The sequence below is a fragment of the Fundulus heteroclitus genome, chromosome 4, assembly GCF_011125445.2.
Source record: "Fundulus heteroclitus isolate FHET01 chromosome 4, MU-UCD_Fhet_4.1, whole genome shotgun sequence".
Classification (NCBI taxonomy): Eukaryota; Metazoa; Chordata; class Actinopteri; order Cyprinodontiformes; family Fundulidae; genus Fundulus; species Fundulus heteroclitus.
This window is the reverse complement of record NC_046364.1, coordinates 9,040,812-9,112,900: the sequence shown is the minus strand read 5'-3', so window position 1 is coordinate 9,112,900 and position 72,089 is coordinate 9,040,812. Positions and strand designations below refer to the sequence as shown.

The window sequence follows — 72,089 nt, the reverse complement described above, 5'->3', positions numbered from 1 at the left end:
TGTGGAGCACTGTCCAGCACGGCTAAGTTATAAAACATCATCTTGCTGAGAAGTGTTCAATTCATCATCCAAGAATGGGTGGTGTATGGCATAACATCTACACTGACAGGCTGCAGGCAAAGAGAATCGTTTAGCAGAAAAGCAGTCGAGAGGCCCATATAGACTTTGGAGGAGCTGCAGAGATCCACAGCACAGGTGGAAAAAAATGTTGACACAAGTATTAGTCAAGAAAAAAAGACAGCATTCAAAGAAAACCATAAGAAGTTGTGTTTGCAGTTTAGGATAAGATAAGATAGGCTTTATTTTACCTCACATTGGAGAAATTTACTTGTCACATCGGCTCAAGTCAATAGTCAGAAGAAGGTGCCAAAAGTAGGAAAAGCATCACCCTGGTTGATTACACAATCCCCACAGTGATGCATGAAGGTGGCAGCAACATGCTGTGGAGTGTTTTTCCTTAGCAGGGACAAGTAAGCTGGTCAGTTTGATGCATCCATTTGGCTGATAATGGTTATCATTGACTACATAGTGTAAATAAGTGTGTGTGTGTGTTTCTTTGCATATCCCTTTGTGCTGCTACTTGTGTCCATTGAATTTCCTCTATGGGCGATTAATGAAGCTATAACTCATCTTACCTTTTCTTATACTGGATAAACCTGGAGGCAAACCTACCAGAGACTTGACAATGGGCCGGAGGTTCGTCTACCAGCTCGATAATAACCCAGAACATTCAATCCAAGCTACAGTGGGATGCTTTAGATCAAGGAATATGTATGTGTTACATGCAATGGTGTTATTGAAACTCTAGACCTGAATCAAGTTGGGAATTTAGAGCATGAATTTGACATTTTTATGTTAACCGATACTTTCCATTCAAACCAATTGAACTTGAGTCGATTTGCAAGAAAGAAATTGCAAAAAATTTTGCCCCTAGATGTGCAAAGCTGACATATCCTTGCAGCTGGAACGTACTACTGACTCAGGCGCTAGATATAAATGTACACCACACTTTTCAGATTTTTCTTTGTGAAAACATTTGAAAGCCATGTTTTTTTTATATATATTATCACAAAGTATGAGTAGATACAGTACATTTAATACTGAATGTGTGTGTATGTGTGTGTGTGTGTGGGGGGGTGATTATTTTTAACAGGTTCTGATGGTTGCATTTGTTTTTCTAATTAAACATGCCAAACATAATAAAGATTGGAGGGGCGAGTAAAGTGATGCATTAGAAGGTTAGTGGAAGAGCTTATCTCAGCAGCAAATGTCTGTTCCATCAGACAGTAATGAATAGTCTCCTGTGAGGACAGATTAGCCATTCATTAACATATTCTGCTCTGTTGTGGCAGGCAGGAAGGTGAGACCACTCGCGACTTCTGAGTGCCCCAGTGTCATTCAGCCAGACTGGGGAAGATAGATGTTTATGTGTGACACCTGCAGATGGAACAAGACTTAATGTGACCCCCACTGAATGCACTCTGTGGAGCCATTTTTTACAGCGCATCCCGGGGTTTTAAACCCCACCTGTCTCATGGTGCATACCCTCAAAGCCAGAATGAATCGATTGGTCTGGGCCATCTCCCCAGAGCTTTGATTTAGAGGTGGCTTTCTCCTGATGTCCACATTCAAGGACCTTGTCAGCTTCTTTTCTTTTTTTTCTTTTCCTCATTCGCTATCAGAGGACTGAAAGTTTAAAGCCCTGCATACCAAATTGCATGTCAAAGATTATTAACTGAGAAGGGTGACAGACGGGGAACTGTAATAAAGATCTGTCATAGTTTGCTGGTTGTTGAAATGAAATAAATTACATCCTTTTAAATGGTGTTCCTGAGACAGAGTGACATAAAAATGGGGAGGGATGCGTTTAAATCTAGCTGAGTACTATGCAATCTGTACATACCGGAGACATGAAAAAGTATGTGTCTAAATATTGCAACAATTGCACATCTGTCTAAGTAAAATTCTAAAAAAAAAAAGCATTGCTCTGGAAAGAAAATTGTAAAATTGATCTCATTTGTTGCTGGGAGGTCATTTTAATGGGTCTCCCAAGATTTGCAGCTGCCTGGAATCAATTCTTTCTGCTCTAGATTAGATCCTAACATGGTCAGAAAGGGGTGTCTAAGAGTTACAAGAGTCCAGTGGAGGCAAAGCCAGGCAAATCCTTTCAATCTAGATGTCCTTTCTTCCTACTCTGGAAGTGACTAAAAATCATGGCCAGAATCAAAACCCTCCAAAAGAAGCAAATACAAAAGAATAAAATAAAATAAACCAACATTCAAATGATGGAATAAGGAGAAAACACATTGTCACCAGATATTACTGTAATAGGTGTGATGGCTCACCATTATAAATCATACAAGAGGCCTCTTTTTGCTGTTCACCATCACACTGCTCACAACTGGGACGTGACCCACTCACTCATTCTGGTAATAAAATTTCCTGCCTGCTGCTCATATTACAGCATGAAAAATGCTAATGAAAAATTAAATCCTGCGAACTCATTTGGGTTGAGCAGGAAGAACTGCAGACATTGGTCCTGGTTGGAGATAATGATGATGGAGTAGGACTGACAACGCAGTTCTGATGTCTGATGGATCTTGGAAGCTGAAGCACCCTTTTTTTTTTTCTGGAGCTCATGGTAATGTGAAAAAGGTGCAGAATCAGTAAATGCCCAATGATGCGGCACATAAAAATGATCCGCCTGGGTCGGACCAGGACCATGAGACACATTCTACACCACCGGTGGTCAGAAAACTGCTGTGGGAAGAAATTGTTACGGTGCCTTACAAATGTAAGCTGTAAGGTTGTGAACTTTTTTCAGTTTTTGTAACATGATCACAAACTTCAATGTATCGTTATGATTTTATGTAATGAGGATGTATTGGTGGGTCCTAAAAGCCAAGGTTGAAGACCTAAACTGACAGTTTGGGCATTTATTTCTTTTGGAATTTATAAGAGAAGCTTTTGAGGAACTGCAGAGATCCACATCTCAGGTAGTATCTTTTGATCCCACTATTAGTCAGGCACACCATAAATATGACATTTATTGAAGAGTTGCAAGACGAATGTTTTAGCAGAAATAAAGTCATATGAAGTCCAATGCTGGACAAGCAACTTGAGAATGTGAGTAGAATAGTGATACCAAACATACATCCAGAGCGACAGTGGACTGAGTTATGAGTGGTCTAGTCAAAGTTCAGACCTAAATCCGATTCAAAAGTTGAAAATCGGTGTTCACAGATGTGAACATCAGTCAGATCTGTTCAATCTGACTGAGTTGGAGCATTTTGCTAAACAGAATTGGCAAAACACAAAATCTGTAGATGTGCAAATATGCTAGAATCATTCATTTCATTCAACTTCATCAGTATAACACTTTATGACGGCTTATCACATAAGATATATCTAAGTCTATGATTGTAACATAAGACAATGTTAAGTGTTTATGGGATGTGAATACTTTTGAAAATCCCAATATCGCTTTTTATATGCCAGCAAATATATAAATACTCCTTGAATAATAGTAGAAATATGACATTTTGAATAAAATTGTTCTGGTTACAGAAAAAAAAAACAACGTTTTTTGTTTTTTTCGTTTTCTTACTTTAACTGACTAACCACGTTGTCAGAGGTTTGATCTCCTCATTTTAGGCATAATTAGCAAAATAACACAGCTCAATAAAAAAGACAACAAAGTAATGGTAAGTTTCCTGGAAATGTGATTATGGGATGAACAGCTCAATGACAGATGTTACTGACCTGTATGTTACTGGAGCCATTTGGGTCTTACCGTATCTTTATAGCCGTTACTCAGTGAATACAGTGGGCCAATGACGTCTGTACATTTCACAGAGATTGTCTCTCTGTGATTCAATTGTCTGTCTGTTACCATCAGACCAACTCTCCAGGGAGAGGCACTGGGAGTCTCGCTGTCATCCGTGGGACCTTACAGACCCTTGTGATCCCAGATATCCCACTGTGGGGAGGGATGGTGAAGTGACTGATTGCAGAGCATCTGTGTGGACGTGCTGCTAATGATACAGGGCAGAGATAATCAACTAACGGCAGGCAGCATGGCCGGTACTTATTCCGAAATAAGTGAAACAGATTGGATGTAAAAGTGCATTTCCCAAATGGAAATCCAACCATCAATCATTTAGGCGAAAGCAAATCCTCCTAGGTGGAAGGATATAGTTGAAGTACATTGGCTTTCTGCCTTTTCTCTGAAGCTGTGATTTGGAATTATGGAACTATGTTGTTTTCCTCTTACGTGACAAGGTTTAGGGGGAAACCTGGAAAATGGTTTCATTATCAATGATTGATTTTAGAACATTATTATGAGGACTGAGTTTTAAGAAAATGTTTAAAGAACCTAACATTGGAATCCTCATCTAGGTAGTCAGATAAACAATAAAAGGCAGTGTTTGGATCACATTCTTGAATTTAATTGACTAATTGACATTCTTTATGCAAAGACTACAATTATTTTATGTTTTAAATTGAAGAAGCACATTTTAGGGAAACAGTTGAACTTATTACCAGTAGTAATTGAGATTCATACTTTATAAGAACATTCCATGTATTGAATTGTAATTCTTAGATTTCAATTTAGAAGCTGGATTAATTGTTCTGAACACTGTCCAAAGTTTAGACTCTAGACCAGGGGTGCCCAAACCTTTTGTTTCATTTTAATACGCATCATTAGACGTGTTCCAATGAAATTAAATAGAGTGTAAAAATAAGTGATTAAAAGATGAATAATTTGTTTTGTACCTCAAATGTTCAATTCCAACAAGATTTTAACCTGTCAGTAATAATTTAGCCCTAATTAAAAATGATAATAAAAAAATCTTTATCTGCATCAACCACCTGTGTTGATGAACTAAATCATTCTTCAATTGCTGGTGGAGGCTGCAAAAAATCATTCCAGGGACCACAAATGGCCCCCATGCCGCACTTTGGGCATCCCTGGGCTTGACAGAATGTAGCTCTCTGTTGATTTGTGCCTTGACCAAAACAGCTAAACTAGATTTAGGACCGTAGGGAATGTTAAAGTGCATTGATTGTTATTTTTCAAGCTTTTTCTTTTCAACAGTGGACAGATTTGAGGCATGACAGAAGCTTGAAAGACAAAAGCAAGCACAAAGCTCGCATGAATGCTGGTGAAAGTGGACTAAACTGTAAGAGTGCTGAAGTTGGTCATCCATGACAAAAAGTAATGATAGCAAAGGCTACATATTCCAAAGTCATAAATTTCAGTTTGATAATTTTATTTATTCAATGTGAAGGAAGAAGTCAGGAGAAATGTTTTGGAGACCCAACAAACTGGCAAACCACCTAATGATTTAAAAGCGCTCTGTAGTGATCCCAGTCTGCTTGTAATTCACTACCATGGGGAATGATGCTAATTCTGGCAACCTTCTGAGCAGGAGTTGCAGTTTTTGCTCTCATTCCAAACAGCAAAGTTACTTTGACGACAAAAGTTTTTAAGGTATCCTATTTAACATATAAATCTGTCATCACACTTTATATATTAAGGAGTCATGTAGTATTTTATGTTAGCACTCTCATCTGCTAAACTTTATGCTCACAAACAACATCCATGCTTACCTTATCGGTCGTAGTTGTGGCATCAACTGTGTTGTTTCCTCTTCCTTTAAATCCAAGCTACCATTTTATAATCATGCTACAAAATGTGCTACCAACAAAGACATTACGTTGGCGATTGAGGAGAAATCTGTCCTTTTCACCAGTCTACTTGCACAGAGTTCACCCGCGTTAGATGATGTTTGTAGATAAAAAAAAACTCATCACATCCTTTCCTTTTATGTTTTACGGGCATACTTCTTTTTAACAGTTTACAGTTTTTAATTTTTGCCAAGAAAATAATAAGCTTTGTGATTGCTAGAAACATTTTCAGACAGTGCCATTACAGATTCTACATCTTCCTGTTCGATGTGTGACTCATAAAGCCTCTTTGTTTTTTAGAAGACTTTGTTTTAAAAGTATTTGGTTATGATTGTAAAAATTCCAACGTGAGAAAAAAACAGTCAGACTTCCCTTGTTAAACCTGTTTCTGAAATTATTGGCATTTATCAACCAAATATCTTAAGGAAAAGTTGCAAACACAAGAATATCCAGTCATGCATTGCGGTTAGTTTGGCTGCACTGGACACGAATACATACATACAGATGTAACAGCATCATTAATCATGCTCCAGGAGATACAAACCGATACCATGATCAGTTACATGGAAAATCCAGTTTTAACGTAGCTTGTCATGGCTGCAAGAAAGCATGCACACACACATTGAGGGAAATGAAGAACACAGTAATATCATTGTGGTGAGGTTACGCTACTGAGAATTATATTACTTTCCACTGGTCAATCTGTCTCATTGTTCTTAAAATTGATCTGGAGAATAAATACTTCCATTCCAGTGTAACTCTCTCCATCACACATAAAAAGATTATATTATTTCATAGTTGTCATGATTCAAGATTTATTGAAAATCAACACAATGATTAGAAATTCAATTCTAAAAATGTATTTAGAAGCGTTGAAAATTTCAGGAATCAAATTTAGAATCAAGCCCCTGATTATCTACTCACTACTGATGAACTAAAACAAGAAGATACGGCCCAAAAACAGACATAAAGAAAATGCTTATTCTAGTGTATCACATACTCTTACTATAATAGAAAGAATAAATGCTGAATTAAAAGCCAATAAAAACAAGATGAGTTTTCAGAGGGGATTTAAACATGCCCACAGAAAAGGCCTGTCTAAAGTGCATTAGTAGGGAATTGCAAAGCCTTGGAGGTGCCACAGAAAAAGCTCTGTCCCCTCCGAGTTTCTGTCGTGTCCTCTACACATCCAGGAGAAGATGTGCTGCTGACCTGAGACAACAAGGGAGTGATGTAATTGTAAAATCTCAGAGATGTAGGGCACGTTAAAGGCCATTTCAAGATTCAAAAACAAATAAAAGAATCTTAATTTGAACCCGAAAGTGAAAAGGCAGCTAGTGCAGTGAGGCTAAAACAGGTTTTATGTCCTCTCTCCTCTGTGTATTCAATTGTTAATTCGTTCACCACTTACACGCAGTTACAATGTATGGCCTTCAAAGTTCATTTTGCAAACAAGGAATTGTGCACAAGTGTTGTTTTAATAATTTGTTGTCCACGATGAAGGAAGAAAGTAATATGTTGAAATAAAAAATTGCAAATTACACCAGAATGTTTTCTTGCGGACATGCTCTGCAGAAAGTTGGTTGTTTGTAGACAATTCTGACCTTTATTTCCAACCTGGCTCGTGTGGCAAATCGTTGGTGCAGGAAGCAGCGAGCATAAATGTCACATTCTTTAGGGTCATTCACATAGAAATCAATCTGTAATATGTTAAAGGTAAGGATATGTTTTACAGGCAGAAAATAAATGTGTTTTTCTTGGTTCATGTTACAGACTAATCTCACCATACCAGTATAAGAAATAACCTCCTATTCTTAGTAATGTTACTAATTAACGAGTAATTTGGTTGTTTTTGTCAGGTTTTACAGGCTCTTGTAGGTTTTTATTCCATATAGCTGTTATTGCTTAAACTCAGAAAAATAAATCATAGAGAAAACAAAGGTATATGATAGACATGTTCAGCAGATCCTGTCAGGTTTCTGTTTGTTCTGTAGTTTTTCTAGTGGTTTACACACCCACTGTATTTTAAAATTGATTTATATCATTATTACGCTGCTTTGATATATTTGTGCCATTTTGATTGTCCAAGACTCTGCCGTTTATTTAATATTTGACAGGAAAGAGAAACGACAGAAGAATCTTTCTGCTATGAAATGTGACTTATGACTTTTTCATTCCCAGCGTAATGGTCATCTTATGTGCAAGTGCTCCCATCACATATCAGCCCACAGAAGAAGATGAGAGCAGTGTCCTTGACTTGATTAGATGAATGCTCTAATCGGAACATTGAAATAAATTATGCCACTATCCATTTCCAAAATGACCTTCTCCATGTCGCCGTCCATTTCCAAAACCGAAACGGGATAAGGGACATGGAGGTGGCCATGCAGAGAAAAGGTTTGGCATTTGAAACGGACATTGGCTAAAAACTAATTTGACAATATATCAAGTACATCAGGGGTCATTTGGTAATTTGTCACCAAAAATGGCATTTTCACTCTACAAATCCTAACTTTAGACTATTTGTGTTTTTAAACAAATCTGAGAAGCTGACCACATCTAACCCCTCTGGCTGGTGTCTTTGTCCTGGGGAGCACTACATAGATTGCTGACTGGTTCACAGGTAGAGGAAAATTGGATGTGTCACAGCCTGCAGGGTTCCAGATGGTCTCTTCTTCCCCTTGAGACCCTCACTTTCTTGAAATTTCCACTGTGTCGAGAATCAGCGGGGAACTAGTTATCTGCCACACACAGCTTCTCAGCAGAGTCTCCATATGTCTTCACCTTTTCTCATTTCACATCCCTCCTCACTCCCCAACACGCCATATTCCCAGGACAAGAAAGTAGCGCAGCTTGACAAGTTGTCTCTCCAAGTTACATCAAAGCATTTTGACACAGTAGCAGCAACAGACATTTAAGTCACAGACGTTAAAAAACTTTAAAGCAGGCTTTGAGTTGTATGTGGTTCCCCTTTGTGTATGAATGCTTTTGGCACCTACTGCTCAAAGGTATGTTACCAAGCAAATAACGCACTAAATTCTGGAGATTGTATACATATATATATATATATATATATATATATATATATATATATATATATATATATATATATATATATATATATATATATATATATATATATTATTTTTTTTTTTTTTAATGCCAACACAAATATTAATCAACACTCCAAAAAAAGGTTATAAGAAGAATCAACTCATTAAATATTTTTTTTTGTCAAAAGAAACAAATAAACATACCGAAAAGACAAAACACTCAGATTTTGATCTACACACTGATCATTACAGGAGAAATTTTTTGATAAGGAAATGCATTTTCAAAATATTGACAAACTCGAATGAAATCTAAAATGTACCAAGAGCCTGTCAGTTTCTCTGAAACCTAAGGAATTGAGTTTTGTAGGCTATAGCTAAACCCTAATATCTAACTTTAACACAAAAGACAAAATAAAAAAAGGAAACAGGAGAGCAAATAAAAAAGGAGAAAGGACCAAACATTTGGAACCGGCCTTGATCTGTCAGTTTTTAGCAGCACCAGAATCACCACAAAAGAACAGGAAAAAGCACATTATCTTTCATGGAACTAACAAGCATCTGTGCTCATTCTGTTCCCCACTCTCCATTTCTTGGCTTACAGTTCAGAGTAAGTAACTGGACCAGCAGATGGTTTACATGCCTCGGAGTGACCTCCGAGGCAGGCAGGGTGTCATTTCTAACTGTTTGTCCACCCAGACACAACCAGCAGAGACAGAAAAGGAAGAACCGTAACAGCGGACTCAACATAAGGTCACATTCACCCCGCAGAGTCAACACCAGGATGGCTGCTTGTTCAGATGGCATCAGTAAAAGGATCCTCAGAAACTACACATCCCAGCTAAAAGTTGTATTTTCAACCTGTCCCTACGCCCCTCTGATGTTCTTCATGCCTGAATTATGCTACAACAATTCCAGTCCTGTTTCTCTCCACCATCATCACCAGATGTTTTGGAAAAACTCCTTCTCACACACATTAAAGCTGCTCTTCCTTCTGACCACGGCCATCAATTTGCATATTTTGGATTTGCTCAAGAACAGACCACAGACCATCTGGATGGGTACAAATCATCACTCCTCATCCTGAACACAGGCATAACCCAGGGGTGTGTCCTCAACCTCATTCTCTATTTAATATTCACTTGTGACTGCTCCCTAATTCACTCTACCAATGCCAGAGTCAAGATTACTGAGGACACCAGCATTGTACATCTGATCTCTGATCCTCTACAGAGAGGAGGTCCAGCACTGCAATACGGTGTCAGAAACATAACCTCTTAAAGACTACAGAAGTAATTATGGACATCAGGAAATCAAAGTACACCACACTCTTCTCAATACACTTTCTCAATGTGCCCTCCGTTTTTTCCCATTATGTGTTTTTGTATTTCTTACCCTGGTGTGAAACTGCATGCTTCCATATTGCCACCTTCCTAAAATAATGGCCTGTGTATTTATTTATTTTAATTTTTTTGCCAAAAGCGATCTATTTACCTGAATCAACTTAATAATTGGCGTATTATTGGTGTATTATTTTGAAATTACTTTTGAAAATAAATTACTTAGGCCATTATTTAAGGAAGGTGGCGACATAAAAAAATCATTGTGGTTCAGATTCACCAGAATATCCCCACTGTTGGACAGTGAAGAATATTTCTATTCTATTTTAATCTATTCCACATGTGATAAACTTGATATTGAAAAATCCAAGGTTTGAAAGCAGTATCTCAGATTTTCTGTGAAAATTTAAGATTTCCACCTCCAAAGGGAACCATAGCTCTAACTGGCCGTTTACATCTGTGTAAAAAGGCAATTTTTTGCTACACGGATTAATTCTAATGTTACCAAATGCATTTTTACAGCTGACTTCACACTGAATTAGCCACAGTCTAAATATACTATTTTAACAAAAAGCCTTTAAAAGATCAAAAAGATGAGGTTTAAATCTCTTTTCGCTCTTAAAAGGCATTAAAGGTAGGGTCTGCAATTTTACTGGAAGTTTCCCCAAGTCCCTTTTTGAATAACTGTGCATGCATAAGACCGTCTTACTTTGCTCTTCCGTTCTTCAGGGGGAGCGCGTCAATAAAAAAATCTCCCAAATCCACTCTGGTCTTATTTCTTTTTACTCAGGTCTTCCTCTTCTTCTCATAAATCTGTACACGGTTTGCTTCTTGCAACTCTCAGCCATGTTCAAAGTATACGGTGAGAGCAGCAAAGTTACAATAAACGGCTAACACAGAAGCTAACCGGATACATAAAAACTATGTGCAGCCAGCTGAAGGACAGAGGGGGTGAGACCAGGACCAAAATGCTGACAAAACCATACCCTTCGGACCGAATAACAGGGATTGGTTACAGGCCTGCAGCTCCTGCGGAGATTGTTTTTTTACTTCCTTTTTCTGAATATATAATGTATTGACTACTTTCAGGATGGAAGGATGATTTTACCCAATATAACAAAAAGTGTTTCTGAACAGGATTACCCACTATAGCTTTAATGTTGGATTATCTCAGAGTTCTGACTTCTGTTTTAGACACACTCTTATATCAAGAGCTTAAAAATAATGTAGATGAAAACTCTTGATTTTAGAAACACAACAAAATTAAAGTGTTTTGTTTTGAGCTTTATCTGATTCATCCTCATATAATTTAACAAGTCAAACCTGGTCGAAATATCGTTCATTTTGATCACTTTTACTCATTAGCTATAGTATCTATTACCAGAATGTTTATCCCATTTCAGATGTCTTTGCTCAATGCCCAAGGGCAGGCACTGGTATGATTTATATGATATTTGTCCTCTTAGCTAATTGTTTTAAGCCTGGCCCCATTCTCCCTCATGTCAGTCTGTCAGGCTGCCTCCCCGGCCCCATATCAGTATTTGCATTAGGATGGATAGATTAGCTGTGGTGAATGCGTTTACAAGACCCCCTCCACCTACCCTCTTCTCCCATTGCCAGAACAGCAGTGCCCCGGAAAGTAAATAGATTTTGGCTTAAATATGATTAGGCAGCAGTTTACTTGGTTAGCGTGAGAGAGGAACAACAGATCCCACAGAGCAGAGATGCTCCACTGATAATCCTTGTGTCCTGCGTGGCTCTGCCACACATTACACTTAACCATTACGCTGTACACCGCGTGAAACCCATATGACTTAAAGAAGGATTAGGAAAGAAAGATTTCTTTCAGTGAAAATATGTATAATTATGTAGAAATAGATTATTTGTCCACACCCTACTGTATGACTTCATGCATCCAGACTTTAACATGAATTTATTATGTAGGGCAATTCCACCAATGTGGTGCAAAAATATCACTTTGGACCAAAATTTGAGAAACTTTACTTTGTCTGTGTTGTGTAACTGTAATGACAAGATTAGCATTTGAAAACAGTGTGTTGCTAAATTTTCTAATACCCAAGGATCAATGTTTTACCTTTCTTATACTGTAGCACACATTATGGTTAAATGGCTTGTACTTTCTTAGTGCTTCATTCAGTCTGACGACCCCAATTAGTTAGGTTTCCACTTTAGGTAGTCTGCCATAGATTTTCGGGACAATAGAAATTTCTACCATCTTAGAAATCCTAGCTGTACATATTCTAGGTGCCACAGCTAGAAAAATTACATAAGTGCTGCGAAATGACATAGCAACCATTCCACAATGTTACTCTGGTCTGATGAAGATTCACATTCAACAGCATGCTGTATGCTTCAAGAGGCAAATATGATGGAGGACTTGACCTGTCTTTTGAGAAAGGCAGTTTATAAGGTGTTTGACCATTTGGAGGCACTAAAGTCTGTGTTTTGTCACTGTTGGGCAAAAAAAAAAAGTATGTTTTGTTATGAAAATCACCACTAGTGGTCACGTTTTTTCTGGGGTTTCATTAAAAAATGTCCAGTGAGAAGAATGAAAAAGAGCATGTAACTTTGATAAAACCGAATCAATTTACATTGAAAAGCAAGATATGTTTCCCCTCTGGAAAAGTTCCATATTTCCCTTTTTATAAAAAAATAACCATTAAAATCAATCTATGGTATTATATCACATATATATATAGATATATATATATCTATATATATATATATATAAAATAAGAATATCCAGAGAAGATCCATTCTGAATACTCCACAAACACCATGTCTTCTCCTGATACGGGCAACAAGGACATCCTGGAATCTATCCACTAGAAGCTGTACAGCTTTGACACCAACATAAGTTCTCTACAAGGAGTTTATGACACTATGGGAGTCTCTGGAGTTAAGTCAACAACAGGTAGCCTCTGGGCCCTCAGAAGCTCTGTTGAATCCCTCACAGAAGGTATGAGTGAACTTTGTGAAGAAAAGGGACCATCCTGGACTCAAATGTAAAAACTCCCAGATGCCACCATTAAAGATCAATCCAAAAAAAAGGTTAAAAATCAAAACAACTGGATTTCTATTCTGAAGATTCCTGGATGGGAAGCGAAACATCTTCAGCTTCAGAATAGAAATCTATTTTTTTAACCATTTTTTTTTATTAATCATGGCCTGGATGACTGAGAATCTTCACCAATATACACCATTAAAGGTGTTCTTCAATTTCAGCTTATTTTTAGACCAGAACTATGAACAACATATGTTCCATCAGCTAGAAGGTATGGACATTCCTGCTGCTGGAGCACCTTCGTTGCCAAATTCAAGCGCCATAAGCAGAAAGAACTGGTGAGTTGATGGGTACCTACTGTAGTTTAAATGAACATTTAAACTACAGTAGGTACCATGTCTTGGATGGACAAACAAATCTTGGATAGATGCTGCTCTCTGTTCCCTATCAGCAAGAAAAATCGCTGAAAGAACCAGGACGTTGATAACCGTATAGACTCCATGTAAATGGCCAACTGTTCTGAGGTAGGGAGGTTAGGAGTAGCCAGTGAAATCCCCTCACTGGGTCAACAAACATTGCACGCTACATGCTCCCTAGGTGTTCTCCATGATGGAAGGGACTGGATTGGTGAGCACATGGTATGAGTCCAGAGTTATTAACAATTTTTCAGAATCATTCCAGCTTCCACTAAAATAAAGCTCATTGTTGCTGTTGCTCAACAGGAGGCAGAATTTCATCCAGACACTTCACTGCAGAGAACTTGCAGTCAGACTTACACTCACCATGACGCAAGGCCCTTTTCTTTTTGTTTTCAGTATCCACTTAGATAATAATTATTGTCAATTCTTTCCCATGTTAAAAGAATATGGGGACCAGGATTTGAACTAAAGACCTCCGAAAATTCAAAGTCTTCTCTAGTCTCACCAGGAAGTTACTCCAACACGCTCTCACACTATTTACACGCTTTATTTTCCAGCATGTTTAGGGGTTGATGCCAAACATTCAGAACATTGGCGCAGCACTTTAACAGCTTGAGCTACTACCTTTATTTCAAATGTATACTCTAAAAATTCTCACATCCAAAAATGTTTGCATTGCAAAACTTTAACATTGCAGTCACACAAATTTAACCCAGAGAACTGAACTCACTATCTGCCGAATACTCACCAATCCTCCTAACAGTAAGTCGATAAAAATTGAAAATAAGTTATGATTATAATAACAATAACGGGGGTGAAGAGGAGGGATCAACCTTTGGGGATATTCTGGTGAATCTGCACCAGTATGATTTTTATGTTGCCACCTTGCTGAAATAATGAGCTACGCACAAATCGATCCATCCTTTGAACAGCCGAGAGGACAGATTGGGCAGGGTAGAAATAATCATTGATAAAAATATATTTACACAAATGTGCAAACATTTGTGTGTTAATGTTTGGTGATGTTTCAACATAAATAAGGATTATGCAGTGTGTTTTGGGACTTTGGAGACGTTTCTGACTTATAAGACACTAAGTGAAAATATTCTTTCACAGTTTAAAAGAAGAGTCTTTGTCAGGCAAGATGGAATTATTTAGCTGATTGTTTTATTATTAAAATTTGTTCTAATGTTTTCCTTCAGCTGCTAATAAAAGATAATAAAGTTTAAAGATTATTTCCATTTTATTGTTATCTTGCTGGAAAAAATATCAATGGCAGTTAACTGGCATGACTTGTCGTGTGAATTTAAACTTAAATTACCTAAAAATGAGACTGCTGATAAAGTATATTAAACTATTTCTGAGGCGTGTTAAACTCCTAATGTTTTAGCATCCTGACAACAATCAGCTTTAGATGCAGTGGATGTGACAAACGTTCTCTGCTACTGAATTTAAATCTTTCTCAGCTGTGCTGTGCATATGACATACAGTCTTCCACAGCTACTATAAAGCTTCTGTACTGGATATGGACATTTGTCTCTGTCTCTACCCCTATGCTTGCTGTCTCTCAGAGGAATAAATTGTACATATTGCTCCTCCCTGAGGATGGCATCGCCTTCTCTGACAAACAGCTCAGCTGTACTTGGTGACTCAGCAGTAGAACCGGTTAAGAAATGGTTTCGGATTCCAAAGTTGAAAATCTAAGGGCCTGAACATTGACAACTAGAGGTGTGTTGTTGGTTTTCAGCAATGATAAGATTCTGAAGCTCAGTTGGATTACTAATGCAGAGAAAGGTGGTTTGAAGGGAGCTAACCGACCAGTCACAACAAATACTAGACAACAAAATATAAGGCAGGGTAAGCATTACTTCCTACAAGCCAATTAGTTTGATTAGAGAATTGCTGCCTCCTAGTGACAAATTACAATTTGCTGAGACACGTTTGCTGCGACACCCTAAAATGAGGTGTTAGATCATCCTGAGAAATTAGAAAATTGGAGCCATCAGGCTGCCCTTTCTTAATGCCAACGCTGGTGTTGTCATGCAGAAATAATAAAAGCTGGAGAAAAAAAATCACAGGAGATGATTTGTTTTTGCTGTCTGGGATGAGATGAGGTGACAATCCAGGGTTTTAATTAACTTTTCATCTTGGGCCCGTGGAAGAAAGAAGAGCGGGATAAATCACGGAGGACACCAGCTATTTGCCTTTTTGTCAGCCCAGACACAAGCCTCGCTTTGACAAACTACCATTCAGCTGGTCAATCATAAAACTAGGCTGAAAGGCCATCAGAATTTAACTGCAGAGATATATTTGAGTTCTGACCTTTAATAAGACCTGTATTTGCTTTTTGTAAAAAGCTGAACAATGTGGCCTGGCAAAAATGAGGAGTGGCACGTGATCGCATGATGAGTGAAGTGAACTGGATCTGGAAGCAGGAAATAACCACCCTTTCTTCCAAATGATTCTCTAACACCTTGAACATCACGTTCGTATTTCATTACTTTAATATTTCAATACTTCATTGCACGAGATATTTAAGTCTTGCATTTACAAAACAAGAAAGCCAGCTGTCCAAATCGCCACACAGAATTAACCTCTAAGCATCTGTAGTAAAATGTAGCAGGAAAGGTCAATTGAATTAGGAAGGGTCTTTTACCACTGCTACCCTTTTATAACATGACATCCTAACAGTAGAAGACAGTCCCTCACAGACTCAGTCAATAAGCAATCAATACAGATGCACTGCTCTCTCGCCAGAATGGATAGTAGGGATCTAACCAGCAACTGAAAAGCTAAACTTACTTTAATAAACATACTTTAGACCAGCAGCTAAAACAAATCTACTCCTCAGGTTCAGTTTATGCGTATTAAGCTACACATTGTCTTGTAAAAGTATTCCTTCCCACTTATTTTTCCCATTTTGTCTTATTGCAACCACTAATTTTAATGTATTTTGGTGTTTTTACGTGGCAGAGACTAAGAATAGTTTAGTACGTTAGCTGTAAAGTTAAAAAGAAGTTCTACAGTTGCTTTAAATTATTAAGTATTTCCAAAATTAGTGGCAAACAACAATAATAATAGTGAATAAACCCAATAATATTATCTTATATTATTACTTTTTAAGGACGAGATAGATTTCAGTAAGAAAAAAACTACAGTCGTTCACCAATAATATTTCTAACTTTGTTCTGCTTAACATTTTCCAGAGCAAGTTTCTTGTTCTCCACAATAACCTGTGTTGATCATTCAGCACCGGCTTCATTTTTGCTGACCGCAAACCTCTGAAATGAATGATTATGTTTGCTAGACTGGAACCTTGACCTTTCCGAAGGAGCCATTACATCAACAAATCCCTTGACAGCATTCAACACTGCCAAATATTAAAGTATATTCTGAGAGTTTATCGCATCCAAACGCAATTTTCTACTCTGTGACTTTATCGGTCAGCATTCCCGGTAATAAATGCTGAAATACACAAGTATCACCTGGCTTTGCAGAGGAAAAGAAAGTTTTAAGTCAACGGAGCATCCTGCTCTTGGTTTACTCCTGGTTAGTCCTGCTCAACATCAGGCCTGGTTCATAAGTTAGGACCACATACTTTATTAACTTTGAAGTGTCAAACGCTCTGAAATATTTTTTTATCTAAACCCTCAAAATCCCCAAGCCATTTGTCGTCTCAAATCTGTGAAAAATAGATTCAACGATTCAAAGGAAAATATGAAATATACATATAAATATTAAAATGTATACACAAATGCATACATCTCAAAAATCTTTACGCTGAGTGACAGTAAGTTTCAGGAAGTCATATAAGAGAAAAGCTACACTTATTTGAAAGGCCACTTAAGCATTGAGTAATTAGAGGTAAAAGAGCAGCCAGTGTGCTTCACCTAAATCTGTCCTGAAAAGAGGCTTACTCACGAAGAGAGCAGCTTAAAAGTTTGCTTGCTTCTAAGGTGCTGTGTGCTGCCTGCAATCCATTCAATTTGGTCTAATTGCATCCAGACTGCTTCCTGTAGGCCTAATGCCATCTTCCTTGGATTCAAGCCAGCTGGCTTTCATAGTCAAAGAGGAAACCCTTTCCAGGTTTGATTCCTTTGTCATATAAATAAAAAAGCCTGCCTCAGCAGATTGCTCAGACACAGTTACCCAATCTGTTTAACTCCCCCCCAACATGCAAGCAACTGAATACATATGCTCTTAACCTGAGTGTTGAGCCACCCCCAGTTATATCACAACTGAGGAAATGCTCAACAGCTTAGGGTTTAGCAAACCTTTTTTTCAGTAAGTGAAGTAACACTGCACCCTACTGGGCTTCAAGTAGTACTGCCTAAACATTTCGGCTAATCTATACGAAAAAGATGCAAAAAATGACTGAAGTCATTTTAGAGCAGGGCTCACCAACATGGTGCCAGCAGGCACCAAGTAGCCCCCGAGGACCACATGTGGAGCCTACAAGCCTGTTCTAAAAAAAAAAAAAAAAACACAATCCACCAGTGAGCTGCATCTAAAACTTTATTTTATTCTGTTATTCTTCTTGTTTATTCACCCTTGCATTTATATAGATTTAAAAACAACAATATCTATGACAACGCTTAAAAAATCTATTTATTTTACATAAAGTTAAGGTGAACTCAGACTCTTCTAGTTCAGAGGTCAGTACTGGTAGCCCTATGACACACCAATGAAGTAGTTCTCAGTTTCAAAAAGGTTGGTGACCCCTGGTTTAGAGAGTCTCATGACCTGTTTGGAATAGAGATCCCTAAACTCTAGTTCATTTTGCCTGAGACATTTACACTCAGAGCAATTCACATCTTCGGGAAGACATAAATGAACACAATTTAATGTCATTTTTTTTTAAAAATGCTCCAAAATATCTGACTGAATATAAAATTTATATATACAGGCTAAGGACCAGTCTGGTAAGTCTTGTCTGTGGTCAGTTAGTCCAGACAGGAAACGCAGATCTGATGAATTCACTTGTCTCTAGTGAATTCTCCAGGTCCTTCTTGGAGATAACGAAGGATTTGCAGGCCAGACAGGATATGATGTCCCTTTAAGATAGTTCTGACTCTGGCTTGTCAGACATGCATGAAATCAGATACTGAAACACTCTATATATTTAAATATCTGCTAAATAACACTAGTTGCAGGAGAATTTACTGTTAATACCATTCCCAAGCTTTTTTTTTTTTTTGGAAATTTTTTCAAAGATACATCTCTTATTCTAATCACATTGTGAGTACAGAAGTATGATTGATGTGCTCCAATCATATGTACTTGCACAATGATGACATTTTATGATATCTAATTATAACTAACATTTGTTATTTAATGAAAATGCCCATCCCTAGTGGTCATTGGGCGAGAGATCATCACAAAAGACAACCCATTCACATACACAGTTATACCCAAGAGCAGTTTTAAGAAGACTATTAACCTAACATTTTGGACTGCTGGAAGAAGAGGAAGTACCTGGGGAAAACCCGTGCGTGCACAGGAAAACATGCAAATTCTATGCAGCGAGGCCCTGACTAACAGCTAAACCCAGAACCTGAGTCTCAGGGGAGAGGACACCACCCTGTGGGGGACCCTATAGAGGTGATAAGTAGATTGGATGAGATATTGTTGAGCGTGACTCCCTGGGTATGTTGGTCAGAAAGTCCAAGATCCTGAGAATGAGCTGGTGGTCTAGCCCAAAGCTGTTTAAAAGACTTCCTGCTGGTTATTGGGCTGCAGAGTATTAAAGGCCAAAGAAAAGTTGATCAACTGGGAACCTAGCAGGAGTGTTGGGCAGCTCCAGTTGCTTGTGAATGGGGAAGAACATTGGTCACTGGTGTTAATACACATCAGCCCCTTCAGGCCCTGCAAGAATAAATTGAGATTCCCTTGCGTACGTTTCTGCTGCTCTGTTATGTATTTGAGTTTAGCTATCTTGATGATGGCCCTCTTCATTTTTGACCTCCTTCCTTTTAATCACCACCCCTGTAAAGAAAACCTTTTTTTATTTTCATTATTAATAGCCTTCAATTCCTTAGTGATCCATGGGTTATTGTTGCCAAATATTGTCCGAGGTACCATTATTGTAATATCCATAAATATACATAAATGACATGTTTTACTTGTAACTTGTAGCCATTCTTCCAATCAACTTTCCATTAATATGCTAGGATGTAACCATTTGCAATGCTGGAACACTGTCAAGCTATCCGTGATTTTGTAGGCCATGACCTGGTCATATTGTAAAATTTCTGTATTAAAATATATATTTTGTAAAACTATTGTTAGATGATGCTGACATCAGCTATAAGTCAACATCATCATAAATACAAATAAACATTTGAAATACACTCATACTCGATGAATGTGTTTCAATGATGATGGTTTGTCAGATTAAAATCTGATTTTTTTTTTTTTAAAGCTACTTTTAAGCAGGAGTTAAATATACATTTCATTAAGTCTGCATTTCTGTTTTAAATATATTATTCTTTATTGGTCTGATGAAAAATTACAATATTAAATGTGTTTTCCTTAGCATTAAATGGAAAATCATCATAAAGGCTTGAAAACAGTCTGTGTATAATTGATCTATGTAAATAGCTTCCCTTAGTGATGGACTGAAATGAATTAACTTTTAAACAATGTTCTTATTTATTGAATGAGCCTGTATAACTCTTTATGTATTACTTCCACTTTTCTAATTAAATGACAGCAATAAAAACACTTTTGATTATATGCTAAGTTGTCCAGATGCTTGTGCATATGTATATTTAAAATTAATAAGTAAAATTAATTTAGATAATTAAAATGAATGTTTTGAAAAATATTAATGGGTGGCAAATAAAAAATAATTGAATAATGAAACAATTTCTTGTAGATGGTAAAACCGACATCAATTAACATTTATATAAACGTCAAACCGCGTGATCCTCTGTCATAAACTTTGCTTTTCTTTTACTTTAGAAAATTGTGAACGTGCTGAATTGTGGGATTCTGCAGGAGCGGGGAGATTGCCAAACGCCATCTTTAAACCCCACTAGAGGCCAGCTCCAGTTGCACGGGGGATGAAAAAGCACTGTTCTTGTAGCAGGGTATTGACTCAGATTGTGAGGATAGTCTCGTAGTTTCCCGGTCCAGTAAACTTTAAAGAACTGTCCGACGGGATTCTCAGAAGACGGTGACGGGGACATCGTTAGAGGCTTAACATGCCGCTAACGTAGACAGAGAACAACAATAGACGGAAAGACAACAACAACGCTAGCAGTTTGCTAAGCACTGCGCTGTTTTCAAGCGCTAACCAGAGGCTAGCTAGTGCTAGCTAATTCATTAGCACATTTTTTTTCTTCCTCCCGACAGCGTTACAGTTCATCCCAACGGAGGCTGTAGCTGTAGTGGACGTCCCGCTACGTCTACCGATAGATTCCGGTGTTATCTGGCGCATTTGCGACCCGTTTCTCACTAAAAGGTGGATGTTGTAGCGCTAGCTAGCTGAAAAAAAAAAAGCTAAGTCCTGACTTCTCGCCCTCCCCAGCGGCCCGGCCGGAGATGTGTGGAAGATGTCGGTGACGGGGCTGAAGGCCGAGCTGAAGTTTTTGGAGTCCATTTTTGACACGAACCACGAGCGATTCAGGATAATTGACTGGAAGCCCGACGAGCTGAGCTGCCAGTTTAACGTGACCGGAGAAAAGTTGCTGATTATCCACTGCAACATTACGGTAAGCAAACCCGAGAACTCGCGGGTTTTGGGGGGGGGGGTTAAGCTAGCGATGCACTTCCCCTGTTGGTAGCTGGCGAACAAAACGCCAGATTGTTGACCTAAAGCGGGCAGCGAGCGGCATCTAAACCCACCGAGCTTCACGGTATGCGGGGGGCCTCTTTGAGGAAACAGCGTGGACGTGGGTTAAACGGGATCAACTGCGCCGTGGAAAACGGGGAATCCCGTGTTCGGCGTTGTGGTAGCGATCCTAGCATTCGGCTAACGACGCGTTCGTATGTCGTCTCCGATATCCACCTTATTTTTATTTTTTTAAACAAGTCTCACGGTTTAATCCTGCCATAAAATTCAGTTTATTTAACGCATTAATTCAAGTGTCCTAAATATGCCTTTCTTTGATTTGTTTTTTTTTTTTTTTTTCAGGAATCATATCCATCTACGCCACCAATATGGTTTGTGGACTCTGACGACCCGAGCCTGGCACAAGTTTTGGAGAGGCTGGAGGATGTGAGAAAAGGAAGCACCCTGGTAAGGGAAGGCTTTGCCTATTTCGACACGTTTTCACCTCCCCTGCGTCCTTTGAGAAAAGTCGAGGTTGCATCACAAACATTCACTGTCTGGTGTTGATGAGAAGTGGCCGAATGCATCATAGTGGCTGGCTTTAGGTGCTTAGGATTGAACATGTTTATTTATTTATTTTTTTTAAGATCAACGTGACTTGCTGTAAAATAGTCTAAGTCGCAGCTGATCTAACTCCCATCCAAAGGTTTTCGTGATATTCCCAAAGTGTGCGGCATAATGACTGGAATAGGGACTATACTTTGCACTTTGACTTGCCTAAACTGCAACGCTGAACAAGTATTGACAATACCGCCTTTTTTTTTTTTTTCTTTAGCTGGAAAATCACCAGACCCACTGTCTGCTGGGCTTCTTTAAAATTCAGACCGATACTTGAGGCCCACGGCAGCGGTACTGAGACTAAATCTGAGCATCCAGGTGCTGATTACGTCTCCCTTTTGGTCCTTTTGCCCCAGATATTTGTGGGTGAAACGGGGCAGCCTCTCACCATTGGGTCTCTTCTACCACACGTTGCTCGTTAATGATTTCTAGTTGTATTATACGGTCTACTTTAAGGAGATGGTATAATACTAGGAAATGCAATATTCAGCATCTCTCGTCGGCATATTGCTCGGGCACCAATAGACGTTCCGTAGTTCAGTTAGAAATTAGAGCTGCAATGTTAAACGGGGTGTGACATGAAGTTGTCAGATTTGACATCTTTCTCTTATTCAGCACAATTCTCAACAAAAAAAAATACCCCAGGGGCTTTGCGATATATTGGCATTAACATTAGGGCTGGACAATTAATCAAATTTGCAATATGATTGTAATAATATAAAAAAAAAACACAATTTCCAAATTGGAGAGGTCTGCAATTTTTGGCAACGTAACAATTAATGGATAAGACGAGTCCTTTAGGTGTCAGGAATATGTTTAAAGTGGGTTTGCTTCAATGTTGAAGGAAAGAGAGTTGCAGCAGTGAGATAATGTCATTTTATTTGTTTTAGAGTTTACATAATTTTTATTTTTTAATTTTTTACTAGAAACATTCAGGGATCCCACCATAGCATTAAATACCAGTCAAACAGTTTAACACATAGACTTGTTTGATTGCACTTTGCGCTATATGTTAAACAAAGATTGATGTTCAAGTCAATTAAAAGCAATTCTCTTGAGTAATAATATTCAGATGAATAAAAACGGTTAAAGTTCTTGTTTTAAATAGTTCTTATTTACAAACATCTTTATCTACAGGCTATTTTTGTTGCGTTTAATGCAGAGAAAAGTCCAAATTAAATCGTAATTATGGTTGAAATAAATTGCAGTTTAGAATTTTGGCTAAATGTTACAGCCCTAATTAACACCGGTCAATGTTAATCGTTTTATTATTAATCAGTATCGGCCTATTGAGCAAAACGGTATTGACAAACAGTCTTTATTTCCATCTCGTTGCCATTTTGGACAACGGGTCGGACATGTGGCATTTGTTCATTTAGTTCTCCTTCGCAAATCTCAGTCATTGTGAAATCGCCTCTAAATGCACAAGCCTGATTTCTCCCATCTTTAACCATAACCTATTTAATCTTTTACAAACATTGTGTACGCGCAAAGTGAACGGATGTGAGTGCAACTTCACCCATTGTGACCCGTAGACATCCACCTTTCAGCAGGAGAAAGCAAAGTCTTTTATTCAAATGTCTTAGTTTTGCAAAACAAAAGCATTAAAATTAGAGAAAAAAAAAACAACAACAAAAGCAATCAGCTCCGTAAGTTCAAAGCAGAAGATCTCTGCAGAGGAAAAGTAAAAATAGTCGGATTGCAGATAAGGGGTATAAAAATACATCAGATTCTCCGCACTCTCTTTTAGGAGAGCGATCCAATGAAAAGTAGGACTCTGGAAAACATTTTGTTTTGATCGGCCTTTTCACAACACGCAGCCACTCATCCCCATGCGTCTGCCTTAGGTGTGGGTGACGTTATTAATCCTGCAGAAAGGGAGAGAGAGAGAGAAGTGGATATCATTTCATAATGCATTGTATACCTAATTGCCTTAAATATCGTTTGTATTGTTCCGTTGCCAGTTTTGAGCTGGCATAGATGTATGTCAGATAAAGAGGAAGTTTGCTTTGTGTGAGTAGATAAGATCTTTTTGTTTTTCTCCTTCTGTGTACACAGATGTCTTTTTGGTGCCATTTTCGGGTGCACACCGTTTTGCAAAGATGGTCCAGCTGCTTAACCTTTTTTAGAGTGAAGACGGCATTTAAAATGCTGTCTAAAGACATGGTGTCAGTATCACTTTGTTGACCTCGAGGGGATTTTTCTGAACAACTTAATGAAATTGTTATTTTTCAATTAAGGATTTTAATCCGACCCGTATAGTAAAAGTAAATTCAGTGTAAAACGTTTGAGCTGGGACTGTTGGTCTTTTTTTGCAAAATAAAAGCAAGGACGCAGCAGCCCCCTCCAGGGATCGGTAAAAGCAATTATTTTTGAGTTTTTAGGTCATCCCAGAAATAATTTTTCATAATTTACAGCGCCAAGCCATTTGCTACCATCGCATCCACATGTGATGCAGGGGGGAAAAAACTCAGATCCAGCGGGAGTTTTGATCTTCCTACCAGATTTGATCAATTCTGCCCTTTTTGCTGCAGAATATTGCCGCCTGAGGCTGGATGTACGTACCAACCACGCATTAGTTGGTATCCGTCTAAGGTTTGACAAGCGCCATACAATTTGACGAGCGAGAGTTCAAAATAATTTTCTATATTCTCAAAGTGTGTGCGGATAGCAGTAAAATCTGATGACGTCATATGATCGAGGAAAATCCCTGGGACTGTGCATTTTCTAAAGACGCTGAATCAGTCGTCACGCTCCGCCAGCAACCTGAAAACGCTCCACAGAGCTTCTGCCGGAGAACTTTTTAGAATCCGAATCAGCTTAATTCCCCAATTAGTGGGTACAAACAAAAAATTTGACTTTGGATTCTAACACTCGCATTATGTATATAAAAAACAAAAAACAAAAAAAAAACAGGCAGAAAAGCTGAGCAGCAGCTACAATCTGTAACAGAAAACTTTTAACAGAAAAGATGAAACAGAGCAATATATACAAAGGAGTTTTTTTTTTAACAAATGGTATAAAAACATTATTTTATGTCTTTATGTCCTTTTTAATGATTTTTCACACTGTGAAAGATCCCAGAGAAGCGTTGCCTCATTTTGTTTGTGTAGTTATTGGAATATGATAAAATGACAAATTGATTCACTGTTTGTTAAATATGATCATTTGCAAACGGTCTTAATTGGATAATGACTGAAATCCATCTGTCTGTGTGTTTACATCTTTAGGCTCACGTCATGTTTGTAATTATACTAAAATTATTTTGTTTATAGCCTAGTAATTCACCAGTTGTACCAACAAAGCCTTACTCTGCATTCATCAGAAAACCGCAGGATTTACCAGCTTTCCGTTGTTCTTCGGTTCTAAAATGAATCTTTTGTAATCCCCTCTTATGAAAATCCGCAGCCATGAATCCTTGGATTTGTAAAAGGGATCATACTTTAAAAAAAGATTACACTATCTATGTAAATAGTCGTTTCTGCTTAACAATATCTCGGTTGTATTTGCAAACCTGAGCTGTTTTTTCTAAATCAGTGTCTCCTTATCTCTGCGGTTTTCCTCTCTAGCTTTTGCAGCAGTTGAAAAAACTGATTTGCGACCTTTGTCGGTTGTACAACCTTCCTCAACATCCTGATGTGGAGATGCTAGACCAGCCCCTGCCTGCAGGACCGGTGGCACAAGACCGAAAGGTAAGTGTCCGCAGCTCAGGCTGGTGAAACCGTTGGGTCGATTTTTATTCCCGGACAATTCTTATTCACTTCTGATTTACAAAAAGTTCTGGTCATTGTATAGGGCATGTGTAGGAAGGGGGCAATATGACAATTAGAAACGGTGAATCCTTTTCCCAGCTGCATTAGCGTTTGAATTTTGATAAACCAATGAAAATAAATAATAATTTAAACTGCCTTTGGTCACGGCACCATTTCTGATCTTTTGTTGTCCATCTTCCGCTGCGTCTTAGATAATTCGCTGCAGACGCCATCAGTCTGTGAAAGCAACGTGGAGCTTTTTCATTCACCAAACATTAAAAGTAGCTGTACTTTGCTCTCTTAGTTGCACAGGAAAGACTTTATGAAGATGTTTTTTTTTTTTTTTTTTTTGCAATTTTTGACTAATGCTAAGTTAGGGCTGGATGATACTTCAATGACGATATGTATCGATCGATAGTGTGGTTCAATAGAAACAAATAAAAAGTTCAATAGAATAACGGTTTTCCTTTCTTTTGGATTCTAGCCTATCATGCAGGTTAACACTGCAGTCATTACATCAACCAATTATAGAACCAGATAAGCTCCCTCACCAAGCTTCAGTGAATAAATAGAGCATCTGTTTGTTTTTTCTTTTTTTAAGACTTAAAATTTTGGTAAAAAGTTGTTTTAATGAAGTAAATGGTAAATGGACTGAACTTATATGGCTTTTTTCCAGTCATACTCACCACTTAAAGCGCTGTACACTAGAGTCCCATTCACCCAATTACACTCACTAACGCGCACACATTCATACACCGATACGCAGCTCGATAGGCAACTTGGGGTTAAGTGCCTTGCCCAGGGGCACCGCAACATGTGACAAGGGGAAGCTGGAATTGAACCCACAACCTTCCGATTGCAAGACGACTATCGATCAGTTAGAGCTGGACTGTTTTATGAAATGTTTATTTCAGGATCGGGAGAGATCGGCAAACACAAATAAGGACTCAAACACTGTTTCTGTTAGAATATAAGGCAAACATTTATTATTATTCCCCACAGAATACAGCACATCAAAACAATTAGCTCTTCACACACGCAAAGTAGCAAGCATTAAAGCAACAAGCTTTCAAACAAACGTGACGCTCAACAGATTCTCAGAATCAGCTCTTACCATTGACACGAACTGGGAGCCCTCAGTCCTAGGTTAAGATCAGCGTTCACGATGCCGGTATCCACACATGAACCCACGGCAGACTCACCGGGCTGAGGGCAGTCTCCTCTTTATATACTTGTAAACAAAGAGTCAGATGTGGAGCGAGAGTGGCCATCTCTCACTCCACAGCTGCCCTGCCTCCCTAAGCATGTTTCCCAAAACATCAACCGTTCCCAGCACCTCAGCAGTGTGCGAAGCAAAATAATATGAGTGCACTCAGAATACAGCAAATATAAGCAAAATAAGAAATACAGAATCAGTCTTTCCCACAACACATTGTCATAGGTTCCCACCACAAGTTAAAACAAGTTATAACAAAATAACACATGTGGTTCTTAGTTTTATGTGAGCAACATAACAGGCACGAGCATGTATGTTGCTCTTAGTTTAAAACTAATCAGTTTTTCCCAAAATACATAGTCAAAGAACAAAAATAACTTTTTAATATATCATGGACGATATAGGAAAACAGCATAAAGATTACACAGAAATCATATTGTATCGACATCCATTCAACACACATGTTTTAAGTGCAGCCCTCTCCATTGTATGTTGTTGCTTAGCAACCTGTTTTTAGATACAGAACACACAAACACTGAATTCAAACTCAATCAATTATTCAACCAACTTTTTAGCAAAACTGCGAGTAAAAAAAAAAAAAAAGGAACGCATGTTCTCTGAACTATTTGAAGGGGGCGGAGCTTGGTTCCTGGGTCTGCGTTGTGATTGGTTGGGAGGATGTAATATTAACCTAGATGGCTAGAATGCAAACGGAAGGAAAACTGTTAAACTATTGAACTTTTTATTGGCCCTTTTTTTTTTTTTTTTCTATCATCGATATACGTCTATCGATTGATGTCTATCGTTATTGAATTATCGTCCAGCTCTACGATCAATGTGATTTCTATTTTATCTATATGCTTTATTTTTCTCTATCTCCCAGCCCTATGGCAAGTACATTTTCAGCTCTGTTCTGCAGAACGGTTTGGTTTGTCTTTAACTTGTTACCAGCTAGTCAGATGTCTTGGAGTACCAGCACTCTGGCCAAGAGTCTGCGTCTACTTGACAGGACAACCAAAATATTAGGAGGCTTTGTAGCTGAAGCAGTTTGACCTATTTTATAGCATCAAAACTAATACCCCACTTCCTTCTCAGTAACAATCCTAAGCATATAGGTGCCCTGTGCTTTAACTTACTCAAACAAATTGGCTGCTCTTCTCTGTTTGTAAAAATCACAATAATCTGAATGCTGCACTTGTTAATTTGGGTAATCTGTAAATAAACCTAGAAGCGATTTTTATGATGGGTGATCATATAAATTAGACCATTAAAAATGTGTCCCCTTATATAGAGTTGTTGAACTACCTTTAAGTATTAGCAACGGTCATAATCATAGTTTCCTGTATAAATCTCTCCTGTAGTAAATGTATGCATTTGAATTACTATGACTCCCTTAAAAAAAAAGGTAGTGGCAGATTTTGCGATCTTTAGGGTTTTCTGCTTTAGGTTTTTGTAGAAATAATCTCACCCATATGAGTTGTTGAGGAAAGAAATGTGGTAAAGCAAACTTAAAGTAATACTGACCTAGAGACTTAAGGGAGATGGAAAACCTTAAGTGCCGCTACTGATGGTGACCACAATAATAATGATGATGGCTGGAAGCAAATCTAGGATTGGCTTAATTGTTAAAATGCATTTTAAGAAAACTACGATAATATAAATAACTGGCGGTATTCTTTATTCTATGATGATAATGATGTAATGAACGTGTCCTTAATCTGACACATATTCCCATAATTTACCTTTTTGAAATTGTCATACATTTTTAGATTTGTGCAAAGCAATTTAAGACAGACTGTGCGGTGCTCTGAAGTTTTATCCTTGCAGATTTATTTGATTTGTTTTTACCCACACTTGCTTCTTTCAGCTCCTCTAACAAATATTAATTCCAGACAAACATGACCAGACTAAATACAAAACAAGTTTACAAATAATGATTTCATTTATTTATAATAAAAAAAAGAGATGTGAAGCAACCTAGCACTGTGTAACATTATAACGCCCCTCCTTTTTTAATCATGAATTATCTGTAATCGGCCTGTTTTTGGTACAGCTGCACTTGCCACACCCAGACCTTTAGAACCAAGAAATAACCCAAACCAAACGCATCTGATACCACGAAGCAGTTAAAGATCTCAAAAACCAACGTTATGCAGAGATCTAAAGAAATTCAAGATCAGAAAAGAGACAAAGTCATTGAGATTTTTCAGTTTGGACAGTATCAGTCATTTTTAAGGCTTTGGATCTCCAGCAATAAACCGAAGACTTTATCTACAAACTGAGGAAACACTGAACAGTGGCGAACTTATCCAGGAGTTTCTGGCCCGCCAACATTTTTCCAAGAGAGCATCCATGAAGTTAAAACTATGTCTACCAAAAGCTTCGTCGAAAGCAGAGCAGTGCCTCAGTTGCAGGTCTGCATCACATTACATCTGGTATAAAATCAGTCCAGTACCTAAAAAAATAAAATAAAATAAAACTTGCTGTAACTGATAGAACTATGAGGTTTGCTTTCTACCAAAAAATAAATAAATAAAGGAAGGCTTTTGGAATGGTCTAGTCAAAGTATGGACTTAAGATGCTGTGAGCTTAAACAGGCCGTTGATGCTCAGAACCCTCTGAGGCTGAAATAAAATTCATCATGTAAACAGCAATGAGTTCCACGGTGAATTTAAAGATTCACATCAGACCAGAATAGTTTGAATAGTTGAAACTACTCAAAAACTGTATTTTGTATTTATTTAGATTAGTTTTGTAATCTAATATCTAAAGAAAACGTTTGATCTAAAACATTTAAGCGTGACAAAAGATGCTTTGCCTCAGAGTTTTACTTCTAGTTTTAAGCACGCCAGCGTGTCTTTTTTTTTTTTTTAAATCTCAATTAGGCTCGACACAAGTTGGCAACATCGCATAAACAGATTAAAATCTGTGGAGGAAAGTTCTTTGACCCGAATGCATTTTTATGCAGATTGTGAGTTTTACTTGCGGAGAAAAATAAAAAATGCTGCGGTCATATTGCAGAGTGCGTTGCAGAGGATTCTCTGTAAGACGTGTTAGCTGGAGTAATTCCGACTAATTCAGTTTCCTTAAAACAAACATTTGTTTGTGTGTCTAGCATGGGACGGAGGAGGTCACGTCTGAAGAGGAAGAGGAGGAAGAGATGGGGGAAGTGAGTGATTAACTTTGTAAACATGCTGCCTGCTCTAGTTTCTGTGTTTTAAAAATGCTGAACGTTGTTTCTTTTGCTATTATCCGAATACTAGAAGTTGTGCTAATGTCCACAATGTATTTCTGTTGTAGACTTTGTTTTTAAGACGGCTGAATAGTTTGTTTTGTTGTTTTTACCTGTGAACTGGACATGTTGCTGTAATGATCTGTCATCAGCTGTCTACATTTGTGCATAATCAAAAATCTTACGTTTTATTTTTAAAAGTTGGTGTACCGTCAGCCTTGATCGTTTATTTATTTATTTTTTTTATGTTGTATTTTGTACATCAGGAGAACGACACGGTTTAAATCGTTTTAAATATCACTAAAATCTTCACAGGACATTGAGGACCTGGACCACTACGAGATGAAAGAGGAGGAGCCGGTGGACGGGAAGAAGTCTGAGGACGACGGCATCGAGAAAGAGAATCTGGCGATCCTCGAGAAGATCCGAAAGAACCAGAGACAAGACCACTTAAACGTGAGTCTTTATCTCTTTAGACTCCCAGAACATTTAACATAAACGTTTGTTTTAATTTAGGAACTCCACTGCCATCTATTACAGCTTTATGTACTTATTAGATGACAAGTTGACTTTCTATAAGGTTTAGGGCAGAGTTTTGTTTCTTTTTATACATTTTGCCTCTTAAGGTAGCAGAAAACCTATAAAATGTACCTGAAATAAATAAATATTTAATTTTTATAACCTGACAGAGGAGAAATCTTTCTCTGCATTTAACCAGGCCGTGTGCTGCCAACACTTACTGGCTCACGGGGAGTATTTTAGGGGTCAAGGGTGACGGTCTGAGTTTCGAACTGGCAACCTTTGCAGCCTCTTCAAGGTGCAAATTAGGGTTGAGCAATTAATCGCATTTTCAATATAATCGTGATTTACAAAAACGCAATTGCAAAATCGCAGAAGTCTGCAATTTTTGGCTCTGTAACAATTAGGGAATTAGACACGTCCATTAGGTGTCAGTAAAATGTTTAAAGTGGGTTTCCCTCCACATGGAAGGGAAGACAATTGCAGCAGTGAGATAATCTAATTTTATTACTTGTTTTAGAGTTTGTATAATCATACAAAGCATTAAGTACAGGTCAATCAGTTTAATACATAGACTTGCTTGTTGGTTGGACTTTGCACTTTATGTTCAACAATGATTTTAAATTAATTAAATGATGTCCAATTAAATTAAATGCTGATCTCTTCAATAATATTCTGATCAATAGAAACATTAAAAGTTCATATCTAAAATAGTCCTTGTTTACGAACATCTTTATTTAGAGGCCATTTTTGTTGCTTGTGGTTAATGCGGAGAAAAGTCAAAACTGCATATTTGGTTGAAATAAATCGTAGTCAGAACGCAATCATTTCTGCTCAGAGTTTAGATGCTGTGGGTTTTTAGCAACTAATCCACATGGCAAAAAAAAATGTATTTGTTGTTTGTAAATGTTTTAAAACACATGATAAATTAAACTGGGAAAAAATTGCATTAAATTGCAATATTAAGAAAAAAAATCACAATTAGATTGTTTTCCAAAATCGTTCAGCCCTAGCGCAAATGCCCGGCCGCCACCCCACCTCAAGGCTAGGATCAGAGTTTTTAATCTCTTTGATGAATCAGCAGCCCAGCTAAATCCAGATTTGAAATATGTCAACGTAAATTACAATTATAACCATGAAATCAGTATTTCCTGCCCGTCGTGAATTTATTTTATTTTCCATGTGTATGTTTTGTGGATAACTGGAACACTATCTGAAGTGCCTCCATGCTGTAGAGATGGACATCCAGAGCAGCACATAAATCACCCATTTTGAGCACAAACTGCAGATGTAATTTGCAGGTTGTCTGTCTTTGTGCTCATTTCTGCAGGGGGCTGTGTCTGGTTCAGTGCAGGCCTCCGACCGCCTGATGAAGGAGCTTAGAGAAATCTATCGGTCTCAGAGTTATAAGACGGGTACGTACACCACATAAAGCTTTTGTTTAGTTGAAAATGGAAGAAAACGTCACAAAGACCATGCTGTCCTGTCCTTGTCTCTATTAAAATGCTCTACCTTATGTATTTTGTTGCCAGAGTTGTGATGGTCACATGGTCAGATGAGGAATATTGCATTGACTTTCCTTTTTTTCTTTCAGAGCTCTGTTAACTCCATCTGAACTTCCATAGTTGGTAGAAATGTGTTATTTGAAAAGTGGATTGTGTGATTAGTTTAAAGTGTAATCATAGGCACCGTCTTATGCTTTTCCTCCTTTTTTTAATTATTGGGAATTCATCATTATTTACACTTTTTCTTTTTAGTTCTGGTCATGTTTGTTGCCCACTCAAGTTCTATTAATTTCATCATACAAATTAAGAAAAATGTAGATTAAAAAAAAGGGTAAACGGGAAGAACAGCAAGCATAAGGCAGCCAGATAAAAACAAAACTAAGGTTTCTGAACAGTGGAGGTGTGACATTTTAAATATCAAACTCTGGGAGTTTTCAGTTAGATGTTGTAATTGCTGCTCCTGTTCAGACCAGCATTATCGTTAGGATGTGTGGTGACACGTGTCGACTCGTTCCTCCCAACAACTCGCCAGAATGGCCTTAGACAGCCATGTAGTTGTCACTTCTCTCCTAATGATCAGTCTTTTAGTCCAGAGCGTAGTGGTGTGCAATATGGACTTTGGGTTTTATCACGATATATTGTGGTATTGTTGTGATAATGATAAAAGTGACGCTATTTACAGCTTCTAGCAATCAAAGTAACTGTTTGGCTGTGAATGCATGTCAATTATAGCCCCATAAACACAAATACAGCCCTTAAAAGTCCTATTAAATAACGTAAAGTGTAACGTGCTAGAACAAAATTCAAAATGTGTTTCACCAGGACACTAGTTACTTAAAGAAGTGTGATTATATAAAAATTTTTATCACTAAACTCCACACACTAACTGCATTTAATTATATTTTTGAGTTTATTGATATTTAATCGACACTCAAGAAACCAACAGTGGAGAAAATGTGTGAAGTAAAAATGTGTGAAGTAACAATCCTGACAGTTCTGGTGTTTTCAGACATCACTAAATGTAATTTAATGTTAAGATGAGCAATGTTTCATGGTAACATTAAAACAGTACTATAAAGATACAACAAAGTTGCTGACATTATTCTTAGGAAGCCATCTTTCACACCCACAAGTGTATCTGCAGTTAGTTTCCCATCAAAAAACATACTTTTAGCCGCTAAATACTCGCGTAGTACTACACGTGTTGGATGGAAGGGAGGTTAATTTACTGCAACTCTCATTCATTTGGCTCAGACATTTAAGGGGAAAAAGAGGTAGTAGCTGATGCTGAGTGGTTCAACTAAACCAGAGCTGTTATGGATTTAAGTCTGCGTACGTCAGCAGATGTTTTGTGCTAAAATGGGACAGACCAAATGTTCAGCAACAACAGCTGCGGTTGCCTCCGTGGTCTGGCTGTTTACTCCCTGTTCGAAAAACCCGTCCTTTTACTCTGTTTCCAAGGAGGTCGCCCTCATTCCCTGCTTAGATAATATTTACAGAAGCGCTCACTCCATCCTTTTTTCTTTGTTGCCAATAAGCGGTCACATCCATTTAACGTCTTCCCATTAAAAAGGATCTTTTTATCATGAAAATGGCTTGTCCTCTGTATAAAAATAGATCTCGGACACTGCAGACCCAGGTGACATTTCTTCACTTCCTTTTTTTTTAAAGACACGCTTTTTTGTTGACAAAATGTACAAGCTAATTTGTGTCTTGTACCTTCAATATTGAAGTTTTTCTTTCTAAAATAAGATGTTGGAGTACAGATAATCCCCCCCCCCCCCATGTTTTTCATCGGGATTTAGTTGAATTTAAATCTAGTTTTGAATCAGCTGCTTATTAATATAATTTTTATTTGCAGGCATTTATTCAGTCGAGCTTGTTAATGATAGCCTGTATGAATGGCACGTCAAACTGAGAACGTAAGTATTGTATGTTGTTGTCTTTTTGTTTTTGTCTGTTTCATAAGCATAAACTAACTGTTGAATCTGCCTAATAGGGTGGATCCAGATAGTCCTCTGCACAGTGATTTACAAGTCTTAAAGGAAAAGGAAGGAATGGATTACATTTTATTAAACTTCTCATATAAAGTGAGTCAGACTGATTTTAAAGAAATAGTGATATTTAGATTTTAAAGTCTTAGACGTGTTCTAATGCTGTCGTTTTTGCTGCTTGCCTTTTTACAGGATAATTTCCCCTTTGATCCACCTTTTGTCAGAGTGGTTTCTCCTGTGCTTTCTGGGGGGTAAGTTTGTTTCTACTTCCTTCCTCGGCTATTTTCCATCATCGGTCTGTGGCTTTAACTTTTACTTCAACCAGAAATGCTTCTTTACTTTATGCGCTATAACTTTCCCTTCCCTCAGCTACGTTCTTGGAGGAGGCGCCCTTTGCATGGAACTTCTCACCAAGCAGGTATGCTTTAAAAAAAAATACGTTGAGGATGTGACGCCTGCTGTGATTGTCTTGGGTTGTTTTTCTACCTCTAACCTGCTCTTTTTGTCCTTGTTGCCTCATTACAGGGTTGGAGCAGTGCCTATTCCATTGAGTCTGTCATCATGCAGATCAATGCGACTTTAGTCAAAGGAAAAGCCAGGGTGCAGTTTGGAGCCAACAAAGTGAGTCAGGACGGTTCTATGTTGGCCTTACAGACTAAATATTTGCAACGTTCCTCCTTTTATTAAACCAATTTGTTTTTGCTCAGAAAAATGTGCTATATGGTCATAAACGGTGCCAAACATGACCTCATTCAGCACATATGGAACCGGGAGTCACAACCAATCAAATGGACTAAATGGTTAGGACCGCCAAATTTCCACAATGGGGTACCGCGCGCGAGCTATTTTTAGAAACACAACGTCACGATGACGTCACATCACGTGGTACGCAGTGGGGCAAACTCCGGAAACCCGCCGCTGTTTTGCTGTAAAAGAGACGTGCGTTAGCCTAGGTTTTACTCGGTAAACGACTGCTTTTTCCAAATCTAAGACCATGGTTTTTAAACATTGTTGCTATGGAACGTGCAACAGCGACTCGAGGTACGTTGATCGGCCGTATATGAAGGATGTTTTCTTCAAGACTGCCAAGGAGAAATGTGTGCGGGGCGGTCGGCCTACACAACAGTTCAACCCGGAAAAAGTTACCAAATTCAAGTACATATGTAGCAAGCATTTTGTCGGAGGAAAGGGCCCAACCGAAGAACATCCTGACCCAATTCCAGCGACATCAAGTCAAGGTAAGAGTATTTTGGTGGCCGACATGTTAATAAAGTAGCGCCTGCTACCATGACAGCATATAGGCTATCATGGTAGCAGGCGCTAACATGATAGCCTGCTAAAAAACATTTCAAATGAGACAAACATTAAACATATACCCATTCCTGGACGGTGATTGCAAACAACAACAAAAAAAAAACAGCCGACGCTGCCATGATCGCCGCGCAGGAAAAAAAAACAAAGCTTACCGTTCATCAACTCGCCCAGTTTTCCAGTTTTTTTAAGCCCTCGAACCTCAAGCCATCGTTTGAGCTGAAGGTTGGTGTGTTCTTCGACAGTGCGACCAGTAATCCGTGCGCCTGGGACATCGTCTTGGGAAAGTTTAACGGCTGTAAAGTCGGTCAAATCGCTGGTTCTGTTGCGCTTGTAATAGCTGGGTTATCCGTGCGTTCTCTCCTATATGCCCTACCTAAGCGGCAAAAGGGGCGTTGCTCTTGAGACGGTGACGTCACGTGCGCGGTACCCCATTGGAGCCAGTGACTGGTCTAGACCAGGGCTCTGCAGTCTGTGGCTCCGGAGCTGCAAGCGGCTTTTTGGACCTCCCACAATGACTCTTAATAACTTTGCTTAATAATAATAAAGAAATAATAAAGGCTTTTCAATATAGATATAATAGCAAATGCAGGTCCCAGCATTTTTATGAAATAGTTGCATTAAATCTCTACATCAGATTGACACTAAAACTACCAGCAAGCTGCTTTTACATCAATGTTTCTCATCATTAGGTACAAAACTGTGCTCTCCACACCCTTTTTTTTTTTTGCGTAATTTTCCTCAAGTGTCAACATCCCATAAAAGTAAATGTACCCATCCTCTTTTTGCAAAAGTTTTGCTTTCCTAGATTTTAAATAATGTGAAATTGAAATAAAATGGTTGTTTTAGAAAGATGCAGATTAGAATATCATTGAAAAGATCATTTATTTCAGTAGCTCCATCACTAAGTGAAACTTATTATATAGATAAGTCGCACATCGACTGTTGTTTTAAAGGTTTTATTAATTATGTTGATTTCCTGCTTATAGCTAATAAAACTTTAATATCAGAATATTACGTCAGACCCATAAGGACATTAATACAGAAATGTTGGCTTAATAAACTTATTTTTAAAAGGTAGTTTTAATCTGAAAAACCACCCTCATCCGAATGCATATTCTACTTTATTGAATATGAATGTATACGTCTGAAATTATAGATTGTCTTTATTTGTTTTATTTTTTTTTTTTCAAAAGCTCATGCAACATATGCGGTTCCAAACATTTTATTTAGCTGGTCTGAGGGCAAAAATATGACTCTTTGGATGGTAAAGCCCTGATCTAGACCGTTTAAGACAAGTAAAAATGTAGCTGCGCCATTGCTTCCTGTGAGGAGAAAATAACAGATCTGTATTTCAAAATCCAAGCTTAAAATAATTTTTTTTTTAAGCAGACAGAAAAAATATAACCCATTCTTACCAGGTCTCAATGTTAGTCAAGTGCCTAATTTTCTCCTCTGAATTTAAGGCTTTATACCAGATTTTCCATACTATGTTTAAATAACATTTAATTTCGACATCAATTTTTATGTTTGCCTATTTATTTTTTCTATAGAAATCCTTGTTTGCAAACATGCAAAGAAAGTCTTGTTTTAAACTTGCTTATTGTATATTTTGAGGAAAATAATAGTCTCAATGTTCTTTTTAAATCACCCACCAGCTCTTACAGCAGGCGAGAGTTTAAATTGGTTGAGATTTTGCTTAAAAACCGAGATTTTTTAATAGTCGGCTAAAACTAGCCATCAATAAAGTTTTATGTAGGAAGTAGGTGTGGGTGCTGGTATGAGATCCTCACATTCTGTCAGCCTTTTAGTGAAAATACCACGGCATCATGGTATTTACACTAAAAGTAAAAATGTATAACATGATGTAATCATTGTTAGTTCAACAGAAAAGGAGCGGTCATTCTGCTAACAAAGGTTAATGCCACATAATGACTTTTCTTATGGTTCAGGTTTCAAGACCTCGTTGAGTCTAAGATCTCTTTGCTGCTCTGCCCTTTAAAGGGCGACTCTGGGAGACGATGTTGATAAACTGCTCGCCAGCACTTCTTAAACTCTCCACACATGACTGCCCTTGCTTTTTGTGAGGAGAAATCAGGAAGCAAAGACGAACTTTTAAAGCCTTAAACGGCTGGACAGCAGTGTGCAGCAACACGTGGGGGAGGGGCAGCAAGCTGCTATATATACCCCAGACTGTCAGAGAAGACACTTGTGTTTTCTCTGGCATCGTTAGAAGGGACTTTAAAACCAGACAATGTGATTTAAAGGAGAATACCCGGATCACATGATGGGTCCAAAAAACAGCAGCTATGAAGCGAGTTTAACGTATGTTATTATAGTGAGTACCGTATTTTCCGGACTATAAGTCTCTCCGGAGTACAAGTCGCACAAGCCATAAAATGCATAATAAAGAAGGAAAAAAACATATAAGTCGCACTGGAGTATAAGTCGCATTTTTGGGGGAAATTTATTTGATAATATATAACATCAAGAACAGACATGTCATCTTGAAAGGCAATTTTAAATAAAAATAGAACGGAGGCAACAACAGGCTGAATAATTGTACGGTTAGCTTACGCTACATGACACAACTGAGAACGTACCTGGTATGTTAACATATATTAAAAGCTATTCAGATAACTATAGCATAAATAACATGCAAAGAAGTTAACCAAAGCGCCCGTGTCACTCCAAATAACTAAAATCCAGTGAAATATTCATCCTCGGTGTCACTTTCAAATAACTCTGTTAACTCTGGAGGTAGAAGCTGTGGCACTTCCGCTTCTACGTCGCTTACGTCTGATTCAACACAGGCCTAGAGCGCCCTCTTGTGGTTTGGTGTGAAAATAACAGGTGTAATGATATACCGGTAAAAATGTGTAATAATTTCACACATAAGTCGCTCCAGAGTATAAGTCGCACCCCCGGCCAAACTATGAAAAAAAACTGTGACTTATAGTCCGGAAAATACGGTAATTCATTTTCAAGAATTCATTTTGGTGTTAAAGTTAAAAAGTCAGATAACTCAACAAAAAGCCTCTGATGTCACTGTTTTTTTGGGGGGATTTTCTTTTCTCCACATATAAATGGTCCGAACCCCAACTTTGTTCACCGCTGTCCTTCTAACACAGTTCTGCTGCTGTCTTTGTTTTGCTCTCTTTGGACAGAACCAGTACAATCTTGCCAGAGCACAGCAGTCCTACAAATCCCTGGTTCAGATTCACGAAAAGAATGGTGCGTATCTCGTCGAGTTGCTTTTACTGAAACCAAACCTCTTCCTCACATCAAAGCTGATGAATGTCAGCGCTCAGACCAGGATAGCATTTCTCTGCACATTGCTCTCAGGTTTATACTGTCTCCTTTTATATGTTTTAAACAAATGGTAGATGTATAAATAAAACATATTGTATTGGATGGGTGTTATAAAACGTCTGCATTACTACAAAGTATGTAGAATATTTGTAAATGGTATGAAAACGTTTCTTTAAGCTGAGAACAGATTGTGTTGCGCAGACCTGGAGTAACTTAAGGGCAAATCAGTATCAGACATGTTTTATTGCAATTTATTGTTTTATTTAATTTCTGGCGCACGAAACATTAAAAACAGTTTTTCTAGTGTCTGCTCCAATAGTTAGAGGCATTTCTGGCATAGTTCACTAATTATCAAGTTAAATATTTCATATAAAGTCTGAGTGTCCAGACTGTTGCTAGTTGGTTATTAGTAGCAAGGTGGTGAGTTTAGGTTTTTGTTTTATTTTTTTCTCTTCAGTGGGCGGCTAGTTGGCAGTTTAGAAATGATCGGCTCTGCTCAGATGGTCGCAGACACAAACGCAGCCCTAAAACAAAACATTTGGTCTCTCAGTTGTTGGCATTGTTGAGTTAAAATGATCAACGGGTCTCAGAGCCTTTTGTAAACGAGCAAATAAATTGAGCCCAGCGGAGTGAATACTTTGTGGAACCTACATTCCTGTGTTTTATTAGTAAAACATGTTAAACTGTGAGGGTTTTTTTATTTATTTTTTGCAGTGCATAATTACACACCACTGTGTGGATCCAAATAAATCCATTGCAGTTTGTTGATTTCAAAAATGTGCAAAAGTGTTTTGAAGGTTTCTTCCCTGTTCTTTGCTGAAAGGCGTTTGATTTTCCCCGGATAAGAAGCTTCTGGAACACAAAGTGATATTTAGACTGTGTAGCTCTTCACTCCCTATAGAAAGGTTACCGGCCCATTTAGTCAGCATTCATTTTCGTTTTTGTTTCATTTAATTTTAAAAAAATTTTTTATTGGAGAAACGTAAGGATTGATTCTCAGATTCAGACAAACCCAGCTGACTTCATGTTGGTTGCATCCGCCGGCGTACAGCCCTGAGCAGGACGGGAAAAACTATAAGGGCAGAAAACGATGCACTTATGTATGATAGTTTTTGATTTGTTATTTACGTCTTTGTTCATTCTGTGTTCCTTTTATCCCCCCCCCAGGCTGGTACACACCCCCGAAGGAGGATGGCTAATAGAGACTGTTGCCTTTTCCAGCACCGGGACCACACGTCTTGGATTATTTTTCTTTGTGACCAATCTTGTTTTTATCCTTCAAGTAATATCGTTCCCTCTCAATGACGGTTCCAACTCCAAAAGCAAATCCCTCGTTTTTTTTTTTTTTTTTTTTCCCCGGCCAAAAAGCGGGCACACGGACACAGGCATGCATCGCCTCCACCCAACATCAGACGCCGCTGCTGCAGGCGTTGACGCCCCCCCACCCCCCCTCCTCTCCAGCTGCGTCTCCGCTGTCTAACTTTTGTATTCCACGGCCCGCGAAGCCAGCGGACTAAATATCATGCAAACGTAACCCCGGGTCCGGCATTGGGCACGTCGAGGTCGCTCTCCGGCTTTGAGCTCGGAAAGGCCGCCCCCCCCCCCCCCTCGTCTCTCTGGCCTTAAACTGGACGCCATTTCCTGACGCGACGGACATCGAGAATCCCGGCGGTGGGAAGACTCCCCGCCTTTGCCTTCCACGGATGACCTCCCTAATATCGTTCTCATCTTTTTAATGCCGAGACCCGGCCCTCCCTTTCTGGAGGGGGGGAAAAAAAATAAAAAAAATCAAAAGACTAAGCTTCTTCAGCGGCTAGTTTGCGTTCTCCCTTTTTTTTTCTCTAAAGCTTAGAGCCCTGAGCGATGGCAGAGAAATACACGGACCTCGCCGCTTTTTGCGTGGGACAGACCGTCGCGAGGATCGGCACGCCGCCGGCTTTCAGACGTGGAGAAAAACCACCAACATAATCACAACCAGCAGCCGGGACAGCCTCGGTGTGCAACTAATCTGGCAGCGTTTCTGAGATGGAGATGATGATGATGATGATGAGGCAAAGCTGGGGCTTGTTTGGATTACTTCACACTGTAATGTCGTTGATTTTAACTCCACTGTAAACATGTAAATTTGTATTTCTGCTAAAGGATTTAATTGTTTATAATGTAACCTTGTGTAGGTCTTTGGCTGAGCAGAGACTGTATTACTGAATACTCTGACTATAACTTGCAGGGCCACTGCAACCTCTTGAGACTAGTTAGAAAATGGAGAAAAGTAACATTCTAGATGCTTCTGAAGTATCCGAAGGAAAAGAGGGAGAGAGAAAGAGAGAGAGTGCACCAGGTCCCAATACAAGCCTAATGACCACTGCAGTTGTTTTTAGATTCCCAATCCAGATCTTATTTTTATTTTAATGTTTTTTTTTTTTTTTTTTTTGGTAACCCCATCTTTGAGTGGAGCTCCATTCCTACAGTGGCTGTTACAGTGCTGCCAGACATCTGGCACACCAGAGGTTTAGCCAATCACATCACTCCAGTGAAGTGGACTTCACCACGGCTATGCAGCGGGGACACATTCAGGAGGCCTGTCCATCTACTGGTGGCGTCGTAGTCGTCACCTCCGGCCTTCTCAAAGCTGGTTCACCTCCCAACTACTTCAACCCAGTCACCTGAGGATAAAGGCGACCTTTACCCTCCGGCTTTTCTCTGACCTCAGCGCTGTTTTGAAAATGCAGTCAGAGTTGCAGACTCACAGCAATACTCTTCTCCATTACAACATGTCTGCTTCACGCCCCGGATAGATCCCCCCACCCCCCCATGGCCGTTTTTTTCTGTTCAGAATATCTGTTCAGGTTTAAGAAATACACTTCAGCTCCCCCCCATTGCTAATTGGCTGGTTTACTGTCCACGAGCGCGGCTGCACCCGTCAGCCTGTCTGGCATAACGCGGAGAACCGTGGAGCATTCCAGTTCGTAGGTGTTCTGTTGTGTGTTTACTTGCATTTTCTTTCTTTTTTTTTTTTTTTTAAAGCATATCATCCCGACGACCAGCGTAGAAGGCTTAGTTTTGCCGTTTCTTGCAGTGAATCCTCATTTCCGAGTCGATTTTTTTCGGGTTTGCGGAGTGACGACTTAACTCCGGTTTGGTTTGAATAAAGCTTGTTCATGCTCAGCTCATCTGGGATTTGTTTTCCTGCAAGATGATGTTTTTTTTTTTTTTTTTTTTTTTTCGTGAGAAGCAAAGGCACCAGACCATAGGCATGATTGTTAGCTGTTGTAACGTGTTTGTAACGTATCCCTCATCCCATTCTGATTGCATTGTTTCGCCCTTCCTTGCATTTTCTGGACAAGCAAACTCAGGAATACATACCGCACACTCAAAACTCTGCAAAAGATTGGTTTCAGGCCATCGTCGATGGCAAGATTTGAATGTCTCCCATCCGTTTCCCCTTCCTCCCTCCCTCCCCTCGCCGCCGTCGTAAACCTGTACCTGCATTTCGCCTCCAGACGCGCTGCGTTGCACCCGTGTTTGTCGAGGTTGCGGGTTTCTAACCGTGTGCCCAGGGCCGTCAGACGCGTGAGGCAGAGATTGCTGCAACCCTGGGCTTGTGGAAGGGTTTAGAGCACATGTACCCTTTCTCTTTGATATTGCTGTTTTTTGCATGTCAATATAGTAGTGGGTATAATTCATCCCCCTCATCCCCTCCCTTCCCCCTCCCTTTTTTTCTGTGGGAAGCAGAGTGGTGGTTAAAAATCTAGGAATATTAATTTGTCGTGGTTTCCCCCCTGCATCGGTGCACAGGCCAGATAAAGAGACGCTCGATTCCAACGAGTAACAGCAGCTGAGAGATTCCTGTGCCAGACATCATACGTGAAGCCTATTTTTATTTTTTAATTTTTTTTGGATTATTGGTGCACTAGAGTGCGGTGCATTGAAGAACGGCTTCTCTCACAGCGACGCGTTTCTGACTAACGAGGACTCCTCAGAGACGAGTGACACATTGGTCAGAGACCTGAACAAGCCTGGTACCGGGCTCTTTACCTTGCATCACTAACTGCGGTGGCCGGGTCATAAAGTTATGCACTGTAAGCATGCTTTGGTTTCTTCCCTTCCCTCCCCCCTCCCCCCCATTGCAAGGGTGATTTTGACAATGTAAAAAAAAAAAAAAATTTGTAAACTTGCATCAAGTTTATGAATAAAGACTTTTATGAAATATATTGTCTCCGTTATTTGGGGAGTTTTAGGCGAAATGTGATAAGAGCACGTCCGGAAAATGCATGTGCATGCGGATGCGGTGGTTTTAGGTGAGAATTTTTCATTTGAAAATGAAAAATTGTGCATAACCTGTACAACACGTCATCACGTGGTGCCAGACGGCGTAAATATTTAACCTCCATCCATACGCGCTGCAGCACTTCAGTTTTCTAAATGCACCTTTTGACTATGTGCATCTGAATATTTAGACGTGTGTACATGTATTGAAATGTTCATATAGTTTGGAGATTAAACAAAAATATCCAATTTATTTGAAAGGGATACGCAGGTTAAACACCAACAGGTAGCGATTTAATGTAATTTCCATATATTGTCCATATATATCCATCCACTAACATTTGTCTGGCACTTGCATCTAATAAAAGCAAAACATTCAGTTTCTTAGGAACATTAAATATTAATGCCAATAAAACCAATACCAATAAAAGGTTAGTAATACATACATTTTTGCCAGGTCTAGACAATCCCCCCATAGTACTGTCCATCTGTGAAGCAGCTCTGTGTGAACAAGCAGCTTCTTTAGCATTGAGCTTTTGTGGCTTAGCCTTATCATGGAGTATACCAGGCAGAGACCATGTGCTGAATATCATGGAATATTCCAATTTTCTGAAAACTTAAATTAAAATTACCCTAAAATAAATCAAGTGTAGCACTCTGAGGAATCAATTTATTTCAGTTTTTGAATTGATTTACTGAAAAAAAAAAAAACTTCAATGGATTTGTAATTCCTCAAGATGCACCAGCAGGTGTTGGGAAGTGTTTGGTACATTTCCCAGCAGAGGGTACTATTTACCAAGTGATCCAGATGTGTGTTTTAATCCAGCGGTGCCCATGGCAGATAACCACAGCTCCTTTCTATAAAGTCATCTGGTCTAATGGTTCCTGGTTCAGTGTCAGTTTTTGTAAAAAAGGCTCTCTGTTTACCATCTTGGGAGAGTCTGTACGTACAGAAATGTGATCGATTTTGGAAAAAGACCAATCTGAACAAATTGCCACTGCAAAGATTGCGGCCATTTTTAAATCTTCAGTTCATCAGTGAGCTTATTGAAAAAGCTGTTCCACAGTTCTTTTTGACTAAAGGTTTCTTTTCATCCGAGCTGACAGAAATCGCTTGCGGGGTACACCAAGGTTCCCCCTTGGGGATCCCTCCTATTTAATATCTACATGCTCCCACTCACTCAGATTATGATAAACGATAGAAACCACATCTGAGATCACGAGGAACAACTTTGAAAAAAGTAGTGAACGGTCCTGATGACTTTGGGAAAATGCAAAATGTCCTTGTGTAGATCAGAGGCCTGCAACTTGCAGCTCCAGAGCCACATATTGCTTTTTGACCCCTACACAGTGTGGCTATTAAATGTTTTATTATTATTATTATTATTATTATTATTATTATTATTATTATTATGGCAATAAGAAAGGGTGATTTGGAATATCCACAACAGATGGGCACAAATGGTACACGTTTTTGTACTGATTGATTTAATGTTTTATAGCTTCAAACTATGTGCTGTATATTTTCATGTGGGCTAGCTTTCATTGTTTTTAATATTTATGGAAACGGCTCACTCTGGCCTCCTACAAAATATGAGCTATTTTTTTCTTATTTTTTTTCTTCTAAAATCTGGAAAACAAAATCAATTTTAGTTAAATTTCCATAACTTTCAAAATAAAACGCCCCATATATATATATATATATATACACACACACACACACACACAAACATGTGTTTGTGTATATATATATATATATATATATATATATATATATACACACACACACAAAAATGTGTGTGTGTGTATATATATATATATATATATATATATATATATACACACACACACAAAAATGTGTGTGTGTGTGTTCTGCGCCCTCCTCCAAGAGTGTAGCAGTGGAGGTAAAAGGTTGCAGACCCTGCATGTTGAAAATGTTTGCTTTCCTGTTGTTTGTCTCTCTACTATCTGAAACCGCTAGATGGCGATAGTGCACTCCTGTAACCTCAGGGAACTGCTTGTCTTTACTTACTCAACATTCAAGAAGTCCAGCAGGCTTGAATCATCCTTCAGCAGTTGGTGTTTGATTAAAAGAAGGAAGCTGAAGCTGCTCTCACCATCTCTAACTCATCTCCCTCAAGGTTAAAAGAATGAATAATGAGGTTAAGTCTTTAAATAAGACATTAAATAAGACTGTTATTGATGGGCTGCAGTTTTATACGGGCCTGAATGGCTCATACTCATCATTTCAGATGTTATTGGTTGTCAGGCTTTCGTGGATGTCAAACTTTGTATAAAGAGGTACATAAATTTAATTATGTTGTGACCCGAGTGCACGTTCAGTCACCTGTTTGTTGCAACTTAAATTGTTTTAATTTTTTTGAGGTTTAGGAAACTGGAAACAAACTGCTGAGAACTCAAACCAGCTATTTTAAAGATGAAAAGCGATCTACTTATGGTCCACCTGTCCTTCCTCTTCCAGCTGAAGCAGGTTGGTGAGATGCATTCAGAAAAAGGCTGCAGCTGATTTAAAGCCAGTGGCTTAACAGCTCCTCTAGAGCTCAACTCTCACTCATCTACTTCTGGTTATACAGGTGGACTGTTTTAGAAGAGAAGTAAGTTTTTATTTTATTTATTTATTTATTTATTTTTTAATGATCTTCATGGCAACCAGTCCACTGGGTCTTAAACCACACAGAGGATTTGTAAAATTGGTCAGTGTATTATTGATTTAATTGGCATTGATTTTTACCTCTTCAACATTTTTATTTTGTGCTGCAGATACTTTATTTCTCAAAGGAGAGTATCAGCTGTACGTTTATCTTGCTTAAAGGACCGGGCCTAAGAAGATTTTACAATAAAGGAAATCTTGAAATGTCAACATCATACAGGCAGCTGTATTGTTCATGAATGGGATGTTGACTTTCTACAGCACCGACATGTCTACCTCGTAATGCCCTGCATTACTATTAACGACTTAAAGCAGCAATAGGGTCTCCAGCAGTTTATGGCTTTTGGGTGCCCCCCTAGAGTTGTGAGATGGAGCACAGTCATAAAAAGCGCATCTTTGTCTGATGAGCCCTGACCACGGTCATGAATTTGTTGTTATGGTAAAGGAGCGGGCAGAGGCACCACAGAGGGAGCGGAGATGTCGGGTAAAGAGGTGGGATACAAGAAACACTCCCCAAAAAAAGGACACGAAACAAACAGTTTATTGTTTGTTCAAATCTTAATCATTTAAATGTGGTCTTTATATGGCAATATGATTTGTGTTGTATGAATAACATGTTACAGGTGCATTTCATTAAATAATGTGAATTCATTTGGATGTCAAAATTGAATTTGAATATTGATGGGCTGCACAGGGTTGGTCACACTGTTGCCTCGCATGAACAGGGTCCCGGGTTTGAATCCCTATCTAGGGTCTTTCCGCATGAAGTTTGTAATTTCTCCCTATGAATGTGCGAGTTCTTTCCAGATTCTTCGGCTTCCTCCCACAGTCCAAAACCATGAGTGTTGGGTTAATTGGTCTCTCTAAATTGCCCTTAGGTATGATTGCTTGTATTCATGGTTGTTGCTTCTGTATTTTTATGTTGCCCTGTGTTGGACTGGCGACCTCTCCAGGGTTTACCAGTTTAATGAAAAAGTTTCTATCTCAGGAAACCCAAGAGATCGTATCGCACGTTGACTTGCAGCAATCACTCGTCCTGGATGAGCCTGTAGAGGACCGTGGACGGTCGTTTGCGTTGTGTCTTTGACTTTGCGGCGATTTCTCATAACAAGTATGCATGTAGCGACAGTGGAGAGGAAAACTCCCCTTTGTTAGGAAGAAACCTCCAGCAGAACCAGACTCAGCGTGCCTGGCCATCTGTCGCTAGCCTTGTGAGACCATCCTGATCTCGCGAGCTTTCAAGGTTTCACTCGCAGATCAGTCTGGCTACTTTCCATGAAAGAAAATTTGGAGCAGTTCACCAAACGAACGTCCAATCAGCGTTGGCTTTGAGGTGGATTGTGGTGTGACGCAATGAGAAGCGCGACAGTTCAGTCTAAAGAACGTGGTGGCTTCAGCCGATGAAACTAGCGTTAGCGTGGCTATCGAGCAAGTTTTATCGGAATTACAGAGTATTTCTTCACTGAAAGAAGAGCAAAACACTTCTCTGGAGGCTTTTCTCAGAGGAAAAGATGTTTTTGCTCTTCTCCCGACTGGTTTCGGCAAGAGCTTGTGGTTGTGTTTTCGTCGTCGCTGTTAGTACGTCATATGCTTCGTTGATCTGATTGGTTTATTTGGCCCGTCTATCACCAACATAGGCCAATCAGCTAACCAGTATTTTCGCCCCTTCCCAAAATTACTTCAACGGAAGGTTTCCAGATGGATATGCGGAGCAAATCCATCTGGTGGAGTCAGGTTAATCTGTCGCGGCCAACTGTGGGTTTGAAAAGACAAAGCACACAAGAAAAGAACACAGACGCATTGTTAATGCTAAAGAAAAGTAAAACCTTATGAGACTGAAAAATGTAGCTACTGAAGCTACAACCGCCGTTGTTACTCAAATACGGGTTATACCATGGTCATTGAACCAGATAATGGTACTCTAGTCAATGCGGGCCGGTGCCAGGTCCTGGTGCATCTCCATTAAGCTTGTCAGGAAAGGGAACCAGCTCTAAAGTTTCCTGGGAGACAGTTGCTCTGATTGTGGACTTCAGAAAGCACAGTGGAGCAACACCAGCAGAAGTTAGCTCTGCAAATCATCCCAGACTGTAAAAACAGCCTCACTGGACCTAAAAGCAACCTGGGTTATTTCCCTCCACTCTACCTCTGGACCATGGGACCTTAATTTGGAAGAAGAAGAATTCCCTTTAATATAAAAAGAGCGCTTTTTTTCTCTTTAAGATGTTTCTGATGTTGTCTCCGGCTCAGGAGTGGCTTAACACAACGTAACTCTTGTTGCCTATGTCCAGGAAACGTATGTGTGGCATTGACTCTAGCTTAGGTACACGCCTTGTGGTTCTCCCACAAACTCCCAAATGGCCTTTACTTCAAAATGATCTCAAGGCTACAACTTTCCCTGTTGGCTGTGCAACTTTTCTCCCCTTTCCACTCAACTTTCCATTAATATGTCTGCATACAGCACTCTGTGAAAAGGCAACCTCTGTAGGAATGATCTTTTGTGAGTTATCCCTCTTTCGGAGGATGTCAGTGACTGTCTGCTGGATAATTGTCAAGTCAGCAATCTTGCCGAGGAGGCAGACCGTAACTTTTTTTTGACTCTATGCCACATTCATAAATTCTGAGGAACTATACAGTAGTTTGGGTTAATATACATTATAGCCATTTTGTTTCAATGACAAAATAAACTAATTATTAGAACATTGTGTGTTTACCGGATCTATATATGAGAATCACTTTTTAATTAAATGACAGAAATTATGGAACCTTTTGCTTATATCGTAACTGAGTAAGACGTGCCTGCATGAGAACCAGGATTTAAACTGTTGCATTAATATCATGATAGTAATCCTCTACCGCGTCAACCTGTAAGTTACACTTTGCTGCCAGGTGAAAGCTAAGCAACGTAACAGCAGGGTTTTAAAAAGAAGCAGAAGCTGAACCTGTCATGAAGATCAGAACCTTTTCATGATCATGAACCCACACGCTGACAACCTCACCGACAAAACCAACAATGACAAATTACCATTTTTTTTTCCTTCAAGCCTTCAGACTTACCGTGTTCACAGTTTGATGAAATGAGCTTTTCCTTCAGATTTTCATTTTTATGACTCCTCATCTAATTGTGGCCGTGTGACGTTGAGCCCCGACACGTTTCTGGAGGTTTTAGGGTTGAAAACGTTCAGAAATATCAATGTGCCTTGAAAACCAGGTTCCCACACTGCTAGAAACCATCGTGTTTGCATGCGAAGAAGCATGCAGAATTACAATTATTTTGCAGGTAATACTTCTTTTTTTTTAAATTCAAATTTCAACTAAAGAAAATCAGATTATTTCTGCATTCAGATAACTGTTGGCGTTATTAGACGAGTGGCACTTTTATAGTGCTCTGTGTGAGCCTTGTTAAAGAAAACAGAGAACAAAGGCACAGAACTGCTGTAATGATGCCTGTTTGTGAGAGAGCAAACATCCTCGCTGTGATCTGGTGTCACAGATTGTCTGTGAAACAAGCAGACCGGATCCATCCACTTTCACAGCTTTAAAATGGTCTGCCCCCCTTGGCTCTGGGTGCTGCTGGAACTAAGAACACGTAAAAATTTAGAAAAACTTAGGGTCACTTGACATCCCCGTTGTGAGCTTCACAGGTTATCCCCCCTGAGGATGGAGCTTTCGGACGATTCTGTGCAGGATTTTCACTTTACGTGTGTAGGGAATTTGTCAACCTTCACAGGAAATTATTGTAAAAAAAAAAAAAAAAAAAAAAAAAGAATGAAACGTCTGTACTGCATGAGCTTTTGATTGGAGGGACTTGGAGTCTTTTATGATGCGGCCTTTTGTATGAGTTTGGGGTTTGGGAACATAGACAGCATTTTGAATGGATGCATTTTATTTGATCTATCTGAAGCAGCTGGGTCACCAGAGTAAATGTAGCTAAATTGCATATTCAGAGACCACGGACTCATAATAATGTAATTGTTTTGCCAAAGAGCTGGGTATAAATCCCCCGTGCTTTGAGAGAAGATGACTTGTTCAGAATATTTTGAGTCAAAGTGAAATATTTTTCTGTGATTCAATAGTTTTACTGTCCCTAGACAATAAAACCAAACCAGGGATCTGCAACCTCTGGCTCTGGGGCAACAAGTGGCTCTTTATACTTTCCTCCATAGCTCCTAATAAATTTGGCTAAAAATGATGGGGAACCAACAAATGTTTTCAAATATAAATATTACAACAAATACAGATTTATTTCATTGAACAACTGCATTAAATTTCCTCAACAAAAAAAATATTAAGAGAGCATGTAATATGTCTTCAAGATCTACTTTTCTCAAGCTATGTCCTTTTATATCTATATCCATCTATCTATCTATCTATCTATCTATCTATCTATCTATCTATCTATCTATCTATCTATCTATCTATCTATCTATCTATCTATCTATCTATCTATATATATATATATATATATATATATATATATAAAACACTCCTCAAATATTAGCATTCTTTAGACAGAAAGGTGTCCATCCTGTTTATGCAAAGATTTATTGTTCTGTTTTTATTTCAATACTTACATTTAGAAATCAAATGGAGACTATTTAGAAATTTACTGTAGTAGATGTTTATCAAAAATTGTAAGCGGTGTTATTTCAAAAAGTTGTGTAACATTGTGGTCCAAACAGGTTTTATTTAGCTGGATTGAGGGCAGAAATGACTCTGGACTGTAAAGGTTGAAGACCAGTGGCCTAAACCAATAGCGTTGGACTTGGGAGGCGAGATGTGTCTCAGATTCACCATTAATCAACCAGTTTTTATGTTCAGCAGAGTTTATCTGTTGCTTCCCACCTCTTTTTCCTCATCCAAACATTTTCTAAATAAAATGTGTTATCATCATTGATACTATTACATTTTCTTTACACCTTTCGATCAACTGTAAGGTACGAACAAGGAAAGCAGACTTGAAGTCATCCCATGATTCCAATGTCCCTGATCCACCTCAGGAGGTGTTCACAAATCTGTCACTGTGAACCGTAAGGGATAAAATGGGATTGTGGAGTGTGTGTGTGTGTGTGTGTGTGTGTGTGTGTGTGATGTAGAGAGATTATACAAAGCGAAGACAGCAGAAGAAGCAGCAGGAGGCTGCAGTTAGAGCAGAGAAAATTATTTTCAAGAATATGTCTGACCAGAGAAATGCGTATGTCGCTGAGCAGAACCCGATGATGATGATGGTGCACAACAAGTCGCTTGTATTTAAAGCACTGAATGTGTTCGGATTTGTTCAGGTGAAAGTACGAAGTAATCAGTAACGGACCAGTCGTGGACGTGTGTTTCTTGTGGAGCTGTGATCTTATTGGGGCTACAGGGCACCTGTGTGTAAAATACTTACAGTTTAAAGCCAGTTGTTCTGTGAAGTCCTCTGGGATTCATTATGTTTTGGACAGAGTTTAGAGAAGGGTAAAGGACGCCATTTATGCCAAATAGGATAAAAAAAAAGTTGCTAGACAGAGGAGGAAGCCTCAGATTTCAGCTTTCAGAAACACAGCATTCAACATTAAGCTTGATGCTAAGTTACTTTGAAAGCAATTCACGCCTTCTTGCATGTGAGCGAACGTCTCTCAGTGAGCCAGGCCAGGAAAGGCGCTAACCGTGCTGTATTATTAGATGAGTCCAGTCTGCATGTGAATTTAGCTCTGCAGAACAACACATCCCAAACAGCTGGAAGCTCAACAGTTCTCCCTCACTAGCTTTGAACGGAGAAAGGCCTTCAGATGAAGAGTGAAACGTTTTCCATTCCATGAACTGAAGTCCAGTTGTTTTGTTTTAGGAGAAAACAATATGCTTCCCATAAGACTGATTGCCAAAAAGGTTCTTACTGATTCATAGTTTGAAACTTTTGTTCTTAGTTTTCTTCACCTCGTCATGTTTATTCGTGATTATTGCATTTAAATCAAAAGGGATTGTTGTTTATCTTCTTTCTACTCTGTGTGGACAGTGTTCTTTTTATCTTTTTTCTTTTAACTTGAGCAAAACTTGTAATTTTTTTGGGTTGCTAATCTCGGTTGAGTCATGGATTTACAGACCCCCTTTGGCCGTTTTATTGGTGGTTTCATTCAGCGAGGTGAAAGCTTTGTGATTTTCACATGAGTCCCCCAGGGACAGATTGCTTCATTCATTTAAAAGTCCATTTAGTGATGCTGCGCTTTTACCTCTGCAGCAATGCTCTGCTAAATTATCATTTTGGAGAAGGAGGATAAAACCATGCAATTTCATCAGTATTTCACTTTACTAAAAAGCAAGTCAACCTCCTTTAACTTTGGTAACTCAAACGCTGAACCGGACCATTTCTGGTAGCGCTGCTGCTGAGATGCTGACCTTCACAGGCTTCCTTTCATGTGTCCATTTAGATATTCACTTCAAATTTATTCCCAGTTTGCCTCTCGGGCTGCCGCAAAAATCACAATCAAGCTAGAGAATGCATAAAAGGGCCCGCTCCAAAATCCAATTCTCCATCGTCTTGATGTATATGTAAATATTAATGATCCATGGATCTGCATTTTGGCCCATATTTTGCAGCTCCCCCCGCGCTTTTCATTCAAATCAGATAACACTTTTTTTAGTAAAGACACTCAGCTTTCAGTCTCTCATCATCAACACTCACTGGCTGTAGGAAAAGGAGACCTGGATTTCTTTTAGGAGGGACGTGATGTGTATGCAGAGGGTAAAACTAAAACCGAACGCGACAAAGACGTGAGCGCTCGTTGACGCCTCCACTCTCTCACCGTTGCAGAGTAACACCTTTCTTGTTGATTGTTTGGGGAGGTCTTTTCACCTTGAGAACAGCCAGCTTGTCCTCCCTGTGGTGAAAGATAGCTTTGTGACGCTATGCTCCCCTGCGCAGCCTTATACTTCAGACCGGGGCTAAATGGATTTCCATTAGAGGGGCTATGACTCATTCCAGATGCTTACTCAATACCATGCGGCCACTGTAGCAGAAAGTTTCCTTCGGACAGAGCGAATGAACAACAAAGCCAAGCAAGCATATATGAAACCACAAAGGTCTGTGCTTTGTGCGCTCTGCTTCTGTGAACACAGAGAAAAATGTTGTCACTATTACACCAAACAAAATAACCACACACAGGACAAATATATATTTAAGCACACATTAATCCAGAGCTAAGAGATTGGATCTAAGTGCTTGAGGTATTTTAGGACAAAATGTGTCTTTGGCTCATTAGCTTGCTTAGATGACAACTGGAATCACCTCTTGTTATTTTGTGCCAGAAGGTTGACGCCGCTTACCCACAATGCATGCATTTAGTCAGCGCCATTTCTGGACTTAGGCTGGACCTGCAGGGATTGGTCAATAGGAAAAGCAATAGTCTTGAGGAAATGGACCATCTACCTTACTCTGATTCTCTCAGCCAGTCCACTGACCGCGAAGGGAGGCGGAACTGGATTGTTGGCTGAGCGCGGAGTCAAACCTTCTTTTTGTCTTGCAATTTCTCTGGGAAATTATTAGAAATACAGTATCTCACAAAAGTGAGCAAACCACTAACCAACTTCATAAATACCTCATTATATCTTTTCATGAGACACCTAGATATGATACATTGATACAATATAAATAGTCAGTGTTCACGTTGTATAACCGTAAATTTGTTGTCCCCTCGAAATAACAACGCACAGCCATTAATGTCTAAACCACTGGCAACAAGAGTGAGTACACCGCTAAGTGAATATGTCCACATTGTGGTCAATTAGCCATTTTTCCTCATCTGCATCATGTGACTCATTAATATTAGAATGAGAAACAAGTGTGTCCCACAGATGCTCTGTTTTGTTTTGTTTTTGGAGACATGCTTGGCCAGTCCAGAGCCTTTAGCTCCAGTTTCAAGGCAGTGGTCGTCTTGGAGGTGTGTTTGGGGTTGCCATCATGCTGTAATACTGCCCTGGAGCCCCATTTCCAAAGGGAGGGAGGGGTTAATGCCAACAGTCAAGCACCTCCATGCTTGACTGTTGGCAAAAGACATGAATCCAGTAATCCATGTCCTTGATCTCTGTGTCAAACTGTTTGTAGGCTTTCTTATGCATCATCGTTTGAAGAGCCTTCGTTCTGGGATGACACCCCAGCAGACTAATTTGGTGCAGTGTGGGGCGTTTGGTCTGAGCACTGTGTGCCTCACACACCTGAGACCTAGTAACTCTGACTATTGACATGATGCCGAAGAGGGAAAATAGAAAATTGGCCACAGTTTGGACAATTTCAATTAGCAACTGCATTCATTTTTGTTGCCAGGAGTTTAGAACTTAATTAACTTGACAACTTATGAACAAAATCAAATAGGTGGTACATTTGTGGTCACCCACTCTCGTTCCAACCTTCAACTGTTTGGTCTGCCAGCCGACTGGCAGGTCTGGTAAGATTAGCATAATGGTTAGCATTAGCAAACTTAGCTGTCAAAGAGGAAAGCAGCAACCTCCGTGGCTTGTGAGCACGTTTCCTTCCTTAAGTGGGCACCAAGACATCCTTGTTTTGCTTCATTTTTTATCCGCTTGAATCTGAGAAATGTAACAGTGAGAAGAAGCCATTTCTCAGCGCTACTACGATGTAGCAATGCCTGAGCTCCGTCTCACGTGACTTCAGTCTATTGGTGCAGAATAATATCGCGCTGGCATTGTAACCAGAAGTAAGTCTTTATATATTTCAGACCCATCCAAACTTATAAAACAACTATTTATATATTTATTTTTAAGTAAAAGTAATATTTTACTCTGCACCAATCTAGATGTTCTATTGAGTTATTATTTTTGAAAAATCAATTGTTTAGATGAAAAAGTTGTAGATATAATCTTTAAGTTAGATCAAATTATTTAATGAATTGTTACCAATTGGTAACAGCAAGTTTTAAGCTACTCTTAAAGATACAGTGGACAATTTTCTGGAAATGTAGGTAAGAAATGCCCAGGTCATTGTTACCTGCTCTTCCTACCGGTCCTCAGGGGGATCTCGCGAAAGAATCTCCCAAATCCACTCTGGTCTTACTTCTGTCTTCTCAGGCCTTCCTCTCCTCATAAACTTGGCAGACAGTTTTCCTCTTGCAACTTTCAGCCGTTTTCAAAGTATAACTAAACACTAGAAGTGTGCATGCACGGGCAGTAGTAAGGAACATGCACGCACATGAGCACGTAACCCGAGAACTCGATGCCGAAAAAAGACCGTCCACTATACCTTTAATTACTTTGCTTCAAAGGACCAAGAGTTTTAACATAATCTTTTAAAGTTATCTTGATCAACAGCTTTCCGGTGCTTTCTGAAAGTCTCCCAAAGTTTTGTTCAGACTTTACCCGCTTATTCATTCATTTTCTGTGGAGGTTTCCTACCTGATTAGAGCATATTGTGGAATATGCTTTTAAATAAGGGAAAGACACAGGTGGAAGAAAAAAAGATAAAGTAGCTATAAAAAAAAACAACCCATAAAGTGCAATATCCAATGAAACATTACCTTTTTGGCTCTGTTTACTCTCTCTGGAGCTGGCCAATATGTATTTTTCCCTATCGCCCACCACGAGTCCATTCCTCGGGTAGTACGTCTGCGTCTGACTGATGGAGAACTCCTGAAGCACAACACAACTTCTCGACAGTGATTTCCCTAGATGGCTCCATTAGGTGAAGAAGCTGGAGGATGGGGGGCGGGGGGGGGGGGGAGATGCAGGATGAGGGGATGTTTAAAGGAGTAGTGGAGGATTGGGAGGTTTAAGGGACGGATGAAGGGAATAATTGACCCCCTGAGAATGCAATAAAATGCTTTTTCCTCCCTAATCTTCGGCTTTATTTTAAGAAGAGGCAGGAGGCATGCTGGAAACGTAAAGGCACCGCTGACAGATGATCAGACATGAGGGCACTCACAGGCCTGATGAATGGGGGCTCTGCAGTGCTTAAATGGCTGCACCACCACGGTGGAGAGACAGGGCCGAGTGGACAAGACAAAAGACTTTCCATTACCGGGGGAACTATTGAATTAAGAGAATGGACGCAGAGTTATATTTGGCTTCTGTTACACAGATCTAAAGAAGGCGATGATCATGAGCACATCACTTTGTCAGTGTAAAAAGATTCATTTCAACATAAGAACCATTATTGCACCGTTAAAGGTAAAATGTGCCTATTTTTACTCCAGCAGTTCTGGCACAGACAAGTTTAAAAATATTTAGAGCGAAATCAGGACAACCACCGCTTTCCAAGGCACAGTAGTGGAGAATCTGTTGAGAATGGGTCGTTTTCTGGCAGCGTGTAAGCCAAAAGGTTGCTGCTTCTGTAAGTGGGGTAGGACTACAGAGGTGATAAGTATCTTATCAGCTTTTTCGTCTGTCTCCTGAGCTCTTAGAGGATTTCTTCTTTATTATGGTATGTTGGACACTCACAGCTACCTGCTGGTGAAGGATGTTGGGTTTTTGTGATTTTGCGCAGCGTGCGTTTAAGACAAAACGCTCCTTTGACAGCGCATCAATTATCTGGTGAGTCATTTCTCTCAGGCAGAAAGTGGGTCATGCTAAAAGTTTGTGCCGTTCCTTTTACTGTTGTGCACACATCTAACCATCTTTTATCTTCTTCTTTTTTTCTCTTTTCTCTGATCCTGCTAATGCACAGGCAAGACAGCGACATCCATTAGGTTGTGTTTTCAGCGGCCAATTACACGGAGCATCCTGAGGCTGTTTGACTTCAGTGTGACATATGTTGTCGCTGCATCGGTTTTCCAAACACGCAGTGGAGGCATTTCATTTTCACATCCATTTATACATTATTCCTCTATAAACAGACCTCCGCAGCCTTCAGGCTTGATAGCAGGCTAGGCTGGAACGGTTTCACAAAGGCGAGCCTCATCAATCTACCACTTCTGTCGGATCACAAAGGGGATCTTCTTTCAGTGGTGTGGGCAGTCGATGGGCTGCTGCTACACAGATGAGAGCAATTCCATTAAAAAGACCCTCCACCCTGAGCTGCAAAAAAGAGGCCTTATCAGAGACCAGCAGCGAGGGAGGAATGCAGCACCTATGGTTAACTCCAGGAGGGCTGAATGAATGTTGGGGAGTATTTTTGAAGCTTCTCCCTTGTTTTGTTCTTTTCCAAATATGTCACTTCTTTCCAAACACATATCAAGCTGAGGCGTCGATGTTTCTATACTAGCTTGCTTAGATATATTTTTCACATGTATGCAGAATTTATAATAATTACTACGATACCTATAATAGATCACAATTGTGCACGTTTTAACGCCACAAACTGATATTTGGTGTTATGTAAAACAAAATAACTATATGAATGCATAAAATCCTTCTGGATATTAGCTGGCGAAATAAACTTCCTCTGGAGGGGTGGTCGGGCTTAGGGACAGGGTGAGGAGCTCTGCTATCCGGGGCGAGCTCCGATTTAAGCCGCTGCTTTTTGCTTTTCTGCATCTGATCAACATGCCCCCTAGGCGCCTCTCTTTGTGGGTTTTCCTGGCATTTCCCACTGAAAGAAGACCCAGAACTTGCAAGGGGGTCTATCTATCTATCTATCTATCTATCTATCTATATATATCTATATATATATATATATATATATATATATATATATATATATATATATATATATATATCTATATATATATATATATATATATATATATATATATATATATATATATATATATATATATATATATATATATATATATATCCCCTGGAATGAGCTGGAGGATGTCACTTGGGAGAGGGATGTCTGGGTTTCCCTCCTAAAACGACCTGGTCTTGGATAAATGAAAGATGATGGATGGATGGATGGATGGAAACATACATGCTACAGTACAAACACCTACAGCAGACTACAGACTAAACAGAAAACAAGTGAAGTAACATTGACAGCAGTCTAAATATCAGTGATAAACATTACAAGAACAACAGATTTGAGAATTTGCTGATAATCTCCAACAAATAGTCATGTTTAGGAGTTATTCAGGCATGTTATTGCTAATTGTTATTCCGTTTCAAGAAACGTCAAGGAGAGGTGGGTACAACCGGCTTCAGAAAGTAAAAACTGTGCCTAGTTTCACTTCATCCTGTTTACTTAACCAGGTGATTTTAAAAAATAGTCTCCGTCTATGCTGTAGAGCTGGAGATGCAAATGGTTGGAACTAGTCCTCTCTGGCTTTTTACTTACCAAACCTGGATTGCGCACCTCTGGCATCAACGTTACCTTGTTCTGCAGGTGCTGTTCTCAGCTACATGTAAGCTTAAAAAAAAATTCAGGCCTCAAAGCGCTAACGACTTTAACAAACTTACTGCATTATTAATGTCTCTCTTAAAGCCAGCCACAAGTTCTTAATGATATAAAATAACAGTTTCTTAAGGTTCTTAAGACAACAGCTAATTCAATATTTAAAGCGTGCTTCATTCAGCCAGCATTAATTAAGTTAATGACTAATTATTTACGTGTAAAACTCATAGTTACTGACTGGTTTGTACAGGGCCTAGTAGACGTGTTATACAACTTGAACTTGTTAACATTTTGTCACATTACAAGCAGACGCACTTTCAGTGATTGTGATTACACGTGATGTGGGTTAAGATCCAAAGTACCTAGATACAGTGCAGGGCAGGGCCATCCTCCTCTCTGATCAAGTTTGAACATTGCCCAATAATTAATAGAGTTGCACTGTTCTCTCAGATCAGAGGAGGCTAGACAGAAAGCTCATTGAGGTTATCAAGGGGACTCCTACTGTCACCAACATTTTACTGAATATGCCTACAACGTTAGCTGTAGACTCTGCAGTCATAGGGATTGCAGAACCCTTCAAATGTGGATTTATCTAGCCTTCCTACTGTCTGTAGGAGACCAGGTAATGGTTGTCTTTTTTTAAGGTTTTCTTTAGCTGTACAATGTACACCAGTCACAACTTTGATTTGTCCTGTTACTGAAAAGTACTATACAAATAAATTTGTCTTGCTTTGCCATTCCAAAATCGTCTGCTTGTTGCTGGCTGGCACGGACCTTGTACCAGAACAATGTTAATACGTTTTACACATATTTTTTTGTGTGTTGTTTGCTGTACTGTTTTCACCGTACTTACACGTTCAGTGTGTGTTTCTCTTCACAGTTTGTGTTTCATTTTGTCCTGTTTCTATTCCTTGTCATCCTTCAGAATCCCTTCTTTTTTTTCATTATCTTTTTTTCTTTGTCCAATCATCTCGAGCGATGGTCTGAAACTCAAATTCTCAAGAGTGTCCTGGAACTTTTAGATGTGTCCCTTGCCTTACACACCTAAATCAAAATGTCCAAACTACCTTGCAGTCAGGCTCTGCAGAGCTCTGCTAATAATGATCATATTGGAGTCAGGAGTCTTGAAGCAGAAACACTTCTAAAAGTTGCAGGACACCGGCCTTTGAAGACTGGAGTTTCAGTCTGATCTCTTGGACATGGTGTATTTGGTTGATTGCTAAGTTTCTGGGTGAGCAGTGCTGTCTTAAAATTTCTTGTTCTGCAGCTCTGTCAGTTTTGTGCTGTTAACTTGTTTGTCACAGACCCCAACCCCAGCAGCAATGTGGCCTTCACTGAGTTCTGCACCTAGTCCCTCAACTTACTTTATTTTTCATTTCTCCTCCTCCGTCTTGATTTTTAGACCTCTCCTTTCACGTCAATATTACACAACGTAGTCAGCGAAGCACGACATTATTCATTATAAAGGTCAGACTTTTTAATTCAATATATAGTGCAGCACGATTAGCCATTCCTCTTTAATGCTGATCTTTCCAGGTTCATTAAAAGGATTCAACAAGGGACATCCGTTTGAAACTTTGCATGCAGGCAAAGTGTTTAATATACATCTCTGCTCCGGCACACAGATTCAAATGACTTTATTGCCCTCTGAGCATGGCATCATGTGCTGAAGAAACCCGCCATTCACCCTTTCATTTTTAAGTCAGGAGGAAACACATAAAACTTGTAGGAAACGTGTAAGTTCTAAAGTTAGGTTTTTTTTTATTTATCTTGGGCAGAACCAAATAAAATTTGCTGTGCACCAGAATATACAGATGAAGTTGTACTCAGTGCCTGAGAAACTGGCTCTTGCATTAACATTACATATGAAATGATCACAATAATCTTATCTATTCCTACAGTGTTACTATGTGAAGGTTACAACAAGTAAAAGATTGGGAAAATATACTGGCTAGCATGTGGGAGGTATAGGTTTCAGGCCACAGATGTGTCCTCCAAGTGACATAATAGATGGGAAAGTACATTAAACAGAGTTAAGGTTTTCAGATATTGAAAATTGTAACGAACAGAACCAGAAGACCCAGAATTCAGCCAGACAAGACAGGTAACGTTTAAAGACATTTTATTGGTCAGGAAAACTCTAAGGTAGTCTCTCCTGAGACTGGCTAGAGCTCAAAAGGCAGACAATGGGTCAGAACCGTGATGACAGAGGCAGGCAGGATAATCGAGGGGATAAACCAGAGTCTGTAGTCCGAGACCCAGTCGAGAGTCAAAACCAGGTGATCAGAAATCCAGAGACAGTCCAAATCAGAATCCATAGGCAGAATCAGGGCACAGAAACAGGTCACCAATCCAGGTAGCACAGATAATCAGGTCTGACAGGGGAAAGGCAGGCTCTAAGAAATAGGAGGCAGAAACTGGTCAGGTAGCAGGCAGGCAGGCAGGATTAGACTCACCGGTGGCTCATAATAATCTGGCACTGGTGACTGGTCTGAGGGCTTGTTAAATAGCCAGAGGAGCAGGTGAAGACTAATGAGAAACGGGGCAGAGCTGTACAGATGTGTCAGGTGGAGAATCAGACCAGCACTAGCGGCAAGATCATGACAGAAAATAACAAATTCAGATAAAGCAAAAATTTATAAAAATGCATACCTTGCCTCCATGACATCACATTGATCAATTTATGTTTTCTTGGTAACCTAGCAATGTTTTTTCTGACTATATTTAATCCAAATGTTTCTGAAAACGTCAATTAAGTTTGACACAAGAGCCGGAAAATATATTTTAACGCTAAACAAACATTGTTTCACCAACAAATCACAGTTGAATTTGAAAGTTTGAAAGCATAAAGATAAATTTATATTTTTCAGACAGGAGGGATTGTCATAGATTGGTATCTATACCTATGATACACATGGAAAATACTCATGGAAAGCAGGGAACCTGCTTCCTATTAAGGAATTACACTTAAAGCTCTGTTTCTGCAGCAGTGAAGACTAACAGCAAGACAATCAGTGATTGGCTCAGTTGGAAGAGAGTTGGAGGGAGATTTTATTTTATAAATCTAAAGTTATATCTCACTTAATATAAATAAATGTCTGCTACACTCAGCTGTTAGATAGAGATTCAGCTGAGCCTTGCAGTTTGCATTTCCAGATGACATTGATATTGCAGCCAGTAATATTTATTTGCTGTTATTCCATACAAGAAGAGGGAGATCTAACTTTGAACTGTCCAAAATGTATATTGGGGATATCCATTGGCACATAAATAACAGTGGAAGCTGGCATTTGGCCCCTAAAGATCACTTTCTTTTTTCCAGAATCATTCGTTATGTCTTCAATTTTGAAGATGATGTGCTGCTGACAGCTTTATGAAGATGTGACCTTTAAAAGGGAGCAGAAGCTGGAATGAAAAACAACACATTCAAGTGAGAAGCCATGGTGCTTGGTTACTAAAGTGTGGATTGATCAGTCTAGGACAGAGAGGCTTTACAGCCTTTTCTGAAGTACATTTTGTGAAGATGAGTTACCTTACCTGCTGGATGTTCTTTATTTTATAACCGGCCATGGTCTTGGTCTCCAGCCCTGGGGGTTGAGGTGTAACTACATTGTTTAAAAAGGACTCCAACTTTAATCATGGTCTATTGTGAACTTATAAATGGTTAATATTCACTAATATAATATTGTATTACATACATACATATAAACATTTGTAGTTTGAATTGTTTTAAAATGGTAAAATCCACTATAATGAGGTGTCTGTCTGAATAACAGTTAGCATTTTCATTTTCTGAACTTCAGCACGCTACAATAGCTTTCTGGTACAGGTGAGTAAACTATTACATTTAATATAACAAGACATCACTTCAAAAACACCAGTGTATTATCTTTGTCTTTAGCAGTTTACGTACAGTTTAGGTGCAGTGGTTTTATGAAGCAGCTGAGCATAAGCCACCTGCATATTAATGGAGTCATTTTTCTTCCTGCCTCCCCTACTGCCATATAATGTGGGTACACACACACACACACACACACACACACACACACACACACACACACACACACACACACACACACACACACACACACACACACACACACACTTTTACCATTGGATGAGCACAAGAGGTTGGCCAGGCAGTTGCAAATCTGGAGGGATTGATAGATCTACAGGGTTTCAGTGTCTGCATTGGTAACATCAGAGTTTTTTTTTCCCCTCACATCACCTTCTGTCCAAAATGTAATCTATTTCTTTGCCCCTGAAATGTTTACCCCTTTGACCTAAACTTTCCGGATGATTACCTTGTGACCGATGGAAAAAGTCATTCTTTTAATCATGGCGCTTCCCAGCACCTCTCAGCATGTCATTTTGTCATCCACTGCTATATAATCCTGCTATCTCCACAAAGCGGGCGATGGCAGTGAATTAATAATACTCTCTGAGGGCTGCGGCTCAAACCTCTTCCAGAAATGAGGTCTGACTAAATCTCTTCTCTAATTGTATAAGCGTTGCCACTTTTCGCCCGTTTCCAGACACATCAGCCGGAGTGATGCTTGCTGAGCTGCCCTTTTGGCCCTGGTGCGGCTGTCGTGTCTCTGCCCCGCCCGCTAACTTCCTTCAGCGGGAAATCAAATACACTTAATGGAGAGAGGAAAGACCACGGGTGTAATCGAACCTGGAAAGAGATAAGCGTGTCACCGATCATAACCTTCCTGTATATTATCGCTTGGGTGGAAAACATTTTAGAATAACTTCAGAGTCACCAGGATTAATTTAATTTATTCATGTAGCCCTTTGCAACAGCCAAACAGACAGCCAAAGGTCTTTACAATAATAAAAAAAGCAACAGATAAAAGAATAAATAAAAGTTAGAAATCTGGAATAAAATGTCGCAACACTGCTAAGTATTAAAAGCCTTCCTGAATAAAAACATATTAAGTTTGAGTTTAAAAAAGCCCTGGTCAGTGACTGATCAGAGATCCAGAGGACGCTGGTTCCAGAGTCTGGGTGCCACGTTTACTCTAGGGTTTACGTTTAGTTTTCTGCACACTCAGAAACTCCACAAATCAGAAATGTAGGGAAGGGCCAGACCCTTAAAAACAAACAATAAAGTATTGTAAAATGCTTTTATTGTCCATTTTGCAATAAAATCTGTTGTAAAATAGACAGGCAGACAGTGGAGGGAAGATATACCAGGGGATGTTGCATTTAAAAGACTTGCAGACACATTTTGGACCAATTGAATCCTTTAGAGGGACGACTGAGAGACGCTGACATAAAGAGCATTACAGTAATCAGTTCTTGAGCAGATAAAAAAACCTGTATAGCCATCTCCAGATCAGCACGGTTCAAAAAAGGTTTAATTTTAGCTAAAAGACGAAAGTGGTAAGAACTTGATTTGACTGCTAAATCAAATTGTTTTTATATTTGCCAGAAATACCCCCCAGATTTCTTACCGTGTCATCCAAAATTTTAAATTTAGAGCACCGACGTCAATCGTGGCATTCTTACATATGTAAATGTCTTTGGTGTTTTATTAATTTAAAAACAGGGTTTAACCACTGCTTTATTGCAGAGATGCCATCATGCTCTCACTTTGTCAGTTTGCCTTCATTATGTGTAGTGTGTGTAATGTGAACCGGAGTAGTCAAAGGTACCACGTGGTGACAATAAAACACTCTTCACTCTTGAAGAAGAGTACGCTCAGATTACATAACAAACAACCTTGGTGTAATTTAAACTTGTTTATAATCCATTATTCTTTTTTCACCAAAGTATAGAAGGAAATATTGTGCAATTTGAACATAAAAAGCAACGATAACTCAAACACAGAAAGGAGAAATTAACAATATGTGGTCACTAGCTGTCCATGCATGCAACAAAAACCTCAGCTCATGGTTTGAACTGCTTCTGGTGGGTTACAGAGTGCATGGCCAGTGGATCAAGTTCTCACCGTGATTGAGGTCAGTGTTCCTGAGAGCATAGGCTTAGTGGAGCTCTGCTCACCGCAACTTAGCTCCTGTTTCAGGGGAAATGGTCCGCCCTTAAAGGGCAACCTCAAGGTGAACAACTTGATAAGTGTTAGGTTGTACCAAGAGACTGATGCTGTGAAGACGTGGATTCTTTTTTATTTTTTTTCCTGAGTCAGATGAATTACGTTTCTAAGATATGCTGACACTGAGCCACAGTGTTCAACAGAAGAGGAAAAGATCATGAAAGTGTTAAAATAAACGAAACATGTATCAAAGATTAACCATTAATGTGACCTTTTGAATGGTTATATTTTATGATAATACCTAAAACCAGGAAGTATTTTCAGCATCAGCCTGTAATGATTGATGGAGGGAACATAGGTGGTTCAGTCCAACAAATATCTTTTGGGTCCACCTCAACAACAAACCGGACTGGTCTATACACACAAATAGCATATATTTAAAAAAAGGACTGGGCAGCCTCGGTTTGCCCCTCTCCCATCAGGTAATCGCTTCAGAAGCCTCAAAGCCAAAACAAATAAACTTAGAAACAGCTTCTTCACCAGAGCTGTGAGGGCAATCGCCCCGGATAGGATACTGTAGTCCAACGCTTTAAAATCACCCCCACTGTTACTATCCCGTCATACGTTACAATCACCTTCATGTTACTGACTACCTGCACACTATCATCTCAAAATATCTAACTGCACATTTCTGTAAATGCATTGAACCCGGAGTGGCCAAAGAGAAATTTTGCCAGGGGAACACACGGCGACAATAAAACTGTAAAACTGTAAAAGTGCTGAAAGCCTGACTTCCTTTAAATCAAGATTAAAAACACATTTGTTTAGGATTGGCTTCGGCTGTTCTAATTGAACTGTATTACTGAAATATAATTGGTGTACTTTGTATTCCAACTGTTTTTACTTGTTTGCTTTTAATTTTTATTTTTCCATGTTCTATTTTGTTTCTGCACTTTATTCCTGCTTGCTTTTATTCTGTTTTATTTTTCTACATTTTAATCATGTAAAGCACTTTGCATTGTCTCTGTACTGAAAAGTGCTATATAAATAAATTTGCCTTTGCCTTTTGCCAATGTCCACACAGACACCCTCTATCCAATCTAACTGTGCTAGAGACATTTTGCAAAAAGCCAAACATCTTGACCTCAAGATGAAATTTACCTCATGAGAAATATTCATGCAGTTCACACTTTTTAGATTTATATTTGCAGAAGAGTTGGAAAAAAACACATGTTCTTTCCTTCCACTTCACCTACATTTCTGTATTCAGAAAGCATTACCACCCCAACCTACATTCTCATTCAGCAAGGATAAGCCCACGTACTGGTATAAAAGTTAAACCTTATTATTATTATTATTATTATTATTATTATTATTATTATTATTATTATTCTGTGTGGAGTGTTGTCTCCATTTGAGAGCTGCTGACGTGTCCAGCAACCAGCAGTCTAGAACCAAACAACCCTTCACATGAGACATCTTCAAGAGCCCAAGGAGTGTAGTTATTTTAAATCCAAGCACTCTCATAACTTTCAGACATACCCGACCCGTTCAGCTCCATTTCCAACATTCAGGGAGTCCCGCTCTACCTTGTTCCAGATATTTGCTTTTAGATGATGTGACACGGTTGGGGGGAAGGGGGGAATGTTGCATTTTTGCAAATGAGAAAACGGAGGAAAGATTCCAGCTGATGTGCAGCCGAACAGGTGGTAACTGTCGTGAACCAATGGCTAAATTACTGTGGATCCTGTTGGTCATGAAAAAGCCATCAGTCGACAAGATCTCTACCCTGAACATTGAAAAATGAGGCTGAAGTCTAAATGGAGCGTGACAGCCACCGCAGGTGAACAGAGCAAGTCAGCGAGAAGCCGGGAGCAACAATCTAATGCCCAACAGAACATTTGATTCTTAGTAACATTCATTAGTAAGTTGAGAGATTAAAAAGTGAAAGGCGTGTCAGTGTCTGTGCTGTACACTGTTTCTATTTTTGTGCAGTCAAACCTTTTCTCTATGACTCTAATGGGCAAAGTTAGAGTAGAACCAACAACCATCTCTCCTCATCATGGCGATACAGTGATACATTAACAATAAATAATGAAGAAATTCATCAGAAGAGACTTTGCATATAGATAGCCTACTTAAGCCGGAAGCGACTATTAACATAACTTGCAGGAGCTGGAGGATAATTAGAGTGGCTCTCCTTCATTTCTTCCTTTTCTGTGACTAATAGAGAGGCGACAGTGACAGAAAGAGGGTACAGCTCTCAGAGGAAGGTGGTTCATCTAACAGTCACCAAACTCTCTGGGGTCTCACAGAAAGACTTCAGACCAGCACACAGGCTGGAGTTACTGGATGGTATTTTTTTTAAAACCTGTTTGTAACACCTTACTGACATGCTTGTTTGCCTAAAAGTAGATCAGTAGAATGTTTTCAAAGTTAAAACCTTGGGTTATGTTTTGCCTCATGTTGGTGTGTTAATGTTCTTTGTAGCAAGAATACAATGAATGGTAATGGGTTAAAATTTTGCAAAGTCGTAATCAATGCAGTCGTATTCAGTGGCGTCTCTGGCATGATAAGGTAAGTGGGGCACAAAAATGTAACATTTACTAGCAGCAACAAATTTGATTAATGCAATCTGACTTTTATAAATTATAAATGAAAAAGATAAATTAGCATAAATCAACACACTAGAAATGACATTTTATACAAGCTAAATGTAATTGAATTTTTATACATAAAACTACAAATAAAGGCTCACTCATAGTTTTCATTAATCGAACAGAAAATATTTACATAGATATTTCATTGAGCCAGCAAGGGCAACCAACACTAGATGGCCACCCACTATCCGGCAGGAACATAAACATAACATGTGCATTTCCGGTATTTTGATTGGACGATCCGAGCTAGGGGCCACAGGATTTGTGCCCCACGGCTGTCTACTGAGAGTGTTGGTCATGCGCACTGCGATTTCAGATGTTCATTATTTAAACATTATTGTTTTGTGGATCTGGAGAAGGCATTCGACCGTGTCCCTCGAGGGATCCTGTGGGGGGTACTCCGGGAGTATGGAGTACCGGACCCTTTAATAAGGGCTGTCAGGTCTCTATATGACCGGTGTCAGAGTCTGGTCCGCATTGCCGGCAGTAAGTCGGACTCGTTTCCGGTGAGAGTTGGACTCCTTCAAGGTTGCCTTTTGTCACTGATTCTGTTCATAACTTTTATGGACAGAATTTCTAGGCGCAGCCAAGGTGTTGAGGGGATCCGTTTTGGTGGCCTTAGTATTGCGTCTCTGCTATTCGCGGATGACGTGGTCCTATTGGCTTCATCAGGGCGTGATCTACAGCTCTCACTGGAGCGGTTCGCAGCTGAGTGCAAAGCGGCCGGGATGAAAATCAGCGCCTCCAAATCCGAGACCATGGTCTTGAACTGGAAAAGGGTAGAGTGCCTTCACCGGTTAGGGGAGGATGTGCTGCCCCTAGTGGAGGAGTTTGAGTATCTTGGGATCTTGTTCACGAATGAGGGGAAGATGGAGCGGGAGATCAACAGGTGGATTGGTGCAGCGTCTGCTGTGAAGCGGGCGCTGTACCGATCCGTTGCGGTGAAGAGAGAGCTGAGCCAAAAGGGGAAGCTCCTGATTTACCAGTTGATCTACCCTCATCTATGGTCACGAGCTTTGGGTCGTGACCGAAAGAACGAGATCCTGGATACAAGCGGTTGAAATGAGTTTTCTCCGTAGCGTGTCTGGGATCTCCATTAGAGATAGGGTGAGGAGCTTAGTCATCCAGGGAGGACTCAGAGTAGAGCTGCTGCTCCTCCACGTCGAGAGGAGCCAGTTGAGGTGGCTCGGGCATCTGGTCAGGATGCCTCCTGGACGCCTCCCTGGTGAGGTGTTCCGGGCACGTCCCACCGGGAGGAGGCCCAGAGGAAGACCCAGGACACGCTGGAGGGACTATGTCTCTCTGCTGGCCTGGGAACGCCTTGGGGTTCCTCCTGAGGAGCTGGCGCAAGTGGCTGGGGAGAGGGACGTCTGGGCCTCCCTACTGAAGCTGCTACCCCCAAGACCCGACCCCGGATAAGCGGAAGATGGATGGATGGATGGATGGCTGGATGGATGGATGGATGGATGGATGGATGGATGGATGGATGGATGGATGGATGGATGGATGGATGGATTATTTAAACAAACGTTGGTGGGCCAGCCCCAATATTAAGGCGCCTCAAGAGGATTTAGCCTGCTGAGCTTGTCAGTTTTCTGGCAGACTTAGATTTATATAGACACAAATGTTTATAACATAATTTTGTTGGTAAGGAAATCGGTCTTTTTTTACAATAGGCTTCATCTATGAAAGTTTTGTTACATCATAATATAAACTAAGCCTGTAGAGTAAGAGTGTTTTTGTATACTGTATATGCCAGGTCTTCATTCGCCTGTGGCTCTGGGTTACTTCACATCTTTCCCAATTTGTACCATCGCTCCGCCATTTAGTCCTTTCTTACTTCTAATTCAGACTGATGTACTTTAACTGATGAATATCACTGGTGGCGCACGGTGAGCTCTGGAATCAGGTAGGCAGTGGCAGACAAGAAGCTGTGCTACTTAGTATTTGTATTGGGCCACCAAAAGAATCAGGACAGGAATCCTACCTGGGAGGTGAGGCGTACAACACGCATTACTGTTTGTTCAGCTTAATATGCTGACATACATGCAGCTCAGCTAGTGGAGAAAAATATAACTTCAATATATAGTCAGAATAAATGGCATTAATGTCACTAAACCTCTCATAAGCAACTGTTACACCCAAGAAGACTGTCTTAGAAAAAAGAGGAGGAAATCAAAGAAAGAGGGATGAATAAGACATGGGTTGACTCCAGTTTACTGTGTCAGTTAGTTTTCTTTGTTGTTTGTGGAGAATTACAGATATTTATACAAATGCATATATTGCAAATCTTATTCAATTGAATGTATCCTTTATTTCTGAATATTTTACAACCTATGAAATAAAACAGTACGTGACCTCCTCTCTGCAGTTAGTATTTACTGGGGTCATGATCATATTTATTAACAGTAAGAAAATTAAAATTACTATAAATCAGTGGTTCTTAGTCAGGGTCCTCAGGGCCCACTGTCCTACAACTTTATAGAAGTGTTTGATAATTTGTCTTGTTTTAAGAGTTTACTCCATAAGGTTAAACCAAGAAATCTTGTCAAGAGAAATTATCTTGCTGCACCCCCAGATGTGTTACTGTCTGTATCTTAGAGCGGCCCAAATTACACAAAATATATATGATCTCCCATATAGTAGCAATTCTTTAGCTTTAGGTTTATGATACCTATTCTTATATTAAATTATGCCCAGCCAAAAAAAGCAAACAAACAAAAAAAGAAACAAGACTCAAACCAACTAAGCAGGTGACCAAGGGTTCTGGACCGCTTCCCTTTCCCTTAAACCAAAACTAGCACTACAGCAAAAAAACCTAACAAAACTAAAACAAAACAAGATTACTGTTGATTCCCAACTTAAATAATAAAAAGGATGAGAAAGGATGGGCTTAAATTCCTGCTTTATGTGTGGCAAGACGGGGTTAAAGTAAAACAGAACTTAATTGGACTCTTTCAATTAGATAAATTGAAACTCTTCCATAGAAAAATTGGGACACTTCGGGTTTGTAACTTCATACAGCGAAGTTTGCTCCAGATATTCACATTATATTCATCTATAGTAATAAACATCATTTCAATCAGACATAATTAAATTGTGCTGCATCAGCGTAACTTTGACAGCGTAACAAAAACTCCATCCCTGCTTAAATGTTTGTCTCGCAAAGTTCTTTTTTTTATTGGAAATTAGCAGGAATTACAGAGCAGATCGGCTCTTGGTCAGATTGTTTTTGATTTGCTTAATCTATCTAATTTGCGGCAAAACAAAATGACAGGCAGCCAATAGTTCCTTTCAGAAAGGATTCAGTTTAGCAGCATACAAACACAACTCTTGGTGAACATCAATCACAGATGTCAAGATCAATGTGGCCCGAGTCCCACAAATATAGGAAGTTTCCTGTTATCCGTCTTCTGAAATATGATCCCTCCGTCTTATTTAGAATCGATTCTTACACACCTCAAGCAACAAGTTTATTTCTGAGATGATGAATGAGGACAAAAAGTAAAGAGGAGAAATAGATTTTTTTTGTCAGATTGAATTAAGCAGTACCAGAACCTCCAATTAGCCCTTTTTCACATGTCAATATACATCACAGCGAGGCTGTTGCTTTTTCTGATGACACCTTCGGAGGAAAAGGAAAAAAAAAACTGGGGAGAAATAGAGCAAAAAGGAGGACTGGGGGATGGGTTTGACCCGAAAGAGACATTCGATAAATGTCAGGAAGGAAATGGAATGAAGATGGATACCAACATAAAAAGGGATTGGGAGGAAGGAGAAGGTCACGGGTGAAATGGATAGGAAGAGCTTTAACTGACGAAATGACTGATTCTAGCTTTTCTTTCGGTCCTCTTGTCCAATTTTTTCACCAACAACTTTGGATTTCCTGTAAAACCTCAGAAGCAACTCTTCAGTTTGACATAATGGAAACAGTGGGAATGTAATTACTGACTTAACAATTGTCAGGTTCAGAGTTATTCAGCACTTTCTAACAGAATGTCTAAGGTCAGATTTAACCTGCAGACACAACAGGCTACATGTGAGAGACCATCACTCTAAATCTTACCTGCTGACAAATCTGGAAGATTTTTTGCATTTTTTATTTCTCTATTCTTAATGTTGCAACATTCAATTTGCAGATATTTAGTTAAGTAATTTGGCCCTAAATTAAAAAACAACAACATCTTTTCACCCTAACCATACTGTTATAAAGCAGTGCTGTTCCCTAAAGTGCCAGTATGCGAGTGATGCTGGAGAGAAAATGATAGAGGTGTATGATTTCATTGCCAATTTGTGACCTGGAAATGAATGGTGGTAAGGCATTAGCCTAGGCTCCATCTGAAAACATCTGATTATAGCTCCTAGCTCCTGTTCCTTGACCTCTCATGGGGTCAACAGTCAGAATTGCATCATGGGTAGGAAAGAAGTTTCGGACTGCTGTGCTAATTTCGGCTAGCCTTTAACTCTACGTGATGGGAACGCACATGGATGATGGGAGTGAACTCCGGGCCTACAGCCATCCGGAAATTAACTGCTAAGTACGTTGCTCTCTTCTCTCCGGACATTTTAATTCATTTCAGTGATGTGGGCTGTATTTATACGCAATGTCATGCAAAGAATTGTGGGATTCCTTAGAGCTCCTTAGCGCCAGTAAGGGACGTCATCCTCAAGTCTTCAGACCTGCAAGTTGTTTTGAGAACAACACAGTTATGTCAATGTCCAAAACTATGAAACTGAGATGGGTTCATGTCTGTGTGTGCATCTGCTATGGCCTCTCATACCTGTGACGTCAAAGAGCATATTCATCTTTTTTTGTATAGCAATATCAACCGACAACCTTTGGAACATGGATAAAAGGCGTACATCTGCAACATTTGCACACTGCTAAAGGAAATAAAAGGGAGGTTTGTTGAATATCTGATGTGGCTGAACCCTCAATACTGTTAGCTAACAGAATTCCCTTTTCCTTTTGGAAATGTAATATTATGTCAAATACCTTAATCCAGTAAAGAGCACCAACAGACTCTCAGAGTATTTTGTAAAAAAAACAACAACAACAAAACAAACAGAAGAAAGGCAGTTAAACTTGTGGGGTATTGATCTGGTCAGGTCAGTACTAGAGAGAGTTTTTAATCAGTGTTGGCTGTTTCAGTGATTCTTCTATCTTTCCTTTTTTTTTCCAGCTTTTTAGTAGTTTGCATTCGAGCAGAATCAGTGCCACTGCTGGTAGTATGAGGCGATACCTGGACCCTACTGAGGTTACACAGGAAGTCTATCTCCACCAGGATGGCACATTAACATGTGCGTTTGCCAGAAGGTTTTCTGTGTCCCCCGGCACAGTTTGAAGGGCATCAAGGGGATTCCAGGAGACAGGCAGTGACTCTATGATGGTTGGACAGGATCATCAGAAGTCCTTAAGCCATCAGCAGCACACACAGATTTCATGAAGGTGACCTGAGGGTCTAAAATCGTCTAGTAGGCCC

At 39.4% G+C, this 72,089-nt stretch overlaps 1 protein-coding gene across 1 annotated transcript; it reads left to right on the top strand.

Annotated features, from left to right (window-relative positions):
• The first annotated feature begins 20,527 nt into the window (after positions 1-20,527).
• On the top strand, positions 20,528-42,967 carry ube2q1 (ubiquitin-conjugating enzyme E2Q family member 1). Its single transcript, XM_021319324.2, has 13 exons — positions 20,528-21,240; positions 21,663-21,767; positions 25,487-25,609; positions 30,001-30,054; positions 30,433-30,573; positions 31,967-32,051; positions 34,003-34,063; positions 34,141-34,231; positions 34,328-34,386; positions 34,505-34,553; positions 34,661-34,756; positions 38,614-38,680; positions 39,926-42,967. Exons 1-13 carry the CDS (start codon positions 21,082-21,084, stop codon positions 39,955-39,957), a joined length of 1,122 nt encoding a protein of 373 aa, XP_021174999.1. The 5' UTR covers positions 20,528-21,081; the 3' UTR covers positions 39,958-42,967.
• The last annotated feature ends 29,122 nt before the right edge of the window (positions 42,968-72,089 follow it).

What these genes read in the sequence shown, in the direction of transcription:
- ube2q1 (XM_021319324.2), top strand. Translation starts at nt 21,082, where the DNA reads ATGTCGGTGACGGGGCTGAAGGCCGAGCTGAAGTTTTTGGAGTCCATT. An exon ending in TGGCACGTCAAACTGAGAAC is followed by an intron (nt 34,064 to 34,140) that starts GTAAGTATTGTA and finishes TCTGCCTAATAG; the next exon opens with GGTGGATCCAGATAGTCCTC. An exon ending in TGGAACTTCTCACCAAGCAG is followed by an intron (nt 34,554 to 34,660) that starts GTATGCTTTAAA and finishes GCCTCATTACAG; the next exon opens with GGTTGGAGCAGTGCCTATTC.